The 72,089-nt window shown below is 47.5% G+C and overlaps 1 protein-coding gene across 1 annotated transcript; it reads left to right on the top strand.

Annotated features, from left to right (window-relative positions):
* The first annotated feature begins 13,000 nt into the window (after positions 1 to 13,000).
* Positions 13,001 to 54,344, top strand: LOC121838308 (cytochrome P450 3A16-like). The gene is made up of 6 exons (XM_042294489.1): positions 13,001 to 13,068; positions 15,938 to 16,046; positions 29,005 to 29,093; positions 41,216 to 41,356; positions 52,307 to 52,472; positions 54,260 to 54,344. The coding sequence occupies exons 1-6, from the start codon at positions 13,019 to 13,021 to the stop codon at positions 54,335 to 54,337; spliced, it is 633 nt and encodes a 210-aa protein (XP_042150423.1). The 5' UTR covers positions 13,001 to 13,018; the 3' UTR covers positions 54,338 to 54,344.
* Positions 54,345 to 72,089: the final 17,745 nt, after the last annotated feature.

The following is a 72,089-nucleotide window of genomic DNA, read 5'->3' as shown; positions in this document are numbered from 1 at the left end:
CAACCCAAAAACAATGAAAAAAAATAACAGAATGTGAAGTTACCGCGGGACGCAACATCACCAAAAGGCGTACTCAATAACGGCGAGATATCATCCAAAATGTCTCACCAGCTGACGCTGTTCATTCGTATCGCGTCGCGTGACCGCCCGCGTTATTTTTTTAGAGGGCAGCTTTTAGGCGCACGTTTCCGGCTTGAGCGGCGTCGCCGTCGCTGTCGCCGTCGGCGTAACCGCGCGGTGCATTATGGGTCGTGTGGCGTCACTGATGTCGTCATCAGTGACGTCATCGGCATCCGCATCGTCATCGTCACTGATGACGTCACTAGTGATGATGACGTCATCAGTAACGTCACTGATGACGTCATCGTCATTGTCACGTGACCTCATAGGGGTCACGTGACCCCCATGAGGTCACGTGACCCTCGTGAGGCGACGGCGACGCCGCTCGGAGGGAGGAGTAGCAGACAGGAGGAGGAGGTGAGGAGGAGAGAGGAAGGATATACCTTCCCCTCAGTACCCTTCCCCTCCTCCTCCTCAAGAGCTGCACTCTAATTCGGCGTTACAGCGAGTTGTAAACGGCTTTCATTTTTTTCCTCACTCTCCCAAATGGTTAATGGCAATACGCACTGCTTCGTGAGGAGCATGTGGTTATCTGAAGCGGCACTTCTTGTATTCGTAAAAACAAGTGTCTCGGAACTCTACTACTCCATCTCAGAAACATATAAAGTGAAGACAAAGGCATGGGCATGAGCGCGAGGCTTTAGGAAGTGCCTCTTAAGTTCGAGTCCTCTTACAAAAAAAAAAAAAAGCATGCTGCTCAGCTAGGCACACGCGCGTGTGCTTTTGTCTTCACTGCAGAAGTTTGTGATGTGAAGTAAGGAAGCACAGCCTGTAACACCGCTGCTAGTTTTGTGTAGACACGGTGAACTACTAGCGCGAATTTGCCTGGTTAGTATCCCATATCAATCCCATCGTACTGTTCCTTTTCATTTCACAGACGCCATTCCGTTATGGCTCTGGTTCAAAAAATTGTTCTTCAAAATTCAAGGATGGCTAATCGTGAGTAATACCAGCATCCATCATAGACACATCGCAGAGCTGGTGCGCCTACGTAAAGAGAAAAAACAGGTAAGACCTCGCAAACCCCCCCCCCCCCCCCAAAAAAAAAAAAATCATCCTTTTCACTTTGGTGAAGAAGGAAGGGCAGCGGAGCTGCACTTCCTTCTTCACCTTCTTCACTTCTTCACTTTCTGTTCTCGGCGGTGGCTTTCCAAACGAGCGATCTGCTCTTCTATCTCAAGGGAATCTGAAGCCGTCTACGCAGTGGAACTTGAGGCGATAGCGGCCTCGCGACGGTTGCGGAACCATTCGCGCTGATCTCAATGACAATTGCTGGATCGCGCTTCCCAACTTGTTCGCTGCAGCGCGAGTGAAGCCACCGGACGGCCATCTTGCTCGTTGATGATTCGCGGTTGTGCTAACGTTTTGCTGCGATTTTCCAGCGTGCTATAGACACGTTTTCTATTCGTTCGTCGTCATTCGCCGAAGAAGTTTTTCAGGACTGTGTGTAACCGTTGAGACTTGCCGTTGTGAATACGTGGAACATTTTACGAAAAAGCAGTGCCACAGGAAAAAGGCACAACTCGTCGAAGGCAAGTGCCACCGGTCTCGCGGACTGATCGAAGCTTCCTTGACACGCCGAAGTGCTGCGTCTCTGTGCCTTCGCAAGCTTGGATACCGATCAAGATCCGTTTCGGCGCCGCGTGGATGTGTTTTGCGAGTGCAATGTGCGTGAAGCCGTATGTACCTCTGGGCAGCGTTTACCTTTTACTCTGACTCTATTTGTAACTTGAGGCACTCGCGGTCCAGAAATGAGCTTGATCCCGTGTCCATTGACGACGGAAGAGAGGGGGGGGGGGGGGGAAGGCATCAGTGGCGCGTTTTTTTTTTCCTTTGTTTTGTTTTGTTTGCTGGACGCTGATGGCAATCAAATCAGTAGTACAAAATCTTTATTTATTTCTTGTGGCCTTTTCCTGGTGCACTGCGCTTTCGTAAAAATTTCCACGTATTCTCAATGGCAAGTCTGAACCCTTACATACGGTCTTGAAAAACTTTTTTGACGAATGACAACGAACGAGTAGAAAACGTGTCTTCAGCACGCTGCCGCCGGCCTCTGTAACGCTAGCAAAACCGCAAATCCTCTACGAACATGATGGCCGTCCGGTGGCTTGACTCGCCGGAGCGGGAAGCGCGATCCAGCAATTGACCTATTGCTATATTACCCAAGCATCAAGGAGGATGCAGGGATTGGTGTTCCACGCGCCGCACGTCCTGACGTCAGCCGCAGTAACTTTTCGAAAGCAAATACTTAAAACAAATGAGATCTTGCACGCGCGTTCGTCAACGCTTTATTTTGGTTATTTACTTCGAATCTTTTATACGGGGAAGGCGTGCTCGTGTGGCACGTGGAACACCAATCCCTGCATGCTCTTTGATGCTTGGGTAATATCGCAAAAGGTCTATTGACATTGAGATCATCATCAATCACTGATCAGTGGGCAAGGAGGTTATAAGTACTAGGAGGGGGCATGTTGCAATATTGGCGAAGCCTTGTCATAACAACTTTAAACGATATTGTGCCCAACGTGACCGCTGATTTCTCTGCGATTGGTGCGCGTGACATGTCACGTGCGAGATGGATGGTTGATTGTAGAAGGATTCCTTGCAGGCTTGCGCGCGCTCCGTCCGGTAGGTTTTATCAGATCGAAGGCTAGACGAAGGCTAGCTACGGTCACGTGATGTGGTCATGTTGGACTGATAAGTGAAGAAAGTAAGGAGGAAAATGATAAAGAGGCGAGGCGTCAAGGGAGCATGGCTTGTGGAGGCTACGCGGCTGACGTCATGCACTCTCCTACGCTTCTATCCTCCTTGTCAGTGGGCCCAACTCCGTCGGATGGATGGATAGATAGATGTATACACTCCGTGCGACGCGACCGGCGCGCCGCCGCGCGGCCGTTACCGAATGTAGGCAGTGAGAGCACCAGCGAAACGAAACCACGCCGCGTACATTGGTACACATTGAAGTCGGAGCGGTGCGGTTGCGCTGGGTTGACAGCATGAACTGCTGCGTCGTTAAGTGCTCCAATAGTTATGCGTCGTGTCTCGTTGGGACGAAGTTTCATAGTTTTTCACCTCGCCGATGTTTTGTGGGACAGCGACAACGATGGACCCGTGCCGTACGATGCGAGAAATTTGGCATCCCGATCATGTCTGCCACTGTGTCGGCACGGCTGACATTTTCTACACTGCCGCTTTGCGCTCTGCGTTTGTTTTTGTACCAGTAACGCCTACATATCTTAGCTCGAACTGAAATGCCATCCCACACTCGCGGGTATGCAGTGCGAATTTCGTTGAAGGAATGCCCTCCAAGAAAGTTTCGTCCCCTTCGTACGTGTCGGTGATACTTCCGGACCAGTATGGCACGCAGTCTGTATTTCATGAAGAAAGATTCGAACGGTGCAAAAAGTGACAAATATGAATGTAAGGAAAACTACAATGAAACTTGGAATCACTGGACAATCGATGTTTGAGTATGGAAGATTATGTGGTGTTCTTCTCTATTTTGATCGGCCTCCTTTTGTATGTAGAAACGCTGACACCCCGAGTCTTGTAAACAAACATTTCTTTTCTCGTCTTTAGAGCTACCTATCGCAAAGTTGTTCGAACTGGAAGTAGCGTCCACTGGTCCCTTCCTACTTGTAAAGTGTGCACCTCTCGGCCATGATGAGTGGTATTCTCTTAACAGCCTTTGACCGTCAAAGCCGGTTCCCATTTAGTTACGCCGCCCAAAAATATTTCCACCTGGTTAAGCTATGCCACCTCTTTTAGGTATAATAAGTGTTTTGTCAAGTTACGGTTGTCCAAATACCTGTGAGCCGAAAATCAGCACCTCGCACAACCAGATTACTACAAAACAGCTGACCGCAAAAGCCTTTGACGGCCAAACCATGTGTCGGCCGGCAACTTGGTTTTCTTGACTTTGAAGCCACCTTTCGTAAGGTTGTTTCAATTGGAAGTACAATGCACTAGTCCCTTTCTACCTGCAAAGTCTCCATCTCCCACGATGAGTGGTATTCTCTTCACAGCCCTTTCACGGTCAAAACCGTTTCCCTTTTAGTTACGCCGCCCAAACCAAATTTCCACCTGGTTTCCCTAGGGCATCTATTTTTGGTATTATAACTGTTGTATCAAGTTACGGTCATGTCCAAGAACCTGTGTGTCCGAATTTGCTCTTCGCACAGCCCGGTCAAAACCCAACATTTTGGATCCAATATTGGATATTTCTGACAGCTTTATTTCTTTATTCGTTAGAACCATAACTTTCACACCTGCTGTCTTAATAAAACTTGGCCCACTTAGTGCACAAACTTAGTGAACATCTCACTCGCCTCCAAATATCATCGTCCCAGCAGTCCTACGTTTACAGCGACGAGCGAAACAAATTTCCCACTGAGAGCAATTATGGTGGCGGCCGTCTTGCTTTTCGGAAAATTGCTCAAACCCCTTTTTCGACCAAAACTAAAGAAATTACCCCTCATAACGACTCAAACTCAATATATAAGAAGCGGAGAAAAGCTAAATGCCCCTTTTAAATCTCTCCCAGCACTCATGCAGCGTCACCCTCAACTTATCGGCTCAAAAAGCAAAAGGTCCGTCCGTGCGCGCTTCCGCCGCCACAGCTTCGCACGCGAAAAGGCGCCGCAGGCTGCTGAGGACGCCTCACTGTCGAACGCCAGCTCCTCCGCTAGCGGCGCTACGCGCGTTTTTCAAAGCGCCCCCTATAGTTCCCGCACGGAGCGTATATCGATAGTACTTTTTATAACGGGCGGTAGCTAGCGCCATCTAGCCGCGGCGGGCCGTCGCGGTACGTCTTCAACGCGCTGCACCTGTCGGCGTCGCGCGTTGTAGCGTCGACGAGTACACGCACACGCGCCCTCTCGCGTCGGCCGAGGCCGGCCGCGAATGGGAGTCTTCCCTCCAGCCCAGACTTGTACGTAACTTAAATACTCTACTCAAGTTACTGTGTCTTAAATACTTTTGTGAGTAACTTGGTATCTTGCAAATACTTTCGAACGTCAGTATTTAGTGCTCTAACTTAAATACTTTTTCATGTAACTTGTACTCATTTTAAAGTTACTCTTAAGTTACTTTCTATTTTTTATTTTCTTTAGAGGCGGGAAGCTTGGAAAATATTAAACTCCAGTTATCTTGGCTAGGCGCCATGCCATTGCAGTTACATTTTGTGCCAGGTAATAGAGTGCACCTCCGTGCTTCTGCTGAAAGAGGTGACACAGAGAAACAGGTGTCGCAGTCTCAAGCCAAGCGGACGCGTGTTGTGTCTTCTAACTGGGCAAAACATCAAAGGACATTTTCTTACAATTTGTGTGTGGCCAAGCCCAAGAGCGACAGAGATTCCGAAGCAGAAGGGCATGCGCGTGAAAGTATAAGGTGTGTACAAGTCTACAAGCCAGAGGGAGGGCACTTGTGTCGGAGAGAGGGTGGGTTCTACAAGTGCCTTGTAAGAGTTGACATAAAACCGGAGTTTATTTTTCCATGTTATGGAGTGAAAGCATATAAAAGAAAGCCTTCCAGCTTCAGAAATGCCTTTGCATCAGCACGCAGTCGCACACACCGCTCGTTCATTTCACTAGGCCCTCTTCGCACACAAGACTCGTAAGACGCGACTCCAAATAAATAAATAAAGTAAATAAATAAATAAATAAATCCGGCTCCAATCCGGCGGCACACCGCTCGCGGCGTACGCAGCATTGTTTTCAATAGCACGAATGACTGCCGGCGCCCACCACGGCAGTTTTGTCAGATGGCCGAACCGGAAAGTCCCCACGTCTGCGCCAAAAAGTTCCTGTTAGAAATTGTAGAAGAATCTGTTAGACCCTACCCGGGTGTGCAAATGTCCCTATGGTTGTCCCCACAGGGGAAAAATAGTTGTATTTTATTTATTTCACTTATTTGAGTGAGCCTGCCTTCTGTATCTCTCCATGAGCGCGTTACAACTGATTAATTAGCTATTTCTTCTTTTATAAACACGAGATTGAATATCTAAAAGGAAAAATACAAGTTAATTTAAGTATTTAGTATAACAAATTAAGAACTTTCGTGTTTATTGCATAACATACAACAGTCACTAAAACTTGAACCGCATTTTTAAGAACACCCTGGCTATTAGGACCTTGCGTTAGCAAACATTTGCAACAATCGCCTGCGCGCTGCCATCTTTGTCTGCTGTGCCTTAGAGCGCTTTCTGAGCATGCGCTTTTGATCGGCTGTGCGGTATATAAGGCGCTGCGCACGCGTCCAGAGCTCAGTGACTCTGCATTTTTCATCCTGGTGATAAGCGATCGAAAGGTCTATACACCTTTTCTACGTGGGAGCCGCCATCTTCAATTCTGGAACTTCCGTTAGCGTGAAAACATCACTTTCTTGTCGCCTCGACAGTAGAACGTGTTAACATTTTAATTGCAACCGTCAGTCGTTCTTGTTATGACCCTTCTATACTTTTTTACTTGTTCGGGGTTGTAATCTCTTGCTTTTTGTTCAGAACGCATACCGGATAGGGGGACAACGTGGCTGGGTGCGAGGCTAAACGAAAAAGGTGTATAGACACACTTTTTTCAGGGACGGTCCGCTACACAATTGGTAGGTTGGCGTAATCTGATGGCACAGGTATTCCCCAAGCCGAGCGCAATAGACAATCACACGAGGCAGATACAATCAAGACGATAGGTGAACTCGCGAGCCGAGCGCCGCGCCTCCAATGAACGCTTCCGCTGAGGCAAACATTTGGATTACCGTAACTCGAGGGAGCGTAGCAAGCGCAACTCGATGCTCCGGGGTCAGGGCCCCCGTTCGGGCTCAAGTGCACCTGCACTCAACACCCCCCCCCCCCCCCCCCCAACCAAAAAAAAAAAAAAAAGAGAAAACAGCATTGAGCGACGTTGTTAGAGCGAATGTTGCGAGCGTGGCAGCCTTTCGAGTTTTCCATTCTGACTTTGGTTGTGCTTGACAATGAATTGCAGAGAATATTGTCACTTGAAAGTATCTTGAATGTACCGAGTTACTTTTTTTGGAGTATTTTGTACTTTTGCTCAATTACTTTACAATTTTGAGTATTTAGTGCTCTACTCAGTTACTATTTTTCGTGGTACTCAGTAGCTTAACTTAAATACCTTTAGTGAGTATGGTGTACAAGCCTGCTCCAGCCTCACGCCCAACACGACGTAGCGCGAAGCGTCCCAGCGCACGTTGGCGTTGCTGGCGTAGCTCACGACGGAAAAGCAAACCGTACACCCGGCACCACCCGCACACCGACGACGGTCGCTTTCCCAAAAGCTCTTGTGCGAGCTCGTCATATTCGGGACTGGGGATGTTGGGGCCAGTTGGAGCAGTCGGAATGTGTGAGACGCTTTTTTCTGCGATCTGAACCCGACGTTCTTGCCATCTGTCGTGTGCTGTTATCGTGTACCTGTGTTGGTGTGCATGCTTATAGTTCGTGCGATCCACTGAGCGAGTGTGTGCCTGGACAAAGACTGTTCCCAGGATGCGCTGCTCGCGAGACGCTTCGTAGGCCTTTACCCTTTACCCTCGTGACGTCAGACGTGACGTCACGCGTGACATCAAGAGGGTAAACGTTTCCCGCTAAATTTGTAGCGAACCTTTTTCCACTAAATTTAGCGGAAAATTTTTCCTGCTGAGTTAAGCGGAAAAAAAATTTGCGGAAAAAGTTTACCCTCGTGACGTCACACGTTACGTCACGTCTGATGTCACACGTGACCCCCTCCTTCGTACCCTCCCCTCCTCCTCCTCAAGAGCTGTGCTGTAATTCGGCATTACAAAGAATTGTAAACGTCTTTCTTTCTCTTTTTTTTTTTTTTAGCAGAGACATAGGCTCGTACGACTGTAATTTTTAGATCTTTGGGGTGCTTTCAGTAAGTAAATCGCGTTACCGCCATAAAATGACGGTCTCAGTAACCCATTCAGTGCACCTATAAGGCACGTTTACGCGTTCGCGTGACATCTGAAATCTCTGCTTGGCATTCTTTTTTTTTTTCATTCTGAAGTAGTGTGTCTGAAGGCTCCTTCGTGCACATTTCTGTGTTTTTGGGTCCGAGTTCTTGTGATCTCAAAAAAGGGAAGAGCGCATGCACTGGCACGGTGGTGCCATCGATGAGGGGACGTTTGAAATCTATTTCAACAGAGTAAAGGTTTTGACGGTGGTTTCAATATCAAATCTATAAGAATTGGTCATTTGTAAAATTCTCAGACGTTTTCCAAGCCAACAAGGAATGATGCACAAAAGAATAGGCGATATGTAGTAACTGCATGGATGCGCTAGTGTGCTCACTCATATTTATATATCTAGACAATCAGTATTAAGATATATATCTCTATGTTAAATAAATGCTAAGAAAAAAAAGACGAAGAAACACTGGCAAGGTGACGCAAGTCGCCGCCCGACTCAAAGGCCTCAGTCCTATTCATTTATCTATCCATCCATCCATCCAGCCATCGTAAGAAATTTTAAGTGCTTTAAAGGGCACTCGGTTGTAAGCAGACGTGATTGTGTGAACCTGCCTGAGATGTTCAATGTTTGTTGGTATCACAGTCGCTTAATCGGTTTAGAAAACCGACAGGTGGTCATGATTACTCCATGGAAACAAAATGCACCATGATTATGACGAATGAAGAACACCCCAAAAGCACCATAATAAAACAAAACTCAAATAAAGATCACTCGGGCTTACAAACGCTAAACACATATGGCGCACTAAAATACCGATCGATCGAGCACGGGAACGATACATGCTGCGAGGTCCCCATGGAGGTAACCCTAATTGCCCCTTCCTAAAAGTGCGAGCGATCTAAGATCTGCTGAACTAAGTAGTCGTGTCCTCCATTGTTTGGGAACGTACTCTGAACAATCATTGGACACGAGTGTTTTTTGGCGTCTGCGTTCGGCGCGAACCTATAAATGGCGATCACCAATGTTGCCTGACGGGGTTTTGTAATGGGGCTCTCGAAGAGACCTCGAAGGAAGTCCTTATCCCTAACGTGTGCTTATTCGACAGACAGGGAATGATGATTTGCTTCAGCTGTTGCTGAACGCCGAAGAACAAAGCGCCGCAGAGACGAAGCTTAACCGCACCAATCATTCGAATGGTGCTGATCCCTCGGCAAATTGTAAGTATACATTTTGAGGTGCATTATGCCGGGTGACCAGAGTGAGGAAGTGGGCCGGGTTCATTTATATAGGCCAAGGGATTCTTTGCCATTTATAGTCACTGCACCGCTTAAGAAACCCAGAGTGCGCGCCCAATGACGAACATCTTATTCTGGCTCCGCAGCCAATGAGATTGTAGAATTTGCCGACAAGAACGCCGAAGAACTAATCAAGAAGCTTTGAACTTTTTGTGAACATGCCAATTGTGTTGCTTTATTGTGACTGCTCTCAATACCAAGGACAACACAGACCAATAAGGCAGTGACCGAAACAATAAAATAGCAGGTTCTAAAGGGAGCATGAAGCACTTAAAAGAATTGAGTTGGGAACGGCTTTGTCTATATTTTTGTCACCTAAATTCGAATACCAGACTGAAAATAAGCATAAAAATTATTACCTTTTTTTTTAGGGAAAACAATAATGCTTGAAATTGTAGCTTTCAGGAAACCAGGCACGTAGCCAGGATTTTTTTTTTTTCGAGGGGGGGGGGGGGGGGGGCGTGGGACCGGGCCCCATGCCCCCCCCCCCCCCCCCCTTTTTGGTTACGTGCCTGCAGCGAACCCTACTGCCACTTTCAGTTGGTCCCGAATAGCCACTAAATTCGCTACGCTTCATAGTAACTACACTTCAGCCATCTTGGGGCTTAAACTCCTTGTCACCAGTTATCTAAAGTCGTATCTGAAATCGCAGAAAACTGTTTTCCGCCCTGTAGAAATATTAAAACCGTCCGTGACCGATAAAAAAGAAACGATATCGCCGCGTGCAGAGTTCAGTGGGAAGGTTACCCCATACTTCTAGACGATTCGCGTTTACCCTTAACCCTAATGTGAGGAGCGCCCGAACATTCTTGGACGAATGTTCGCGATGCCGTACAAGGGTAGATTGCTGGGCTAGTTGGCTGTTTAACATCATTATTAAAAACATTGGAAAAGGACGGGACAAATTTAGAAGAAGCACACAGGAGGGCAGCGTCCGTCCTGAGGGCTCCTACTTTTGTTCCGTCTTTTGCGCTGTTTTTAATCATGTCGTTCAAGACACCGAGTGTAAAAGATTAGGAGGTCAGCATGTCCTTGCCGAGTGAATCTCGCCCTAGTTCGACGTTCGAACATTTTAGGCAGAATATTAGAAATACCGAGTATAGTAGGTAAGGAGCCTAGGGTGGCCTTGCCGACTCAAAGACTCTGGCCCTAGCCCGCTGTCACGCTGACACCACCACGCTTGCTGCTGCTTTCTAAACGCTCGTTCCCCCCCCCCCCCCTTTTTTTTTTCTGGAACAAGTATTTCGATTAAATTTTTATTTTTATTTTTACATTTTTGTACCCTTTTTTATCCGGGACAATATTGGCTGAGCTCGCCGACACCATATGTATAGAGTCGACAGACTGCTTCCTTTTTTTTTAATTTTAATGCCACAGTTTGAGAATTCTGCAGTAACCACAAACATGGAGGCGGCCGCAAGATAATCGGAGCACAAAATGCCAATTCTCTACACTTTGTTCACCTTCTTGTGGCTCTCTACTTCGTTTCATCTAAAGCGCCGTTCACACTCTTGCGACCGAGTAAGCCAGAAGGAGACCAGACCGGTTTTTAAGCCTTTTGTGACTTTTTAGGACCGGATGCGCTGCAGCGAAGCTGGCCCTAAGACGTCGCAAGAGGCTTAGAAACCGGTCTTGTTTCTCTCGGTCTTACTCGGTGGCATATGTGTGAACGGCGCTTTATGCGTGAGCGAAGGCAAAGCTGGAAGCGCGAGCACGGAAGCTCCGTGCTTTCAGGCTTTGCCCGAGCGCGCAAGCTGCGGAGAAACGCAGAAAGCGCTGGGCTCGCGCTTCTAGCTTTGGCTTCGCTCGCAGATAAATTGAAACAAAGTATAGTGCAAAGTTCGCGACGGACGACAACACTGATTTCTTCAAACCAGGCTCGGTCAACCTCGCGATAGAAAACACTTATGGTGACTGTGTTTTGTGGACCGGATAAATGTAGACAGCATAATAAAATAGGCTAGTTGTTCTTGACTAGAAATTGAGACATAGCGTAGTCCAGAGACAGCCACGAAAAGTTTTCTAACATATCAGCCAAGCCTACAGGCTGGCTCGTGGTAAGGCGACGTCATAAAGCGCACGCTATAAGAAATCCACTTTCCCGCAACAAAACGTTGGGAGAGCCAGTCGTTGTAATCTACCAAGAGAGCTCGATGGATGGCGAGGTCACAATAGCGAGATGTCAAATTGGGCTAGTTGGTTTTTCATCACCGGATAATACGCTAAAAATACGGACAATACGAAGGAAGATGTTGCTTCGCATTGTTCGTGTTTTCTTTTTTTTTTTTCGCATAAAATTCAGTGCTAAAAATGTGTCGATACCTAAAGAAGCAGTCCGCTTTGTTGCACTGAGCACACGGAAACAACATGCTCATTGCCACAGAGCAGACTGTTTTTTTAGGTCTAACATTCGGACATTTTGAATAGATCTAAGACTAGCCAAGGAGGATACGCATTCAGCTGGGTTTGTGCACTGTGTTATGTGCTTATTTTATATACAATTGATGGATTGAATTATTAAGTAAAATAATCAGCCTCGTCATTCATCTAGCTCTCTCCGTAGATTGAAGCAATCGGCTCTACCAAGTGTTTGCAGAAGAACTAGATGCACAGAATGCCTAACAAAAAGAAATGTATAGAGCACTGGAGGACAGAAAATGTTTTCCGATTTTTGATGTTGATGAAGAAAACATTGCAACACTTTGAGATAGAAATTGTGCTATTTATTGTATACCACATTTAGTATACCACAAGGTATTTTCGATGACTTAACTTTGGGTACGGTGCGTGGCACATGTCCTCGACTGGTGTGTTTAGCGTCTTATCCGGCCCATACATCGAAAGTGGTCTCGGGGTGGACACAAAAGACCTCGCAGAAGTCGGCGTGTCATGTTGTTGGATGTCACGATCCTGGCGGTTGGTACAAGATGTCCCGGCAAGAAAGTACGAGCGAACGCGAGTGTCGCTGCCGTCGCGGAGTCCACACTTCTGTCTGCTGAAGCTTCCGTGTCCTGTCAAACTGGAGAGCGACGTGTAGCACAACAGGCGTCTGCCACATCTACCATCACTCCTGTGACGCCGCCAGGATCGCGGCCGGCGACAGTGTGATACTTTTATGACGTCATCAGGAAGAAATCGAGGGACCATTTTATTTGATGCGAAACTTGGAGGCGCGATAGACACCATATTTTCGCTGATTATATTTTGTTTATAGGGGAAAGCTTGTAAAACTAAATAGATATATAGCCAATAAAATGAGTGGAATATTGAGCAGCTAGTCATTTTTGTTTGTGCCATTTTCTTTGGTTTATGCTCGCCAAAGCAAGACAACATAGGTTAAGAGTGTTTTTGTTTTTTCTAAACTCGTGAGATAAAAATAATTAGAACAACACTGCGAAATAAAACCTAAATCAAATATTTTATCTCAAATACTTTGCTCCAGGTCTTATCATTATATTTAACAATAAAATAATAAAGAAGAAAGAAATACCGGTCCTAGCGAATATGCATTCCTAAAATACCGCAAGATCGAGATTGCAGGCAGTTTTGTCGACCAATTTATTAAGTATTTAATCCTGCGGTAATTCGCTGAGTATTACAACCTACATCTCAGGGTATCACACAAATATACTAATTCAGTTTGCTTTTTGTTGCAGCTCACACGCCACGTAGGGTGCCCAGGATGACACCGTTTGCAACAGTCGCCAATGCCCAACTTTTTATGATTTCAGGGTGATGTCTAGCGTAAAATATTATTCAGAACACGCGAATAAATGACAAGGTACAGTCGAAGCTCATTATAACAGACCTGGTTACAACAGACATTTGGATATAACATACCAATTTGTGAAGCTCAGTTGGTTTCCCTCTATGCACCATTGACTCAACTTCAAACCTGCATACAACATACTCCTTTTACAACAGACTAGAATCTTGGTCAAAATCAAGGTCTGTTATAATGAGTTTAAACTGTACCAAGGTATACCCGTATGCAATATGAAGGTGAACAGCCCTCTTCTTGTTTTTGACGCTCCTGCAAGTTTTGGTACAAGCTCTGTTCCAGAAGAAGTTTAGAACGCAAAGTTTAGACACACAAGCCACGTACCATTTGAGACATACAGAGTTAATATAGCTTTAGGGAGCCGTAAAACAGGCAAGAAACCAGATAAGGTGTTCACCTTCATATTGCCGGCGGGTGTACGCCTCGTAAAGGTCGTTTAACGTAACAGTATGTTTTCTTTCTAGCTTGAGTTACAACTTAAGGAGCGCATGATGTGGCCAATGAAGAGCGTCTTATTATCGTCCCGCAACCAATCAAATTGTAGTATAATTCGATAAGAACACCACTGAACGAATCGCGAAGCAAGGGCCACCAACGCAATAAGCCAGACCTTTCGCGTTTCTTTAGCTGTAAGCAAAAACAAGTTATCGTTGCCTTTTTTCTTTTCTTTTTCTGCGATAATTGTTATGTTCCTTTCTCTCCACTCGGAATGGCGCGTACACACTATCATTAAAGCCCGTGCGTCGACTTTCTCGCAAAACACCCTCGGAGATCCAATCCCCGCAACTTACGGAGGCAACTCAGCGAATGACAATGCCGAAACATACGTTTCGGCATTGTCATCCTCATGACGTCGCGTACACGGGACGTCACGACGCCACGTGAAGTCAAAATGTCAGGTGTTTTTCCCGGTGTCAGGTGAGGCCAGGGTGTCACGCGACATGATAACTTCACGGAACGTCACGCTGTTTTAGGGTTACAGACGACTGTCTCACCCTTCCAGCGTGGTATGCGTTGGCGACGGTATACCTTCACGTAAGGGGCATAAGGACAGAGCTGCAGTCACACTGCTTACACACCATACAAAAGACAGCCTGCAAACACTGTCATGAGTCGTGCCTCTTCCCTCTATACCATCCTGTCTCGTTGGTCGTACAGAAATGGTCTGCGGGCATGTTTTAGGCGTACATGCTTCCATCATGAAGGAGGTTACGGCCGTATATAAAGTATAAACCGCATGTAAGCGATGCGGCGTGCGACGAGACAAGAGCCGGCGACCCGCTTCGCTGTCGCTCGGTCAGTCGCGTGACGAAGCAAACCGCATGATGGCGTTCTCTTTTGCGTCTTTTTTTAGGATTAAAAGCGCTAAGATTGTTCGGGGGTTAAAAGCTTAAAAGCGCGTGATAGCGACGGGAGCAAGCAACCAAGGCGATGAGCGACGTTTTCTAGAAATTCGAGCGACGCGACGTGCGACAGTGAGAAATCTTCGTCGCTCGTCGCTGACTCTCGTCGCTCCCGCCGCCGTCGCTCGTCTCGTCGCTCGCTAAATCGTTTCCGTACGGTTCAGCCCTAATTCTGTCATCACGTATATGCAGTGAGCACCGTGTCTTTTGCATGATCTAGGAGCCGCGTGACTCCGAATTTAGAGTCCGATAAGCTGTCGCCTTAATCGCTTTGACTGCACTGTGGATTCACAAGGGATAGCTTTTTCTATTTTTGTTTCTTTGATCCCCTTCATTGTCAGTTAAGCCTTCTAGTTTCAGTGCAGCCAGCAGGGTCATCATTAAGGCTGGCTCAAACACTCAATTGCGACTGCTTTGTGCGATCGTGTGCCTTAAAACCCTTTAAAATGTCTCGCGGAGAAAGAGCTCAGTGGCACTATCTATCAGGCAGTGGTGGACCACCTGTTTAAGCGGGCTATTCATTCCAGATTCAACGATAATCGGTTGTAACAATTTTACTTTCGGGCTTTCTCATTATCGTCATGACTGAATTGCACGACATACATGGCATGCACGTAATGTCATCAGAAGAGCGCTCCGATCGCCACCAGAGAAGAGGGGAAGAGGGAGCCCCCCCCCCCCCCCTTTTCCCAGGACCCTCATTTGTGTCTCCCAGATTTGCCCGGACAATGCTATTCTCCTCCCAGAACATTATAAAAAATTAACCCGTCACTCTAAATTCGTACCTTCCTCTTTCTTTCATGATGGTCAAAAGAGCGCGAAGGGACGTTAGTGCAAGCCATGCACATCTTTCCTTTTTTTCTTCTTTTGGGGGAGAGGGGGAATCATTATTTATTTCTCGGACTTAAAAAAAATAATTAAATAATCTTATAAACGATCTTCTCATAAAGTGTATGTAGAGTTATTGATCTCTAACATGCAAGAAACCTTCGCTTTAGTGAGGTGCTGGGTCACCTCATTGATAACGCAAGCGTGCCCGTGTGTTCACGAAGGAGCCTGTATTGCAGACAGTTTCCGACTGCTCGTGGGAGGTCACGTGGTTTGTGGGTCGCGTTATGCAATACGAGCTGTGAGGGGGCGCCAAAAGCTTCGACCATCTCCGAACGTCTCTGCCCGCTGTCCTCGTCGCCACTCGACAACACAGCGCATGCGTACTTCGACCAATAGGCGGGGTGGGTTGTTGGCCATTAAAATGCAAACGCTCCACAGGGTCATAGATGAACCCTCTCTTCAGTCTAGGCTCTTCAATCTAGGCTCTTTAATCTAGGCTTCAGCCTCGTCGTAACAGATCACAAGAGCTCGGTTCTAGACAAAGGCAAGCGCGTGAACGGGACCTTAAACTCGGTTTCTGTTCCAGGCTTGAGACGGTCAGTTCGGCCCTGTCTTTCACCGCCCACCTTTTGGCCAAGCATCAAGACGTCCAAGACAAACTGAGGGCGGAAGTGAAATCGCTACTCGAGAAAGACGTAAGCCCCTGGAATTGCTTCGGAGATACCACTAAGCTCTCTACCTTCTAAACAGCAACCTAAAGTAATAAGGTGAAAAAAAGTTTTTTCACTTTGTACCGGATCGAGCAACTGTGCACGCAGATCTACATGCATCGAGTTAAGTTGTATACGTGTCATCGTCGTGTATCGTCAACGCCTTTTATATAACAAGGCCGTAGGCACGAAGTTTCTCAGTACGGATAGGATATAAGGCCTGCAGTTCGCATGAGATTCGTGTCATCGCTGATTGGACAAGATTCCCACTCGATCACTGACGCAGCAGTCGTGTATCGTCAACGCCTTTTATATAGCAAGGCCGTAGGACTGAATTTTCTCAGTACGGATAGGATATAAGGCCTGCAGTTCGGATGAGATTCGTGTCATCGCTGATTGGACAAGATTCCCACTCGATCACTGACGCAGCAGTCGTGTATCGTCAACGCCTTTTATATAGCAAGGCCGTAGGACTGAATTTTCTCACTACAAATAGGATATAAGGCCTGCAGTTCGCATGAGATTCGTGTCATCGCTGATTGGACAAGATTCCCACTTGATCACTGACGCACCAGTCGTGTATCGTCAACGCCTTTTATATAGCAAGGCCGTAGGACTGAATTTTCTCAGTACGGATAGGATATAAGGCCTGCAGTTCAGATGAGCTTCGTGTCATCGCTGATTGGACAAGATTCCCACTCGATCACTGACGCAGCAGTCGTGTATCGTCAACGCCTTTTATATAGCAAGGCCGTAGGACCGAATTTTCTCAGTACGGATAGGATATAAGGCCTGCAGTTCAGATGAGATTCGTGTCATCGCTGATTGGACAAGATTCCCACTCGATCACTGACGCAGCAGTCGTGTATCGTCAACGCCTTTTATATAGCAAGGCCGTAGGACTGAATTTTCTCAGTACGTATAGTATATAAGGCCTGCAGTTCAGATGAGATTCGTGTCATCGCTGATTGGACAAGATTTCCACTCGATCACTGACGGAACAGTCGTGTATCGTCAACGCGTTTTATAAAGCAAGGCCGTAGGACTGAATTTTCTCAGTACGGATAGGATATAAGGCCTGCAGTTCAGATCAGATTTGTGTCATCGCTGATTGGAAAGATTCCCACTCGATCACTGACGCAGCAGTCGTGTATCGTCAACACCTTTTATATAGCAAGGCCGTAGGACTGAATTTTCTCAGTACGGATAGGATATAAGGCCTGCAGTTCAGATGAGCTTCGTGTCATCGCTGATTTGACAAGATTCCCACTCGATCACTGACGCAGCAGTCGTGTATCGTCAACGCCTTTTATATAGCAAGGCCGTAGGACTGAATTTTCTCAGTACGGATAGGATATAAGGCCTGCGGTTCGCATGAGATTCGTGTCATCGCTGATTGGACAAGATTCCCACTTGATCACTGACGCAGCAGTCGTGTATCGTCAACGCCTTTTATATAGCAAGGCCGTAGGACTGAATTTTCTCAGTACGGATAGGATATAAGGCCTGCAGTTCAGATGAGATTCGTGTCATCGCTGATTGGACAAGATTCCCACTCGATCACTGACGCAGCAGTCGTGTATCGTCAACGCCTTTTATATAGCAAGGCCGTAGGACTGAATTTTCTCAGTACGGATAGTATATAAGGCCTGCAGTTCAGATGAGATTCGTGTCATCGCTGATTTGACAAGATTCCCACTCGATCACTGACGCAGCAGTCGTGTATCGTCAACGCCTTTTATATAGCAAGGCCGTAGGACTGAATTTTCTCAGTACGGACAGGATATAAGGCCTGCAGTTCAGATGAGATTCGTGTCATCGCTGATTGAACAAGATTCCCACTCGATCACTGACGCAGCAGTCGTATATCGTCAATGCCTTTTATATAGCAAGGCCGTAGGACTGAATTTTCTCAGTACGGATAGGATATAAGGCCTGCAGTTCAGGTGAGATTCGTGTCATCGCTGATTGGACAAGATTCCCACTTGATCACTGACGCAGCAGTCGTGTATCGTCAACGCGTTTTATATAGCAAGGCCGTAGGACTGAATTTTCTCAGTACGGATAGGATATAAGGCCTGCAGTTCAGGTGAGATTCGTGTCATCGCTGATTGGACAACATTCCCACTCGATCACTGACGCAGCAGTCGTGTATCGTCAACGCCTTTTATATAACAAGGCTGTAGGACTGAATTTTCTCAGTACGGATAGGATGTAAGGTCTGCAGTTCAGGTGAGATTCGTGTCATCGCTGATTGGACAAGATTCCCACTCGATCACTGACGCAGCAGTCGTGTATCGTCAACGCCTTTTATGTAGCAAGGCCGTAGGACTGAATTTTCTCAGTACGGATAGGATATAAGGCCTGCAGTTCGCATGAGATTCGTGTCATCGCTGATTGGACAAGATTCCCACTCGATCACTGACGCAGCAGTCGTGTATCGTCAACGCCTTTTATATAGCAAGGCCGTAGGACTGAATTTTCTCAGTACTGATAGGATATAAGGCCTGCAGTTCAGATGAGATTCGTGTCATCGCTGATTGGACAACATTCCCACTCGATCACTGATGCAGCAGTCGTGTATCGTCAACGCCTTTTATATAGCAAGGCCGTAGGACTGAATTTTCTCAGTACGGATAGGATATAAGACCTGCAGTTGAGATGAGATTCGTGTCATCGCTGATTGGACAAGATTCCCACTCGATCACTGACGCAGCAGTCGTGTATTGTCAACTCCTTTTATATAGCAAGGCCGTAGGACTGAATTTTCTCAGTACGGATAGGATATAAGGCTTGCAGTTCAGGTGAGATTCGTGTCATCGCTGATTGGACAAGATTCCCACTCGATCACTGACGCAGCAGTCGTGTATCGTCAACGCCTTTTATATAGCAAGGCCGTAGGACTGAATTTTCTCAGTACGGATAGGATATAAGGCCTGCAGTTCAGGTGAGATTCGTGTCATCGCTGATTGGACAAGATTCCCACTCGATCACTGACGCAGCAGTCGTGTATCGTCAACGCCTTTAATATAGCAAGGCCGTAGGACTGAATTTTCTCAGTACGGATAGGATATAAAGCCTGCAGTTCAGGTGAGGTTCGTGTCATCGCTGATTGGACAAGATTCCCACTTGATCACTGACGCAGCAGTCGTGTATCGTCAACGCCTTTTATATAGCAAGGCCGTAGGACTGAATTTTCTCAGTACGGATAGGATATAAGGCCTGCAGTTCAGATGAGCTTCGTGTCATCGCTGATTGGACAAGATTCCCACTCGATCACTGACGCAGCAGTCGTGTATCGTCAACGCCTTTTATATAGCAAGGCCGTAGGACTGAATTTTCTCACTACGGATAGGATATAAGGCCTGCAGTTCGCATGAGATTCGTGTCATCGCTGATTGGACAAGATTCCCACTCGATCACTGACGCAGCAGTCGTGTATCGTCAACGCCTTTTATATAGCAAGGCCGTAGGACTGAATTTTCTCAGTACGGATAGGATATAAGGCCTGCAGTTCAGATGAGATTTGTGTCATCGCTGATTGTACAAGATTCCCACTCGATCACTGACGGAACAGTCGTGTGTCGTCCACGCTTTTTATATAGCAAGGCCGTAGGACTGAATTTTCTCAGTACGGATAGGATATAAGGCCTGCAGTTCGCATGAGATTCGTGTCATCGCTGATTGGACAAGATTCCCACTCGATCACTCACGCAGCAGTCGTGTATCGTAAACGCCTTTTATATAGCAAGGCCGTAGGACTGAATTTTCTCAGTACGGATAGGATATAAGGCCTGCAGTTCGCATGAGATTCGTGTCATCGCTGATTGGACAAGATTCCCACTCGATCACTGACGCAGCAGTCGTGTATTGTCAACGCCTTTTATATAGCAAGGCCGTAGGACTGAATTTTCTCAGTACGGATAGGATATAAGGCCTGCAGTTCAGGTGAGATTCGTGTCATCGCTGATTGGACAAGATTCCCACTCGATCACTGACGCAGCAGTCGTGTATCGTCAACGCCTTTTATATAGCAAGGCCGTAGGACTGAATTTTCTCAGTACGGATAGGAAATAAGGCCTGCAGTTCGCATGAGTTTCGTGTCATCGCTGATTGGACAAGATTCCCGCTCGATCACTGACGCAGCAGTCGTGTATCGTCAACGCCTTTTATATAGCAAGGCCGTAGGACTGAATTTTCTCAGTACGGATAGGATATGAGGCCTGCAGTTCAGGTGAGATTCGTGTCATCGCTGATTGGACAAGATTCCCACTCGATCACTGACGCAGCAGTCGTGTATCGTAAACGCCTTTTATATAGCAAGGCCGTAGGACTGAATTTTTTCACTACGGATAGGATATAAGGCCTGCAGTTCGGATGAGATTCGTGTCATCGCTGATTGGACAAGATTCCCACTCGATCACTGACGCAGCAGTCGTGTATCGTCAACGCCTTTTATATGGCAAGGCCGTAGGACTGAATTTTCTCAGTACGGATAGGATATAAGGTCTGCAGGTCAGGTGAAATTCGTGCCATCGCTGATTGGACAAGATTCCCACTCGATCACTGACGCAGTAGTCGTGTATCGTCGACGCCTCTTATATAGCAAGGCCGTAGGTCTGAATTTTCTCAGTACGGATATGATATAAGGCCTGCAGTTCAGATGAGATTTGTGTCATCGCTGATTGGACAAGATTCCCACTCGATCACTGACGGAACAGTCGTGTATCGTCAACGCTTTTTATATAGCAAGGCCGTAGGACTGAATTTTCTCAGTACGGATAGGATATAAGGCCTGCAGTTCAGATGAGATTTGTGTCATCGCTGATTGGACAAGATTCCTACTCGATCACTGACGCAGCCGTCGTGTATCGTCAACGCCTATTATATAGCAAGGCCGTAGGACTGAATTTTCTCAGTACGGATAGGATATAAGGCCTGCAGTTCAGGTGAGATTCGTGTCATCGCTGATTGGACAACATTCCCACTCGATCACTGACGCAGCAGTCGTGTATCGTCAACGCCTTTTATATAGCAAGGCCGTAGGACTGAATTTTCTCAGTACGGATAGGATATAAGGCCTGCAGTTCAGGTGAGATTCGTGTCATCGCTGATTGGACAAGATTCCCACTCGATCACTGACGCAGCAGTCGTGTATCGTCAACGCCTTTTATACAGCAAGGCCGTAGGACTGAATTTTCTCAGTACGGATAGGATATAAGGCCTGCAGTTCAGGTGAGGTTCGTGTCATCGCTGATTGGACAAGATTCCCACTTGATCACTGACGCAGCAGTCGTGTATCGTCAACGCCTTTTATATAGCAAGGCCGTAGGACTGAATTTTCTCAGTACGGATAGGATATAAGGCCTGCAGTTCAGATGAGCTTCGTGTCATCGCTGATTGGACAAGATTCCCACTCGATCACTGACGGAGCAGTCGTGGATCGTCAACGCCTTTTATATAGCAAGGCCGTAGGACTGAATTTTCTCACTACGGATAGGATATAAGGCCTGCAGTTCGCATGAGATTCGTGTCACCGCTGATTGGACAAGATTCCCACTCGATCACTGACGCAGCAGTCGTGTATCGTCAACGCCTTTTATATAGCAAGGCCGTAGGACTGAATTTTCTCAGTACGGATAGGATATAAGGCCTGCAGTTCGCATGAGATTCGTGTCATCGCTGATTGGACAAGATTCCCACTCGATCACTGACGCAGCAGTCGTGTATCGTCAACGCCTTTTATATAGCAAGGCCGTAGGACTGAATTTTCTCAGTACGGATAGGATATAAGGCCTGCAGTTCAGATGAGCTTCGTGTCATCGCTGATTGGACAAGATTCCCACTCGATCACTGACGGAGCAGTCGTGGATCGTCAACGCCTTTTATATAGCAAGGCCGTAGGACTGAATTTTCTCACTACGGATAGGATATAAGGCCTGCAGTTCGCATGAGATTCGTGTCACCGCTGATTGGACAAGATTCCCACTCGATCACTGACGCAGCAGTCGTGTATCGTCAACGCCTTTTATATAGCAAGGCCGTAGGACTGAATTTTCTCAGTACGGATAGGATATAAGGCCTGCAGTTCGCATGAGATTCGTGTCATCGCTGATTGGACAAGATTCCCACTCGATCACTGACGCAGCAGTCGTGTATCGTCAACGCCTTTTATATAGCAAGGCCGTAGGACTGAATTTTCTCAGTACGGATAGGATATAAGGCCTGCAGGTAAGGTGAAATTCGTGCCATCGCTGATTGGACAAGATTCCCACTCGATCACTGACGCAGCAGTCGTGTATCGTCAACGCCTTTTATATAGCAAGGCCGTAGGACTGAATTTTCTCAGTACGGATAGGATATAAGGCCTGCAGTTCGCATGAGATTCGTGTCATCGCTGATTGGACAAGATTCCCACTCGATCACTGTTGCAGCAGTCGTGTATCGTCAACGCTTCTTATATAGCAAGGCCGTAGGACTGAATTTTCTCAGTACGGATAGGATATAAGGCCTGCAGTTCGTATGAGATTCCTGTCAGCGCTGATTGGAAGAGATTTCCACTCGATCACTGATGCAGCAGTCGTGAGCAAACGCATGATTGGACACGAATGCCGCTTCCAAAAACTTCAACAAAAATGTATTTAATGATATTATTACAATTACACTTTTTAGAAAACTATTTAGGTAGGAGACTTAAATACAACAAGTGCGTTTTATCAGCTGAAACACGTTTAGAAATACATTTTTCCTTCCATTTTCAACATCTGAAACTTAAATATAACCTGGAGTAAAATAAAAAGGACCGTGCTAAAAATACACAGTGCCCCTAGAAGCAAGTACCTAAATAAACTTGCGAATCAAAAAAAATTTTGTTTGTTGTTTATTTTTATGAGATATGCGGGTATATCGGGGAAAATGCACTGTATTTAGTGCTTGCTTAATTTCAAAGTCTCAGTGTATAAAACAAATACATATCGCGAACCCTTAAAAAAATCAAAAACATGAACACATCAACCGAAAATCAGCAATTCTACCGATTCCGCTTATTCCTTGCACTACTCTTTATTTTTACTATTCAAAGTTCATTATGTTCAAAGAGCATGCATCTCGTGCTCTCTGCATGTCTCGCTTAGAGAAGAGCGCCCAAAATCGCATTTGGGCAGTACTTGAAGTCACAGATTTCAAACACTGAATGTTCAGTGCTTAAGTTAGAGTGACAAATGCATTCTACAATATATATTGTGTTTTAACCTTGACTTTTATTCCGTCCTTTTTCAAGTTTGCTTCCCGCGTAACTAGCGTTCATGCGCCCAGCCTTGATTATTCTCGTAAACTCATACAACTTTTTTTCGGCACTTCACCCTTTTTTATTCCGTGACTTCTTTCGCCATTAAATTATAATTTTATTTTTATCATCCTATGGCTGCTGTGACCGCGCAGCTTACTTTTGCTTATATATATGTAGTGAAGACACTTGTCCAAATAGCTTCAGATGATTTATTCCTTCCCGTCGTGTCGAGATACAACCTTCCGTCACCACGCCCGGATCCAACCTACCCAAAAACGCTTTTTCCCGCTCTTTATCAGCCTGTTCCATCCGCTATCAACATCACCCTCGTGACCACTTGAGCTCGCTTCTGATAACCACTGATAGCACACCTACCAGTCATGCACACCTAAGCGTGGCATGACATGTCTATCCTTCATCTGAAACCCTTCTTTTTTTTTTTTCTCTTTACACCTTATAATCACAAAGGCCTACATACCCTGCATGAACACAAATTACAATACATAGTAGAAGGCACCTGAATGACGAGGAAAATAAACAATAGTTACAAAAACAAAATTACTTTACCCTTTTTTTTCCACAAATACAATACATATCGTAGCAGAGACCCGAATGCCGGGAAAAATGAACGATGGTTACAAAAACCGCGTCACTTTGCACTCTTTTTTTTTTCAGCAAGGCGCATTGAGTGACGATAGAGGTGTGGACTGGTTAACCCGACTGTTTCGTCTCGCTACACCCCCAATTTGCTCAGGCCCGACCCAGTCGAGATAGGGCGTCTGCCGGCACATTTTTGGTCCCCTTCACATGTTCTATCTGTAAATTATACTTTTGCAGGGGCAATGCCCAGCGTGTTAATCGTGCGCTGTTTGGCGACGACGTTCCTACGTACCGCAATGGATTGTGATCAGAGCGAACCAAAATTTCCGATCCGAACAACCAAGTTTCCAACTGTTCTAGTGCCCATACAATTGCAAATGCTTCTCTCTCGATTGTTGACCACCTACTCTGTGTCTCATTCAACTTTCAGCTCAAGAACGCAACTGGCAGTTCTTTCCCGCCGTCGCTCTTCTGCGATAAGCATGCGGCGACCGCTTTCTCCGACGCGTCTGTCGACAAAATAAACCTCCGCGTCAACGATGGGGCTGCAAGTTTCGGCAGTTCTATCAATTTCCTCTTCACCGTTTCAAACGAGTCTTGTTCTTTTTCACCCCATAGGAGTGCATTCGGTACTTGCTTTCTCGTCAACACTGTCAGTGGAAGCACTATCTCTGAATACCCTTCAATATAATCTCGATAATAGTTAATCAATCCTAAGAGACTCCTCAACTGTTTTTTGTTCTCTGGCCGTCTTAAGTTTTGAATCGCGGCAACCCTTTCTGGGTCTGGTGCGTGAAATCCAGAGCCTATTTCATGGCCTAGGTACTTTACTCTGCCTTGTCCGAACCGACATTTCGCCAGGTTGACTGTAAGCCCGCAAGCTTCTAATGTGACTAGCACCTTGCCAAGCTGTTCCACATGTTCTTGCCAACTGCTAGAAAAAACTGCGATGTCATCAATGTATGCGCAGGCATACATTGAATGAGGTCTTAACACCTCGTTCATTGTTCTTTGGAACGTCGCTGCTGAATTTTTAAGCCCATATGGCATTACAGTCCACGCGTACTGGCCTTGATCGGTTACGAACGCGGTACAGTGCTGAGACTTTTTTTCCATTTTGATTTGCCAGTACCCTCTGGTTAGGTCCAAGACCGAGATGAATTGGGCTTTTACTACGCACCACAACAGTTCTTTTACGTTTTGCATTGGAAAGACGTCCGTTTCAGTTACCGAGTTTAATTGTCTATAATCTATACACAACCTAACTTTCCCGTCCTTCTTAGCGACACATACAACCGGATGTGCAAAACTGGACTTTGTTGGGTAGATCAGACCCCAACCTATCAATTGTTGTATCTGACGATCTACTTCTTCTCGAAGTTTCATGGGGACCCGGTAGGGATAGATCCTTTTCATTGTAGCATTTTCGATCAGCGTTATTTTGTGCCGTCCCACCGCGCTCCTTCCTGGCGTACTTGAAAATGCCGCTTTCCGTTCTTTTATCAAGTTGAGTACCTGTTGCCTCTGTCCCTCGCTCAAGTTCGTCAGCTGGATAACCGTCTGACATACCGTGCTATCTTTTTTTTCGTCACATGGGGTCTCCTCCACGCTCCTAAAGTCCCGATCTTCAAAAATCACCCCCCCAGCGTTTGTTCTTGCATAGTAGGGACGCAACTTGTTTGCATGTACCCACTTCCTCTGTCCTCCCTTTAGCTCAACAACGTAGCTGTTGTCCCTTTTCCGTTCAACAATCGTTATCGGACCCACCCACCTGGCCTCCATTTTGCTTGTAGCTTCTGTGTTTAACATTAGCACCGCTTCTCCTTTTTGAAATGACTTTGGCACTGCCCTTAGGTTGTACTGTGTGGCATATGCCCGTTGCTGTCCCTGTGCTCGTTCGTCCGCTATTTTTGCTAGACTCATCATCTGCCTCCTCAGGTCCAGGAGATATTTTTCTGCGCCTTGATTTAACGTCACTGGGGGGGGGGGGGGGGTCCATTCTCCCGTCCAGGATTTTCTAAGAATAGCCAGAGGACCACTAGGGACACGACCATACATTAACTCGAATGGCGACACACCTGTCGTCTCGCTTGGTACTTCTCGGTATGCCCACAGCAGGCAGGGTACATACCTGTCCCATCCTCTCCCATGTTCAGCAATTACCTGTCTCAACATTCCCTTGAAAGTCTGGTTCCATCGTTCTACCAAACCATTACTCTCCGGATGACCCGGTGTAGAAAACCTTGGAGAAACCCCGAGCCGAGACATCAGTTCTCGTGTCAATCCGGCTGTAAAGTTGCTACCTTGATCAGAAGAAATAACCTCTGGGGTACCCATTCGAGAAAACACTTCCAGTAAGGCATCGCAGGTTGCTTTGGCTGTGAGAGATCGCATGCATATGACTTCCGGCCACCGGGTACACACATCAACAATACAGACAGCGTATTTGTAGCCTTTAGATGAGGGGGGTCTATGGGCCCCACGCAGTCCATTACTACCATCTGGAAAGGAACCTGTGGTCTTGTTAGTGGTTGTATCGGTACCCGATCCTTTGTCCTCTCTCTTGCTGTCAGTTGACAGCTTTCACAGGTCCTACAGTACTCCCGTATGTCCTCATCCATTCCCGGCCAATAAAACGAATTCTTTATTCTTTGTTTCGTCTTTTTGAAAGAGAAATGGCCCCCTACCGGCAAGTCATGTGCTACCTGCAACACTTGTCTGTGCCTGCCTTTTGGCAGCACTACTTGCATGACTAACTGCTTATTCATTGACTCTTTGTGGAACAGTAAGCCTTCGATCTCTGTGAAACCGTGACTACGCGCTTTAGCATATTTCTGCAACGTACGCAATGATTCATCTTCTCGTTGTTCTTTTCGAAAGAGTAGACGACTATCCTGCAATGTCTGCTCCACACTGCTATCCGTTTTGCCTGTGCTGTCGTGTGTTTCTGCTGCTCCGCTTTCTTTGTACGCCTCGCTATCAATGCAGAAGGCCCCCGCTCGCGGTGTTTCACCTTCGTCCACGTTAGATATTCCCTCCGTACTGCGTACCAGAGGTGGCTCTAAGAACTTTTCCTCTCCTCGTTCCATGTTTGCACCCAAGTAATCTCCCTCAAGCTCTTCGTACCACACTGCTTTAAGGTCCTCATAATCTGTTTGCGTTAACAGTACATTTAAACCCGACGCAAGCTCGTCTGTTAGAGCACAGAGTACCAGTTTCTGTTGCCGATTGCCAACTTTGCTTGTATCCGCCAAGCGGCATGGTATGTGAACCAACTCCGCCTCGATTTCTTGCCCAAAGGCACCTCTTAGTTTTATTTTGATTTCATATATATATATATATATATATATATATATATATATATATATATATATATATATATATATATATATATATATATTCTAGATTTAAAATAGCCGAATTATTTTATATACGTATTTTATATCCTTGTATTTGGAATACACTTCCATCCCTGCGGTCCGTGGTATATAGGGAATCATTTAGGACGCGATTCTGTTTTCGATCTCGCTCGGTAGAACTCGTACCACATGCAAATTAAGACTGCTTCACGCAGGTTCTTTATTTTGTGTCGAAGGCTTAGGGAGGAGGGGGGGGGGAGGGGGGTTCTATTATGACCCGATTAGCACACTGGCACACCGGCTCTATCTATCCGCTAGCTCTGGAGCACTTTCGAACTATATTATCACGAATATGTTTAGGCGTCATTCTTCCATCGTAGGCATGAAATAATTATCGCAAGGTTATAGGCGACCACTTGTCATATACAGCATGCAACCTAACGCTTTTAAGACGCGTTAGAGTCCAGCCAACCCACAAAAAACAGAGGTGCAAGCGGATGGTAAAAGTTTACAGTTAAAATATTAAACAAAAATCTTGTTCCATTCAAAAAAAAAAAAAATCCTGTCCTGGGCAGCTTACGCCGCCACTTGTTCTACCTGTTCTGGCCAATCCATGCACGCGTAGTGAGAAATGCTTCCGACAGATGGCGTACGCTTGGTAGAGGTAACGCTGGCCAATTGCGGTTCTTTTGCGGGATCGTCTGCTATCATAACCCGAATCGGCCGGCGCTCTTTTGACGCGGCGTACGCCATCTTTCGGCAGTTCTGCTAACTGCGGTTCCATCGTCTGCGAGGTGGCGGCGTGGATTGCCCACAACACGTTTCTCTGTTTTGTTTTCTTTCTTTTGAGCGAAGTAAGTTCAGTTCTTTATTTTTTCACGGTAGACTTCCACCACCTGCGTGCACCTCTGTACTAAATCGCAGGGCGATACGGGGAGAACCCATTTTTGCGGGTTGTCTAAAGTGCTTTATAAACATTAGTTTGCATGCTGTGTATGTATATTCGACCTTTCAAATAAAGGCCCGTTCACACTCTTGCGACCTCTTAAACCTGGGTCACCTGGGTTCCTTAAAACTTGTTAAACCAGAAAACACACTGGCGCCATCTATTGGGAAGCAGTAAACTCGGCGGTCCGGCATATTTTTTTTTATTTCTCGAGCATTCTCCTTTCTTTCTTGGCTCGAAAAACTTTTGACAATGTTATAAACGAGCCTTTCTATGGGAATTACGCACATTTGACCTTGAAAATCCCGCAAAACCTTCGCTCTTGTGAAATGCAGTTCCAAAGTCACCGCATAGATGGCGCCGCAATGTCAGTGTGTTCCCTTATTCTAAAACATTTAACAAGTTGTAAGAGATCTCGTCTCTCTCAGTCGTACTCGGTCGCAAGAGTGTGAACGGGCCTTAATGCGAAACCTTCAGTTTAGTTATGTATAAGTCTAGAGTTCTCCACGGCTTCCCAAAGGGTGGCGCCAGCGTGTTAAGCGGATACAAAAGAACGTAACCCACTCAACTCAATAGAACACAAATGTTTGAATAAACCGTTAAATTAATTTTGGTGGGGATCTGTAGCTTCAGGCTTTCACAAGTCATGATTCGATTTTTTGGGTATCCTTGTAAGTGTCTTTGAATGTGCCCCGAACACGGTGGCCCCAAAATACTAAAAATAATTTGTTTCTTCAATCTTCCTTTCAGGGAAATCTCAACTACGACAACCTCTTCAGCCTGCAGTACTTGAAGCAAGTCATTGCAGAATCCTCAAGATTCTATCCCGCACAACCAGGGTACTGTGACCCAATTGAATCACAGCTCTTTATTAACCAGTGTCCGAAATTATACAGTTTAAAAATAGTTCGGTAGCAGAAACAATAATAGAACTAATAAAAAACTATGCTCAAATAAAACAAAGCCCAAAATAACAAATACTGCGGTCATTTTAAAAAATAACAATATTAATACAAATTTTAAACGGGATGTTGGTACTTAGAACCAACTTTTAGTTTTGGAATACAATGAAGTCCTGTCGATGTATTTTATAGTTATTTTTGAGTAATATATCCGCAACCGACTGAGATTTTTCTTTTTAGTAAACGTAAGTCATACTTCGTTTCACCCTATGTCTGAACGCTGCCGAGGCTACAAGATAATGGGACCGATCAAACAGTATCAAAAGCGCAAGTCACTGGGCCTTTCATGTACATCATTAGTTCAGCGATGGCATAACTCTTACAGAATCTGAACGAAAATTTTCACTAACAAAAATTTTCTTTGGTCGTTACAAACGGAATATCCATTTGTGCCGCAGCACATTGAAAAACCTTCAATATATCCTGAGTAGTTTTTTTAAAGAGTTGAAAGCGTACATGCGGAAGAAACACTACTTTTATCGACTTTTCAAACAAACGGGCTCTTCCTTATGTTACACAGAGTTTAGTATACACAGGTCCTTAGTGAAAAACTCATATTCGAGATGCAAGCGCCTACACCTTGACGATGTAGAGTGCAGCTAAAACCGGCGCCCAAAAACCTTTTGGCGATTTGCAAAAAAGAACACTCGCAATTCTAACCAGGGCATTTGCTTGCGTTCAGATAACGATGCGAGCTATGTTACATCTCCTTTAAACGTTGCGACTATGTTTGCTACTTACTTCAGTATATAGGTGTTACTCAACCAGCCGGGGTATTGCTCCGCCTGTAGGAGCTAAAACCAACTGCCATGACTCCTTGACTGGTATCAGTGTAGATACGACAGAAATCGAAAAAGCAATTAAACAGTTAAAACCAAAGTTATCTACAGGCGCAAACTGTATTCCATCGTTTATTATAAAGGGCTGCAGTTACGTTTTTACACCCATTCTATTGCACATCTTTACACTATCTCTGAGTTCCGGTGTCTTCCCACCATTATGGAAGAAAGCGGTTGAGGTACCTATCTTAAAAGGAGGCGATAGCTCCGTCAAAGTAATTACCGCCCCATATTTTTATTGACGGAAATTTCTAAAGGTTTTGAACGGGCCCGCCAAAAGTTTCGCCAAAAGTTCGTATCTTGTCAGCATGGTTTTTTTTAAAGGACGGTCGGTTGAAATCAATATTTGCTCTTTTTTAAAGTACTCTGCCCCCATTGTTTTAGACAGAGGCCAAGTTGATTGTATATATTTTAACATGTCGAAAGCGTTCGATAAAGTAAGTCATAAGTTTTTGTTACACAAATTCTTGTCATACGGTTGTTGTTCAGAGCTGTGTAACTGGTTTGAAAGCAACCTATCCTCTCGTCCAAACAGTGTTTGAATTCATAAAAGTTATTCCGACCTTCTGTTCTCAACATCTGGTGTCCTTTAAGGGGAAAACAGCCTTAAAATCAATATTTTTTTTAAAAAGACATGTTTTTGAAAAATAGTTTTATCAGCTGGTATAACTGCTGAAGAACGCTGTTAAAAAGTTTTATTCCTGTACATAAAGTATTTACTCCGAAATAAATTATTTTAACATACCGGCGGCCCGCGCGCGCTTCGTAAACACACTCACCGTCGCACAAATTTGCCATTCTCAAAGCGCGCTCGCTCCGCGTTCATTAGGCCTAGCACAGACAGGCACCTCTCATTGAAAAGAGTGCTTAACTCTCCTTCCTTTGGTATAGACCTTTCCAGCGGTAGTCTCGAACGAAGCGATTTACAGCGCGCGTCCCTGGCTTTGAGAGTGTACGCCAGTGTTGCCTGACTGCGCTGGGCTGTGGGTTTTCTCGTCCGTCCATACGCTGCGGCAACCTGCGTAGGCGCAATTCCGGACGCTGATGGCGGAAAAATTGCTTCGTTTTATTTTTTTGTTTGTGTGTTCTATGGCGAAGAGAATTTCTCCGAGTTTTTAAGAAAGCATCGCATTATTTTTGGGAACAAAAACAAACAAATGAAAGCCCTTTTTGGCGAGTCCGTCCGCGACAGAGCAAATGCAACTGGAATGTTTGTTTCACCTTATGTTGATCTTTTTAACGGCACCATACACTCAGCCGTGTCAATCTAATAAGGTTTTAACTACCGAAAATATTTGGCCACCCCACAGGATAGCCGAACTGCATGGGCATTCCCCGCTCACAACATGAAATTCAAAGAGTCTCATCAATCGAACAACATATATTGTACGTACCTCACGGTGCCGCGTTATCCGAACAGGATTTGAGAAAGGTTTCAAATAACACAGCATATCCAAAATGCAGTGTCGACGATAGTCACTTCACGACGATCGGACAGAATCCGGCTTGTCTTGAGGTACGTTTTGAAGAGTGATACTTTTTTACACAGCACTAAAGCAAATTAAGGAACGTGTCTATTCAGTCCCCATACCCCGGACACTATCAGCTACTTCTCGCCAAGACCCGGAACATAGCCGGGAAGGCTTCTCGGAGATTATGACACTGAAAATAATCCTCGAAGAACGTTGAACGGCCCGCGTCGCGGGCTGCTTGACGATCACTCTCTTCGTTCGTTTCCTGCGAAGGCCGTGCTGGTATTCCCTGGTTCTCACAGTGGAAGATAACACAAAACCAGCAAGCATCCTGAAGAGGCAAATAAAGTAAGAACTTTCAAGGAAAGCCTGCAAACTTCGAATGCACAATGCAGGTGGGGAGCAGCGCTGACCGGGTTTACACAGCTGAGGCGGGTGGCCGATATTTTTGGCTGATAGGGGTCGCTCGAGTCGCAAAATGGCGGCGGCCAGAGGGCTCTTTCTGCAAAGGTCTATAGAGCTCCTTGAGAGACATTGTGCGCACCAAACGTAAAACCCCATAGAAAACAACACTGCGCATCTCCTATTGGCCACACTGTGAAGAAGGAACTGATTCGCTCAAACCCGCCCCATGACCCCATACTCCATGCAGTGCGGAGTGTACGCCAGTCTCCTGTATTCATACTCCAAATGCGAGGAGCCAATTCATATCGCTTGTTCCCCTGGGATTGACTTTTGGTGCCACTTGAACTGAAGCAAGGCCTTCGAAGAAGCGGACGAATCACCCGCATTTTAGCCACATAAACCAGCCTTCTCCAAGGAGACAGCGAAGGAACTAGCGCCCTTGTACTACCGCTTGTCACGGAGGGATCTGTCGAAACCCAGAACGCGAATGATTCTTCCAATGCCTTGATTTGGAAGGGGTGCCCAAAGTCGCTTCTTTAAGTACTGTCGAGTGTGCCGTGGATCTCGCAGTCCTGGGTCTTTGAGGCTTTGAGAAAGCTCTTTTGGAGATGGGCATTGAGCCAGCGAGCTACCAGACATCACAGGCCGTGAAGGGCACCCGGACGAAGGTTCCAAAGGCCTAAGTGGAGGCACTCGAATCCTCCGAGGCATCGCTCAAGAGACAAAAGATGAAAGCTGTGGTCAAAGCACAGAAGGGCAATGCAGAGGAGAGACTGACGTTCGCTCCTGGAGCATTTTAGGTTAAGTGGCAAGTGCCATCTAAAGTGGAACGTAATATAGATTTTCAAACGCGTTTTCTTCAGCTTCATGTTTTGACCATTTTTTCATTGCTCAAAAACTAATATTCGATGACTGAACTACCTTTGTAACTGATGTGCGGTTCTGCTGGAGTGAAATTCACCGAAGAACTGGACAACACTTACATTTTCAAAGTTGTTATTTCTTCAGCGAGAAAAATATCGACTTTTGTAACAGTAAAAAAAATTATTGAAATTAGCCCCTTTTTTGAAGATTACTTTAACGCTAAATATGGAACTTAAAATCATTTCAAACCCACTACCGATTAGTTTAGTCACTCGCCCTTATATCCAAGCAAACAAATTGTGACATTTTGGTACTGTTTTGTAATGATAGTTTGTTTCCCTCGGCACTACTAGTTGTATCATATATTTCACATATGAGGCTGTAACTTGACACGAAATTTAACTTTTCAGCTGAAAGTTGGTTTAGCTTCCCAAGTTTGCATGCCTAGTATACCCTGCCACTTTCATTGAAATAGCACCACTTCTTAAAAAGTAGACCTTCCAAGGGAGTGCCTCTCCTTAAGGATATATTCTTGTCACAGGTTTGCTGATATTCTCTGTTTAAACACAAAGGACTGCCGACCAGGCGATAGGTCCACGCCTCGGTGGAGTCTTGCCAATGAAGGGGAGACCACAGTTTTGCAACGAAACGAATTTAATACTACAAACAAAACAAAAGAAAACACAATAAAGGTAAACAAGTGCCGAGCTGCGAAAACAACAGGACTCGAACGCACTTCACCCGGCCGGTGCACGGGCGGCGAAGATAAATCACTCAACGCACAACGAATTAGGCAAAACCCAAAGTCTACCGCTCAATACAATGCAGTAACCATCTCTTACGCGGGAGCTTCCCCGAACATGGAAAAAAAAATAACTTGGGAGCTTAAATGTTATCAAATAATACAATCGGACACCCGTGAGAATAAAAACCAAGTACAGAAATACCGCTTCCTTAATTACTATCAAGAGGAAAGTGCGAGTGGAGGGGAAATCTCGTCTCACAGTGTCCGGGAGTGACGGTCTTGCGAGGCGCTGTCCGAAGGGGGAAGGAATGGTCCCGGTGGTACCACGGTGGGTTGGGCGGCGTGAAGCGGCCACACAATCACACACTTCGTCGTCGAAGTCTTCCCCAGTCCGGACCTGGCCCGCTACCGTTGAGCTCCACGGACTCGGCGCTTCGATTCCCCGCCTTTGCTTCCGAGTTTCCCGCTCACACTGCTCGCCTTTGCCCCAAAGAGTCCCCCTGGACGGGCCCCCGCATTCCAGCACGCAGGCGTGGAAAACAAAACAAAAAGAAACCCCAGGACGCTGGCCCGCTCGTCCCTTCATCCTCCCCCAAAGGGAGCATCGCTTCGTTTTCGGGGGAGCTGGGTCCCAGACCTCACTCCCCGCGAATTTCTTGGAAGGACGCGTCTGGCCCGGGAGAATGGATAACGTAACACAGTCGGATTTTGTGACATGAATAACGTAACATAGCCGGATTTTGTGACACTGCCCCTCACTTAAGAAGATTCACCCGTGAATATTTAAACTAACTCTTCACAAAAACTCGGCGAACAATAGCGCACAAAAGAAAAAAAATCAAAGAGTACATATACTAAGCAAACCAAACTGCGCTCCGTATGAGATAAGCCGTTCACATTCCAACAGTGGGAAGTTTTCATATTCGGAGGATACAAACGAAGTACGGAGTAAACATAACATACATATACTGGCTTAATAGACAAAAACAAAGCCTCATTACTGAGGCGGACTTACAAGCGGCTTAGGAAATCAGCGCCCACATTTTCGCTGCCCTTGATATGTTCGATAGTGAAAGGAAATTCCTGCAAGAGGAGGCTCCACCTCAGCACTCTACTGTTCAGATGCTTCGCCTGATTGATGTACTTCAGCGGCTGGTGGTCGGTTTGTACGAGGAATTTCCTACCGTAAAGGTATGGACTGAATTTCTGCACTCCCCAGACCAATGCCAAGCACTCCCTTTCGATTGTGCTGTAGGCGGCCTCACGAGCAAGCAGCTTCCGGCTAGCGTAAGCCACCGGATGTAAGCGGCTGTCATGCTGCTGCATTAACATAGCTCCGAGACTTGTGTCGGAAGCATCGGTCCTGAGGACAAAGTCTTTTCCAAAATCTGGGAGTCTCAGGATCGGCGGATTTGCGATCCGTTCTTTCAGCTCGTCGAACGCCGACTGATGAGCGGTCCTCCACTCCACCTGGTTCCTTTCTTTTTTCTTCGTGAGGTCCGTTAGCGGCCCACTGATCTTTGCGTAGTCGGGAATAAAATCCCGGTAGTATCCCGTCAGTCCGAGGAACGCCCGCACCTGGCGCTTGGTGGTCGGCACACTCGCCTTCTCGATTTTGTCGAGCGTCTTTCCGAGGGGGGGCGAGCTGTCCCTTTCCGATGCGGTGGCCCAGAAAGTCAATTTGTTCCATCCCAAACTCGCACTTGGTTGGGCGAATGGTCAGTCCCGCTGCTTGGATACGGCCGAACAGTGTCTGCAGTGCAGTGAGGTGTTGCTCCCAGCTGTCGGTAGCCACCAACACATCGTCGTAGTAATGGGCCACGTCTGGGATTCCATCCACCACCTTCCGCATCAGTTTGGCAAATACCGCCGGAGCGGTCTTGACCCCAAACGGCATGTACCGAAAATGGTACAGTCCCGAAGTCGTCGAAAATGCGGTCTTGGGCTGGGAATCGTCGCTGAGTGGGATCTGCCAGTAGCCCTTCACGAAATCCATCTTTGAGAAGTAGCGTTTGTTTCCGACGGCGGCGAAAACGGCGTCGACTCGTGGCATGGGTTCGGAGTCTGGAACTAAGACGCCGTTTAGACGTCTGAAATCGACGCACAGCCGATTTGTTTCGTCCGGCTTCTTGACGAGCAGGACGGGTGCGTTGTACGCAGAGCTGGATCTTTCTATTATTCCGAGCCTGAGCATTTCTTGCACCTCTTCCTCAACCTTCGTGTGGGTCGCAAATGGCAGTGGGTATTGTCGCACATAGATGGGGGTATCTGTAGTCTGCTTCAGCTCGCACTGTATCCATGTGGTTTTTCCCGGAACGTCGGAGAAGATGTTCTCATGGCTGCGCATTACGCGGTCGAGCTGTGACTTTTGCTCAGCACTAAGCTTCGATGAAACTTTCGCGTCTCCGGGGCCCTCCTCTCTCTGGAATGCTGGTAGAGGGATCGGCTGGTCATCTTCGGTTTCCGTCAGTGAGAGAACCGCGCAGGCCTGTCGCTCGTCTTCCTTCTCGATTCCCCGCTCCTCGTATTTCTTTAGTAGGTTAGCGTGGAACAATTTCAGGCCGGTCGCGGTCTGGATCTCGTAGTCGACCTCTCCTGTTTTTCTCGTAACGAGGAAGGGCCCCTTCCACTGCAGCAGAAGTTTGTTGTTGTCCGTGGGGAGCAGTAGGAGCACCTTCTCTCCCGGCTGGAAACTCCGCTCCTTGGTTTTCCGGTTGTAGTATCGAGCGTAACGAGCTCCCGACCTCGCGAGTTCCTCGTGGGCGATTTTGCACGTCTCCTCGAGGCGATTTCTGAGGTCGAGCACGTGTTCATAGGTGGTCCGGAGCTCTGCGTCGAGCTCGACGTTGGTCCACACCTCTCTCAGAATGGCTAGCGGGCCCCGGACGTGGCGACCGTACAACAATTCAAAAGGCGAAAAGCCGAGGCTCGCCTGCGGCACTTCCCGGTAGGCAAACAGCAATGCGGGCAAATACCGGTCCCAATCCTTGGGTCTCTCGGAGCACATTCGCTTCAGCATGAGTTTAAGTGTTCCATTGAACTTCTCCACCAATCCATTCGCCATGGGGTGGTAGGGGGACGTGTGCAACTGTCTTATCGACAGGAGCCGGCTGATCTCTTTCATTAGCTCGGAAGTGAAATTCGAGCCCCGGTCGCTTAATATCTCTCGTGGCATTCCGACCCGCGCGAACATCTCGACCAGGGCCTCTGCCACTCTTTCGGTTTCGATGCTGGGCAAAGCCACGGCGTCCGGGTAGCGGGTCGCGTAGTCTACCATTGTCAGTATGTACCGGTTCCCTCGGCCCGATGCCGGAGCCATCGGTCCCACGATGTCGATAGCAACCCTCTGAAATGGGGTATCTATTAAGGGGCTCCCACCCAGTGGGACGCGAGGGACCTTTCCTTTCGGTGTTGTTCGCTGGCACACGTCACACGATAGCACGAACCGCCGTACGTCCGAGCCCAATCCCGGCCAGAAGAACTCTTCCAGGATACGCCTCTTCGTTTTCGCCTGCCCCAGGTGTCCCGCCATAATGCTTTCATGGGCAACCTGCAGCACAGTCTTTCGGTAGGTCTGAGGCACCACGAGCTGGCGCGTCTCTCTCCCCGACCGCTCCCGGTATACTCGATAAAGAAGCCCTTGCCCCTCTCCGGTTGTATAAGTGATCGTGGCCGTCTTTCCCCTGGCCCTTTCCCCAATCCGCTTAAAGCAGGGGCGCAGGGTGTCATCCTCTTCCTGCTCCTTTGCAAAGCTCGGCGTGTCGATGGCCAGCCCTTCGATTTGAGGCACGTGTAGTTTTTTCAATCCAGTTTGTTTTTTCTTACTCTGGGCCCTGGTTTCCACGGCACACACCGGAGTTAGGGGATCTTCCACTTCCGCCCGGGTTTCGCGTCCTGGCTCGTCTTGGCCCTCCTGTGTGTCAAGTTCCGCCGGGTCCTCCTGAACTCGCCCTGTCGGTATCGGGTCGTCCCCCACCTCTACGTCAGTCGCGGGGTCGTCCGGTTCTCTAGCGCCGGGAATATTGCCGAGCACGAGGTCGTACAGGGGCCCGTCCATGCACAGGGCTTTGAGTCCTCCGTTGAAGTAGGGCGTTTTAACGTGGATATGGGCCTCGGGAAGCATTTTCACGGTTCCATCCAGGAGATACACCGGCTTTTTGGTTCCAGTGAGGAGGCCGTCGTCGACCAATCCTCGTCTTACGATGACCGTGTTACTACCCGTGTCGCGCAGAACCGTTATCTTTTTCTGTCCGATTGTGCCCTCAACGACTGGCATTCCCTCGACCAGGAACTTATGACGCGGGGTCATTACCGCGTTGACGACCGGAATTTTCGTCCCATCCTTCAGCTCTAAAAACCCATCCGTGACGTTTCCGTCCTTTCTGTCTTGTCGGGGCATATAGATGCCCGACGCCTGAGGTTTTGTCTGGCCCCGGCAGACCTCCGTCTTATGTCCCTTCCTGCCACACCTTTGACACGTGGGCACCTGTCCGGTGTTGTACAGGCTACGACATTGTGCAGCTTTGTGCCCCGTCTTATTACAGAGGTAGCACCTCATAGCGGGCCTCGGAGGCCCGCCCCCCTCGCTACTTTTCTTCGCTGAGGGTTCGGCCTCGCCTTTCCCGGCTTTCCCCAGGTTACTGCGACCCTGCGCGTCCAAAAATTGGTCGGCCATCTCCAACAGTCCTTCCAAATGTGGCGGTTTTCTTTCCTTCAGGTAGATGGCCAGGGCTGGATGACAACCCTTTAAGAACTGCTCTTTGATGATCAGCTCTCGGAGACCTTCAAAATCTTTGGTCACTGCGGCCAGCTCGACCCACCGGTCGAAGTAGTGGCCAAGCCTGGCGGCGTATTGAGTGGCCGTCTCTCCATCTACTGGCTTCCCATCACGGAATTTATCGCGAAAGCCCTCAACGGTGAACCGGAACCTCTTGAGCAGCGAGGCTTTCACTTTGCCGTAATCGGCGGCATCTACGGGCGGCAATCGCCCATACACACTAAGGGCTTCCCCCGTGAGGCACGTGCTTAGGGCGGTGGCCCATTGGCTTTCTGGCCACTTTTGACTTAAGGCAATTCCCTCAAACCTTCTTATATAAGCGTCGAGGTCATCCTTCCTTTCGTCGAAGGCGAGTAGGAGCTTGTTCGGATTCAATTTCAAAACGCTGTGACCCTCGCCGTCAGTTCCTGCTCCGGATGAGCGGTTCCCCTCCTTCTTGTTCTCAAGCTCTAGCCTCAGCCTCAATATCTCGAGCTCCCTCTCGGCGGCTGCTTTCGCCGCCTCTTGTTCCCGCTCGGTAGCCTCCCTAGTAGCTTCTCGCTCTAGGGCTCTCTCCTCTCTTTGCTTGGCGGTCTCTTCCTCTATCCACCTTTTTAGTTCTGCTCCCGAGAGGTCTAGTTTGGATCCCAGTGCCACGAGTTTTTCAATTTCCATGTCTGGCCTACCCAAGCTCGCCGCTGGGCGAACTGCGGAACCACACTTCCCTCAAACCACGCGGTTTCTACTCGCAGCCCTCCAAAGGCAAGTCTCCACCATAGTCAGCCAAGTCCTGTCGCGGACGCCAGTTTTGTCACAGGTTTGCTGATATTCTCTGTTTAAACACAAAGGACTGCCGACCAGGCGATAGGTCCACGCCTCGGTGGAGTCTTGCCAATGAAGGGGAGACCACAGTTTTGCAACGAAACGAATTTAATACTACAAACAAAACAAAAGAAAACACAATAAAGGTAAACAAGTGCCGAGCTGCGAAAACAACAGGACTCGAACGCACTTCACCCGGCCGGTGCACGGGCGGCGAAGATAAATCACTCAACGCACAACGAATTAGGCAAAACCCAAAGTCTACCGCTCAATACAATGCAGTAACCATCTCTTACGCGGGAGCTTCCCCGAACATGGAAAAAAAAATAACTTGGGAGCTTAAATGTTATCAAATAATACAATCGGACACCCGTGAGAATAAAAACCAAGTACAGAAATACCGCTTCCTTAATTACTATCAAGAGGAAAGTGCGAGTGGAGGGGAAATCTCGTCTCACAGTGTCCGGGAGTGACGGTCTTGCGAGGCGCTGTCCGAAGGGGGAAGGAATGGTCCCGGTGGTACCACGGTGGGTTGGGCGGCGTGAAGCGGCCACACAATCACACACTTCGTCGTCGAAGTCTTCCCCAGTCCGGACCTGGCCCGCTACCGTTGAGCTCCACGGACTCGGCGCTTCGATTCCCCGCCTTTGCTTCCGAGTTTCCCGCTCACACTGCTCGCCTTTGCCCCAAAGAGTCCCCCTGGACGGGCCCCCGCATTCCAGCACGCAGGCGTGGAAAACAAAACAAAAAGAAACCCCAGGACGCTGGCCCGCTCGTCCCTTCATCCTCCCCCAAAGGGAGCATCGCTTCGTTTTCGGGGGAGCTGGGTCCCAGACCTCACTCCCCGCGAATTTCTTGGAAGGACGCGTCTGGCCCGGGAGAATGGATAACGTAACACAGTCGGATTTTGTGACATGAATAACGTAACATAGCCGGATTTTGTGACAATTCTTCGCCCCCTTTTGTTCTTAATCTTCATCAACGATCTAGCGGCCTGTCTAGATAGTGCTGAGTTACTGATGTTTGCTGATGACATCAAGCTTTTTATGAGTGTAAACTCCCTTTCTGACTGTCATGTTCTGCAACATGATGTCTTACGTGTTGTCCAGTGGTGTTCAGCGTATAGCTTATCACTGAATCGCCTGAAAACAAATGTTCTGACTTTCTGCAGGCGTCGCCGTGTACTGCACTACGATTACATTATATACGGAGTGATAATCAAGCGTGCATCTGTTGTAAAATACCTTGGCGTGTATCTCGATGTTGCATTCGAATTTACTGCTCACGTGTCGTTTATAGGGTATTATAGGCCGCATTTCTCAGCTATTCAGGAACCCGGCCTCCATTATTCGTGTATTTGTGCCCCAGTTAGGTCTAAGCTTGAGTTCGGTTCTGTGGCCTGAAATTGGTTATCAAGAACACAAACAGTGATCAGCGAAAATGTGCAACACAAACTAATACGTATTGTTTATGATCGCTACTTCTAGATCGTTTCTATTTTGACAACACTTTTCCGCTTAATGAGATTTCGTTGATACCATTGACCAATAGAAGTGCAGAGCGCGACTTAGTTTTTCTGTACACAATTGTAACTAGCGTATTTGAGAGTGTTTCGCTTTTACGTGATGCAAACATTCATGTCCCTCCTCGTTCCACTAGGGCCCGCAGTACTTTTAGCATTCCCACCATCTGCAAATCATCTCCTCTGTCACGGATACAATCTCTGTTTACTAATATTAAAAATGCCGAACTTGATATACCCACTGGCCATAAGATGTTCAGGAACCCAGCTAAAGTCCTTGTTGCCGAACTTTAAATATTGTGTGGTGGTTGCTTTGTGTTGGAAACCTGGAATTGTATTTTTCTTTTTTCTGTTCATGTTTATACATTTATGCACCAAAGAGGAGACCCGTATTGTTGTTTTTGGGCACATAAAGTAAAATAAAATGAATAAATAAGATAGACACCACGCGAGTTCGCTTTTCACGTTGCATGTCTGGTTAATACCACCAGCAGATAGCGTCGGCTGCTTCCAGACTTGGGGGTGCCGAAATTCTGAGTGCATACTGAATATTTCAAATAACTCTGGCATGCAGAAACGTCACAAGAAGATGCGTGAAGGACTTCGAGTTCAACGGCTTTCGTATTCCAAAAGACACGAACATTGTAGTTCCCGTACGCGTGATGCACCACGATCCAAGATACTGGGTGGAACCTGAGAAATTCAACCCTGACAGGTAAAATGTCCACGAGCATTCTTTAAGGCTTCTGTCTTTGAATAAACCTGTTTACTCTGGGCCACGAAATGCTGCAGCGTCAACGAGCCGTGACCGTTTAATGCTGGCGTGAAGCGGCGTCCTAGCGTCGCATCTGGCACGATTCATGGACGCAAAGTAGCTTCTGCCAGCGTTTCTCGGCGTCTGTCTACGGACCACAGTGTTTGAAAGGGCGCTGCGCGACGCACAACGGAAACGCGACCTAAACATAATTGCTTTCTCGCCAGGGGCGCTGCTCATTACGTGATAGCTACAGGTCTATAGGAGTATGAGTCGTTTGATACGCAAAGTAGCTTCTGTCAGCGTCCCTCGGCGTCCGTCCACGGACCAGAGTGTTTGAAAGGGAGCTGCGCGACGCACAACGGAAAGGCGACCTAAACATAATTGCTTTCTTGCCAGGGGCGCTGCTCATTACGTGAAAGCTACAGGTCTATAGGAGTATGAGTCGTTTGATACGCAAAGTAGCTTCTGCAGCGTCCCTCGGCGTCCGTCCACGGACCAGAGCGTTTGGAAGGGCGCTGCGCGACGCACAACGGAAACGCGACCTAAACATAATTGCTTTCTCGCCAGGGGCGCTGCTCATTACGTGAAAACTACAGGTCTATAGGAGTATGAGTCGTTTGATACGCAAAGTAGCTTCTGCAGTGTCCCTCGGCGTCCGTCCACGGACCAGAGCGTTTGGAAGGGCGCTGCGCGACGCACAACGGAAACGCGACCTAAAAACAATTGCTTTCTCGCCAGGGGCGCTGCTCATTACGTGAAAGCTACAGGTCTATAGGAGTATGAGTCGTTTGATACGCAAAGTAGCTTCTGCAGTGTCCCTCGGCGTCCGTCCACGGACCAGAGCGTTTGGAAGGGCGCTGCGCGACGCACAACGGAAACGCGACCTAAAAACAATTGCTTTCTCGCCAGGGGCGCTGCTCATTACGTGAAAGCTACAGGTCTATAGGAGTATAAGTCGTTTGATACGCAAAGTAGCTTCTGCCAGCGTCCCTCGGCGTCTGTCCACGGACCAGAGCGTTTGGAAGGGCGCTGCGCGACGCACAACGGAAACGCGACCTAAAAACAATTGCTTTCTCGCCAGGGGCACTGCTCATTACGTGAAAGCTACAGGTCTATAGGAGTATGAGTCGTTTGATACGCAAAGTAGCTTCTGCGGCGTCCCTCGGCGTCCGTCCACGGTCCAGAGCGTTTGGAAGGACACTGCGCGACGCACAACGGAAACGCGACCTAAACATAATTGCTTTCTCGCCAGGGGCGCTGCTCATTACATGAAAGCTAGAGGTCTATAGGAGTATGAGTCGTTTGATACGCAAAGTAGCTTCTGTCAGCGTCCCTCGGCGTCCGTCCACGGACCAGAGCGTTTGGAAGGGCGCTGCGCGACGCACAACGGAAACGCGACCTAAACATAATTGCTTTCTCGCCAGGGGCGCTGCTCATTACGTGAAAGCTACAGGTCTATAGGAGTATGAGTCGTTTGATACGCAAAGTAGCTTCTGCCAGCGTCCCTCGGCGTCCGTCTACGGACCAGAGTGTTTGAAAGGGCGCTGCGCGACGCACAACGGAAACGCGACCTAAACATACTTGCTTTCTCGCCAGGGGCGCTGCTCATTACGTGGAAGCTACAGGTCTAGAGGAGTATGAGTCGTTTGATACGCAAAGTAGCTTCTGCAGCGTCCCTCGGCGTCCGTCCACGGACCAGAGCGTTTGGAAGGGCGCTGCGCGACGCACAACGGAAACGCGACCTAAAAACAATTGCTTTCTCGCCAGGGGCGCTGCTCATTACGTGAAAGCTACATGTCTATAGGAGTATGAGTCGTTTGATACGCAAAGTAGCTTCTGCAGCGTCCCTCGGAGACCGTCCACGGACCAGAGCGTTTGGAAGGGCGCTGCGCGACGCACAACGGAAACGCGACCTAAACATAATTGCTTTCTCGCCAGGGGCGCTGCTCATTACGTGAAAGCTACAGGTCTATAGGAGTATGAGTCGTTTGATACGCAAAGTAGCTTCTGCCAGCGTCCCTCGGCGTCTGTCCACGGACCAGACCGTTTGGAAGGACGCTGCGCGACGCACAACGGAAACGCGACCTAAACATAATTGCTTTCTCGCCAGGGGCGCTGCTCATTACGTGAAAGCTACAGGTCTATAGGAGTATGAGTCGTTTGATACGCAAAGTAGCTTCTGCCAGCGTCCCTCGGCGTCTGTCCACGGACCAGACCGTTTGGAAGGACGCTGCGCGACGCACAACGGAAACGCGACCTAAACATAATTGCTTTCTCGCCAGGGGCGCTGCTCATTACGTGAAAGCTACAGGTCTATAGGAGTATGAGTCGTTTGATACCCAAAGTAGCTTCTGCCAGCGTCCCTCGGCGTCCGTCCACGGACCACAGCGTTTGGAAGGGCGCTGCGCGACGCACAACGGAAACGCGACCTAAAAACAATTGCTTTCTCGCCAGGGGCGCTGCTCATTACGTGAAAGCTACATGTCTATAGGAGTATGAGTCGTTTGATACGCAAAGTAGCTTCTGCAGCGTCCCTCGGAGACCGTCCACGGACCAGAGCGTTTGGAAGGGCGCTGCGCGACGCACAACGGAAACGCGACCTAAATACAATTGCTTTCTCGCCAGGGGCGCTGCTCATTACGTGAAAGCTACAGGTCTATAGGAGTATGAGTCGTTTGATACGCAAAGTAGCTTCTGCCAGCGTCCCTCGGCGTCTGTCCACGAACCAGAGCGTTTGGAAGGACGCTGCGCGACGCACAACGGAAACGCGACCTAAACATAATTGCTTTCTCGCCAGGGGCGCTGCTCATTACGTGAAAGCTACAGGTCTATAGGAGTATGAGTCGTTTGATACGCAAAGTAGCTTCTGCCAGCGTCCCTCGGCGTCCGTCCACGGACCAGAGCGTTTGGAAGGGCGCTGCGCGACGCACAACGGAAACGCGACCTAAAAGCAATTGCTTTCTCGCCAGGGGCGTTGCTCATTACGTGAAAGCTACAGGTCTATAGGAGTATGAGTCGTTTGATACGAAAAGTAGCTTCTGCAGCGTCCCTCGGCGTCCGTCCACGGACCAGAGCGTTTGGAAGGGCGCTGCGCGACGCACAACGGAAACGCGACCTAAACATAATTGCTTTCTCGCCGGGGGCGCTGCTCATTACGTGAAAACTACAGGTCTATAGGAGTATGAGTCGTTTGATACGCAAAGTAGCTTCTGCAGCGTCCCTCGGCGTCCGTTAGCGGACCAGAGCGTTTGGAAGGGCGCTGCGCGACGCACAACGGAAACGCGACCTAAAAACAATTGCTTTCTCGCCAGGGGCGCTGCTCATTACGTGAAAGCTACAGGTCTATAGCAGTATGAGTCGCTTGATACGCAAAGTAGCTTCTGCCAGCGTCCCTCGGCGTCTGTCCACGGACCAGAGCGTTTGGAAGGGCGCTGCGCGACGCACAACGAAAACGCGACCTAAAAACAATTGCTTTCTCGCCAGGGGCGCTGCTCATTACGTGAAAGCTACAGGTCTATAGGAGTATGAGTCGTTTGATACGCAAAGTAGCTTCTGCAGCGTCCCTCGGAGTCCGTCCACGGACCAGAGCGTTTGGAAGGGCGCTGCGCGACGCACAACGGAAACGCGACCTAAACATAATTGCTTTCTCGCCAGGGGCGCTGCTCATTACGTGAAAACTACAGGTCTATAGGAATATGAGTCGTTTGATACGCAAAGTAGCTTCTGCAGCGTCCCTCGGCGACCGTCCACGGACCAGAGCGTTTGGAAGGGCGCTGCGCGACGCACAACGGAAACGCGACCTAAAAACAATTGCTTTCTCGCCAGGGGCGCTGCTCATTACGTGAAAGCTACAGGTCTATAGGAGTATGAGTCGTTTGATACGCAAAGTAGCTTCTGCAGCGTCCCTCGGCGTCTGTCCACGGACCAGAGCGTTTGGAAGGGCGCTGCGCGACGCACAACGGAAACGCGACCTAAAAACATTTGCTTTCTCGCCAGGGACGCTGCTCATTACGTGAAAGCTACAGGTCTATAGGAGTATGAGTCGTTTGATACGCAAAGTAGCTTCTGCAGCGTCCCTCGGCGTCCGTCCACGGACCAGAGCGTTTGGAAGGGCGCTGCGCGACGCACAACGGAAACGCGACCTAAAAACAATTGCTTTCTCGCCAGGGGCTCTGCTCATTACGTGAAAGCTACAGGCCTATAGGAGTATGAGTCGTTTGATATGCAAAGTAGCTTCTGCAGCGTCCCTCGGCGTCCGTCCACGGACCAGAGCGTTTGGAAGGGCGCTGCGCGACGCACAACGGAAGCGCGACCTAAAAACAACTGCTCTCTCGCCAGGGGCGCTGCTCATTACGTGAAAGCTACAGGTCTATAGGAGTATAAGTCGTTTGATACGCAAAGTAGCTTCTGCAGCGTCCCTCGGCGTCTGTCCACGGACCAGAGCGTTTGGAAGGGCGCTGCGCGACGCACAACGGAAACGCGACCTAAACATCATTGCTTTCTCGCCAGGGGCGCTGCTCATTACGTGAAAGCTACAGGTCTATAGGAGTATGAGTCGCTTGATATGCAAAGTAGCTTCTGCAGCGTCCCTCGGCGTCCGTCCACGGACCAGAGCGTTTGGAAGGGCGCTGCGCGACACACAACGGAAACGCGACCTAAAAACAATTGCTTTCTCGCCAGGGGTGCTGCTCATTACGTGAAAGCTACAGGTCTATAGGAGTATGAGTCGTTTGATACGCAAAGTAGCTTCTGCAGCGTCCCTCGGCGTCCGTCCACGAACCACAGCGTTTGGAAGGGCGCTGCGCGACGCACAACGGAAACGCGACCTAAACTTAATTGCTTTCTCGGCGGGGGCGCTGCTCATTACGTGAAAGCTACAGGTCTATAGAAGTATGAGTCGTTTGATACGCAAAGTAGCTTCTGCCAGCGTCCCTCGGCGTCTGTCCACGGACCAGAGCGTTTGGAAGGGCGCTGCGCGACGCACAACGGAAACGCGACCTAAAAGCAATTGCTTTCTCGCCAGGGGCGCTGCTCATTACGTGAAAGCTACAGGTCTATAGGAGTATGAGTCGTTTGATACGCAAAGTAGCTTCTGCCAGCGTCCCTCGGCGTCTGTCCACGGACCAGAGCGTTTGGAAGGGCGCTGCGCGACGCACAACGGAAACGCGACCTAAAAGCAATTGCTTTCTCGCCAGGGGCGCTGCTCATTACGTGAAAGCTACAGGTCTATAGGAGTATGAGTCGTTTGATACGCAAAGTAGCTTCTGCCAGCGTCCATCGGCGTCCGTCCACGGACCAGAGCGTTTGGAAGGGCGCTGCGCGACGCACAACGGAAACGCGACCTAAAAGCAATTGCTTTCTCGCCAGGGGCGCTGCTCGTTACGTGAAAGCTACAGGTCTATAGGAGTATGAGTCGTTTGATACGCAAAGTAGCTTCTGCAGCGTCCCTCGGCGTCCGTCCACGGACCAGAGCTTTTGGAAGGGCGCTGCGCGACGCACAACGGAAACGCGACCTAAACATAATTGCTTTCTCGCCGGGGGCGCTGCTCATTACGTGAAAACTACAGGTCTATAGGAGTATGAGTCGTTTGATACGCAAAGTAGCTTCTGCAGCGTCCCTCGGCGTCCGTCCACGGACCATAGCGTTTGGAAGGGCGCTGCGCGACGCACAACGGAAAGGCGACCTAAAAACAATTGCTTTCTCGCCAGGGGCGCTGCTCATTACGTGAAAGCTACAGGTCTATAGGAGTATGAGTCGTTTGATACGCAAAGTAGCTTCTGCCAGCGTCCCTCGGCGTCTGTCCACGGACCAGAGCGTTTGGAAGGGCGCTGCGCGACGCACAACGAAAGCGCGACCTAAAAACAATTGCTTTCTCGCCAGGGACGCTGCTCATTACGTGAAAGCTACAGGTCTATAGGAGTATGAGTCGTTTGATACGCAAAGTAGCTTCTGCAGCGTGCCTCGGCGTCCGTCCACGGACCAGAGCGTTTGGAAGGGCGCTGCGCGACGCACAATGGAAACGCGACCTAAACATAATTGCTTTCTCGCCAGGGGCGCTGCTCATTACGTAAAAACTACAGGTCTATAGGAGTATGAGTCGTTTGATACGCAAAGTAGCTTCTGCAGCGTCCCTCGGCGTCCGTCCACGGACCAGAGCGTTTGGAAGGGCGCTGCGCGACGCACAACGGAAACGCGACCTAAACATAATTGCTTTCTCGCCAGGGGCGCTGCTCATTACGTGAAAACTACAGGTCTATAGGAGTATGAGTCGTTTCATACGCAAAGTAGCTTCTGCCAGCGTCCCTCGGCGTCCGTCCACGGACCAGAGCGTTTGGAAGGGCGCTGCGCGACGCACAACGGAAACGCGACCTAAAAACAATTGCTTTTTCGCCAGGGGCGCTGCTCATTACGTGAAAGCTACAGGTCTATAGAAGTATGAGTCGTTTGATAAGCAAAGTAGCTTCTGCAGCGTCCCTCGGCGTCTGTCCACGGACCAGAGCGTTTGGAAGGGCGCTGCGCGACGCACAACAGAAACGCGACCTAAAAACAATTGCTTTCTCGCCAGGGGCGCTGCTCATTACGTGAAAGCAACAGGTCTATAGGAGTATGAGTCGTTTGATACGCAAAGTAGCTTCTGCAGCGTCCCTCGGCGTCCGTCCACGGACCAGAGCGTTTGGAAGGGCGCTGCGCGACGCACAACAGAAACGCGACCTAAAAACAATTGCTTTCTCGCCAGGGGCGCTGCCCATTACGTGAAAGCTACAGGTCTATAGGAGTATGAGTCGTTTGATATGCAAAGTAGCTTCTGCAGCGTCCCTCGGCGTCCGTCCACGGACCAGAGCCTTTGGAAGGGCGCTGCGCGACGCACAACGGAAGCGCGACCTAAAAACAATTGCTTTCTCGCCAGGGGCGCTGCTCATTACGTGAAAGCTACAGGTCTATAGGAGTATGAGTCGTTTGATACGCAAAGTAGCTTCTGCAGCGTCCCTCGGCGTCTGTCCACGGACCAGAGCGTTTGGAAGGGCGCTGCGCGACGCACAACGGAAACGCGACCTAAACATAATTGCTTTCTCGCCAGGGGCGCTGCTCATTACGTGAAAGCTACAGGTCTATAGGAGTATGAGTCGCTTGATATGCAAAGTAGCTTCTGCAGCGTCCCTCGGCGTCCGTCCACGGACCAGAGCGTTTGGAAGGGCGCTGCGCGACGCACAACGGAAACGCGACCTAAAAACAATTGCTTTCTCGCCAGGGGTGCTGCTCATTACGTGAAAGCTACAGGTCTATAGGAGTATGAGTCGTTTGATACGCAAAGTAGCTTCTGCAGCGTCCCTCGGCGTCCGTCCACGAACCAGAGCGTTTGGAAGGGCGCTGCGCGACGCACAACGGAAACGCGACCTAAACTTAATTGCTTTCTCGGCGGGGGCGCTGCTCATTACGTGAAAGCTACAGGTCTATAGGAGTATGAGTCGTTTGATACGCAAAGTAGCTTCTGCCAGCGTCCCTCGGCGTCTGTCCACGGACCAGAGCGTTTGGAAGGGCGCTGCGCGACGCACAACGGAAACGCGACCTAAAAACAATTGCTTTCTCGCCAGGGGCGCTGCTCATTACGTGAAAGCTACAGGTCTATAGGAGTATGAGTCGTTTGATACGCAAAGTAGCTTCTGCCAGCGTCCCTCGGCGTCTGTCCACGGACCAGAGCGTTTGGAAGGGCGCTGCGCGACGCACAACGGAAACGCGACCTAAAAATAATTGCTTTCTCGCCAGGGGCGCTGCTCATTACGTGAAAGCTACAGGTCTATAGGAGTATGAGTCATTTGATACGCAAAGTAGCTTCTGCCAGCGTCCCTCGGCGTCTCTCCACGGACCAGAGCGTTTGGAAGGGCGCTGCGTGACGCACAACGGAAACGCGACCTAAAAATAATTGCTTTCTCGCCAGGGGCGCTGCTCATTACGTGAAAGCTACAGGTCTATAGGAGTATGAGTCGTTTGATACGCAAAGTAGCTTCTGCCAGCGTCCCTCGGCGTCTCTCCACGGACCAGAGCGTTTGGAAGGGCGCTGCGCGACGCACAACGGAAACGCGACCTAAAAATAATTGCTTTCTCGCCAGGGGCGCTGCTCATTACGTGAAAGCTACAGGTCTATAGGAGTATGAGTCATTTGATACGCAAAGTAGCTTCTGCCAGCGTCCCTCGGCGTCTCTCCACGGACCAGAGCGTTTGGAAGGGCGCTGCGCGACGCACAACGGAAACGCGACCTAAAAATAATTGCTTTCTCGCCAGGGGCGCTGCTCATTACGTGAAAGCTACAGGTCTATAGGAGTATGAGTCATTTGATACGCAAAGTAGCTTCTGCCAGCGTCCCTCGGCGTCTCTCCACGGACCAGAGCGTTTGGAAGGGCGCTGCGCGACGCACAACGGAAACGCGACCTAAAAATAATTGCTTTCTCGCCAGGGGCGCTGCTCATTACGTGAAAGCTACAGGTCTATAGGAGTATGAGTCGTTTGATACGCAAAGTAGCTTCTGCCAGCGTCCCTCGGCGTCTCTCCACGGACCAGAGCGTTTGGAAGGGCGCTGCGCGACGCACAATGGAAACGCGACCTAAAAATAATTGCTTTCTCGCCAGGGGCGCTGCTCATTACGTGAAAGCTACAGGTCTATAGGAGTATGAGTCATTTGATACGCAAAGTAGCTTCTGCCAGCGTCCCTCGGCGTCTCTCCACGGACCAGAGCGTTTGGAAGGGCGCTGCGCGACGCACAACGGAAACGCGACCTAAAAATAATTGCTTTCTCGCCAGGGGCGCTGCTCATTACGTGAAAGCTACAGGTCTATAGGAGTATGAGTCGTTTGATACGCAAAGTAGCTTCTGCCAGCGTCCCTCGGCGTCTCTCCACGGACGGGAGCGTTTGGAAGGGCGCTGCGTGACGCACAACGGAAACGCGACCTAAAAAATGAAAGCCCTTTACAACTCCCTGTAACGCAGAATTAGGGCGCACCTCTTGAGAAGGAGGAGGGAAGGGCAGTGGGGGGGTGGGTCAAGTGACCTTGGGTGGCGGGGGGTCACGTGACCTTGGGGGGTCACGTGACAATGCTGATGACGTCATGAGTGATGATGACGATGACGACGATGCGGATGCCGGTGAGGTCACTAATGACGTCATCAATGTTGATGACGATGACAATACGGATGCCAGTGACGTCACGTCATCCGTGACGTCATCAGTGGCAATGACGTCAACGGGGGTCACGTGACCTCGGGGGGGGGGGGGGTCACGTGACCTTGGGAGGGGGTCACGTGACCTGGGTAACCTTCGTGACTCTCGTGAGGGTAACTCTCATAACCCTCGTGAGGGTAACTCTCATAACTCTCGTGACCCTCGTGAGGGTAACCCTTTTGAGGGTAACTAACCCTCGTAACCCTCGTGAGGGTTACGAGGGTTAGTAACCTTCGTAATCGTGAGGGTAACCCTCGTGAGAGCCGGGAACGGGCGCCTAAGAGCTGCGCTCTAAAATAACTGCTTTCTCGCCAGGGGCGCTTCTCATCACGTGAAAGCTAAAGGTCTATAGGAGTATGAGTCGTTTGATACCTGCAGTTAGAGTCAAGTCGCAGCTTACGAGACGCCCAACAAGAAACGTGCACACGAATAAAACTTACAGATGAAATGGGAACGAAGGTTCTAAAGACATCGAAACAGAAAGCTTGGCAGAGCCGGGATATAAACTTCCGGTCGTGTCGTATACGGTGAAGTATGCTAAACACTACACAAACCTCACCTTCTCTATTGGTGTGTGTTTTCTTTTTTTGATGAATATGTTGAGGCGTAGTTTCTCCAATTGGGAGGCACCATGGATGCACATTCCGCAGCGCGGAACATCATGCACGAGAGAACATGGATCACTGTCCCAATAATCAGGATCCTCCCCCACCGAATACACTCCGTTTCACTCCAAGTTCGAGCGCGTCCACTATTCGATCGAGACAATCATGCAGCGGCAACAGTGCATAGTCCCGGTGTTCGCTACTTTCGTGCGTTTGCTATCGCCGGCTAAACCAATCCCGCATAAATAAACAAAAAAATAAACAAAAAACGCGAGATCCAGAAACGTTTGTCTCGCGCGATTGGTTTAGCTGCTCATAGACGCGCGTAGAACAGGAGCGCCGCGATTATGTCCTTTTGGCGTTACTGGATCGGCTCCATCAGATTGCCGCGTCGGGTGCTCTCGGACTCGGACTGAAACGTGATGCCTCAGTCCCTGATGCCCTGATGCCTCAGTCAGTGCAACTGACTGAGGCATCAGGGTCTTTGTGCCAGAGCTGTGTACGGAACCCCACGGAAACGGTTACAAAATGTGCAGATCGTACTTCAGCGGGCAATCTGTACAAAAGAACGCATTTTATTTATTTATTGATCCTTTAGGAGGGAGGATGGCACAAGGCCGCTGTGGGGTTGCACTGATGTCAAAACGCCAAGCTCTCCTTAGCTCTTACGGAGGGATATAGTGGGTAGATCTCGAAGCTACCTTCCTTGAGATCTACCCACCATACTTCCGATCGGAGCCAATCAGAACTCGGTGTTCTGACGTCACCTCAACCCTTGTTCAAGAAGCAGACGGTCTTACGCTCTGGGCTGAAAAGTAATAGCAAAACTCTAAACACAATTAACCCGACGGGAATCGTATACCAGAGCCCATGACTATGAGCCCAACACTCTATACCACAGGAGCAACGGCCAATAGGAAACCGACCCGTCTACTCGCTGTTCGAACGCGAAGGCTGACCGCCGAAGGTCGGCGTTGGCCTTCGTACAAGAATTCGAGACAAAGGAAGTTAATGTTGCTCTTACCCGCTAATAATTCCAGTAACGTCGCCCCGCGTGTTCTCGTCTCCTTTCCCTCTTTCATCGTCAGATTCAGTCCGGAAAACAAGTCGACGATCGAGCCAATGGCGTTCATCCCTTTCGGCATCGGAACTCGCAACTGCCCCGCATCCCGGCTCGCGGAATTGGAGCTCTCGCTTATCATTGCCAAGACTGTGGCCAAGTTCAAGCTGCATCTCTGCGACGAACCAGAAAAGGCGAGTCGGTTTTAATTCCTGGGGGTATTTTAAAGCAAAGTACTACTATACTTGTTAACGGAATCACTTAAAATCAGTGACAGCAAAAAGAAGAAAATAGCACAGAGTGTGGGTCATTATGTTTAAGCACCTTGCTTCATGATTGCTTCTTCGACCTTGGCATCGGTTAATGACGGTATTTCATTGGTTGCGGAGGAATAACAAGATGCCCAGAACTCACTACGTCCTGCGTTTTCGTCGGTGACTATAGTCACTAAAATTCGTCTGTGCGTCCCTGCATTCCCGCCAAATATAGCGTGTAAATTGCCGTCACGTCACCCAACGCCTGTCGCATTCCTCTGTTGAAATCAACTTATGGGTAAGACAGATAACAGTATCGAATTTGATGTTGACGAAGTATTTTTACTGAAATGATTGCTACTCAGGCCATCATGCGATATCTTTTTTTCATTAATATTAGGCTTAGGTGGACGTCGGCTCATAGAAAAAGTTTGCTTTTTTTTTTCGTGTGTGTCGATTTAGTTCACGTCATGCTCTTAAACTTTATGCATTCTTTTTCCACCACTGCAGCGACCCATTCTCGCGATGTTTCAGCGTTCTGCGATGCATATAGTTTATTTGTACGCGCCGATAAACCGGGTTTCGGTTTCTCGATCGGACCCGGAAATTTCAAAACTACCGTGCGGCGCACTCCCAGTATTCCGCTTTGCTAATGAGAAAAACGGGAAATGTCTCCTCATAATGTTGATGAGTCTAACTACAATAAATGAGAGCTAAGAGGGACACTGACAGGGTATTTATGCTCGGCGAGCTTTTATTTGAACATGACTAGAGACCAACTATCCAGATTACAATTTTCAGCTCGAACTTCGCTTTCTTTCCGCCCGAGAACAGTCGGTTGAGAATTGACCGGCTTCAGTTGCGCTCACTCTCTTTTCCACGGTCACGTGGCGTTCAAACGATGTGTACCAATTTGTATACTCAAAGTCGTGGGTCATCAAAGGCACAGATTTTTTATTAAAAATAGAAAAGAATATGAACTTAATTTTCGTGGCCTCCAAGAAGCTGAAAATACGTTGACCGAAAACAAAATGTTGCACAGATTACAGCAAGTACCTGTACACGCCATTCTCAACATGGCGACGTACCGCAGGCTGGACTTCGCCATGGCGGTGAACGTCGGACCAGCATTGCGACGGACGTAGGGACGATGCTTCGGAACTGTCGTTCATTGTACCGGCCAATCGGTTCATCAAGCGCAGAACATCGAGCGGAAGGGATAGAAGTGCGAAACATGCGTTCGACAAACGGTACACGCAAGTTCATCGTCGTCGTCGTCGTCTGCTTCACCCGCCGAAAAGGCGGAGAAACAAAACACGGTCAGGTGTGGCCACGTGACTTCCGGCCATGAGCTTCCGTGCTCGTGTTTCGGTTTCGAGCAGTTGAGTTTTTTTGGCTTTATTACAAATATACGTGAGTCTCCAGCAAAATATTGTTGGCTAGTCTCCCTACACCATATTATATCGTCTGGCGAAAAATGACAAAAACCGTTTCTTTTTTAGGGGGTTTCAGTGTCTCTTTAAGAAACTCAAGGCATTATGTTCACACTCGCTTTTTGACTTGTTCTTGGCGTTTTTTTTTTCTTTTTCGACTGCTGCAGCCATATTATTGGCTCCAGAGTGATAATTAAATGCTCAAAATTCGCCACGCCCAGAATTTTTTAGTTTCAAGGGCAAACTGAATATATGCCGCCCTTAATTTCATCGTATTCATTGGTTTCCTTGCAGAGGACTCTCAACTACATTGCACCAGTCATTCTGGCTTACTGCGAAGAGGGAGTTTGGGTGAGGTTGGAAAGAATATGAAGCCATCGGCATCGGGATTGAGCTGAAGGGAAGAATTCGCACCTCCCAAGAAGAGCCAAGCAACTTGTCGTCGAATGTCCGAGTGTCTGGACTCGGTCGCTCGATGAAGACGTCAACTTCAGAATACCGATCCTTTTGTGTCTCTTCAGCAATCCAACGAAGTTCAGCTGTATCTTTTATATATTAACTTTTAAAACCCCGGCACGTATTTTTTATACCGATCATGATGTCATACACAGAAATCAAAATTATTACTCAGATAGGCAATGGGAAAACCCCAAATAAATTGTCCGAGCCGTACGCATAAAACAATCCTCGAAGCATTCGACGCGATGCTCGCATTAATTTTGTTTCTCAGGAGTTACTTGTGAAATGAACCAGGCTTGAGAAAAAATGTCCACCAAGCTATTCGCGTGAATGCTAAAAAGAAACAGCTTGGACACGATTTCCTTATGTTTTGCGAGGCAACTTAAACAAAGTAACGAAGTGTAGAGAAAAAAAAAAAAAAGCTAAACGAAATCGAAGACATTCTCTGCCCAACTATGGGGATGCCAAACAATGCCAATTCGAATTGCTCCTTGTTCCTGTCTAACCCCATTTGTGGTCCCAAGTTCCGTGTGCTTCTTGGGCCTGTGAGGAAACTGCCGTAGGGGGGGGGGGGCTTATTTTAGGGTTGTGCCGGGGGCCGCATGAAAGTGCCCAGCGGGCTGCATGCGGCCCGCGGGCCTTAGGTTGCCGACCCCTGGCCTAAATAATAAAGATCGTTCATTAAATATAGCACTTCGAGGAATTAAAAAAAAAAATGAAAGAATGCACTTCACTCGAACATTCGTAAACGTGTTAGTTGTTGTAATGTGCTCACGTTACTTCAAGGAAGGTCTAATTTATCGTTTAACAAGGGTGCCTTTGAACGATTATTAAGAAAAAGATCGGCGTGGAGTAGCACGGCAAATGTGTATGCATTCCGTCTTAGTTAATTAAAAATGTTTAAAAAATAACATTTTTTATACCTTTGGGGCTTCGAGGTGTCAGTGTAAGTTTATGTAATATTCTAACATATTTAGGGGTGCAAATTTCGCAATCTATCTTATCTTCGTACTGTATATATTTAAATCAATATACGCGATACGAACCTCAAATACATAAATGACTTTATTGGCTTATCCCCTATGAATAAACTAAACACAAACTGAAAATCTGGTGTTACGGAAAAAATATGGGATGAATTTGCCTGAACAATGTTGTCTTCTGTGTTTGATCGTCAATTGCTTTAGGTTGCGTTATTTTACATTGTTCACCCTGCATTTGGCAATTAAGTGTTTTTGTTGTGGTGGTGGTTTTCCATTCAGTGTGGTAAAAGCAACTGGTTAGTGCTAAAGGAGTAAATATTGAATTATATTATTGTTAGACGCGGCGCCACAGGCATTCATTGTACCGGCGTCTTGCCTTTCTACTGTGTCGCGTTTCTTCCGAGATAAAATAAATATCAGTACCAATAAGTTGTTTTCGATATGTTCTATAGTGTTTCGTAGTTTTGCCTTACGAAAAAGTTAAGCAGTCTTTGCTTTTGTTGGCAACAACGTTTTGCATAATGTTTCATGAATGAAATGGTAGTAATTATTATTACGATTGATAATGTGTGTAGTAAACGTAAGCAAGCTAGTTGCGATATCTGAAGGCTAGACATGTATAAATAGCGCCAGGCACCGTGCGACCTTTACTGTTGTCTTTCACGGAAACTTCATGTGTGTACAAACTGTGGCGGGCCTTTATAACCTAGTGAATTTCGTCCCTGGTACCAATCTTTGCGTTAGAGCAATGCACAATTTGTATAGTTACCGACAGGATGAAAGCGGTCAGGGAGGAGCTTCGGTTGTCCCGCCTCCAGAACGAGCCTTCGACAACGTTCGTGCACCTTGAGCGTGCGTCCGCAGTCAAAGCACGACGGAGGGCACGAAGCACGTGCTGGAGGCCGGGAATTCGAAAGACACGCCCTGACGTTCTTATTTTGCCAGCGTCTCTAGCGTGCTTCCATGACCCGGAAACTGCGCCTCCTCTTTTCCCCAAGTTACAGAACACGCCATTTTTCGTTCTGCACTATAGTAGAATGTAGCTGCACTGTTTAAGATTATCATGACTATGGGTAACCGCATTTTCCAACCCAAGATAATACTGCACACACAGCGCTATCGTGACGCCTGTTTCCCACAATCTTTATCTTCGCCATGATATAAACCGTATGGGAAATGAAAATACATGTTGTTTTTTTACCATAGTTTGTCTTGCCCTACGATGAATTACAGTGATAGTTACAGGCCACTAGGTCCAATCACGAGGCAACTAGGACTCACTTGGTGTATGCTGCGACATATACGTATCGGGGCGCATGTCTTATATCACGGATTCGCAGGTCAGATCAATAAGCCATCACATTGTTTTTAAATGGCTAGGATTCGGAATGGATGGTCTGTCGCTTTTTTTTAAATTACTATCAGGAACAGTTTACCTCGGAAACTAAATGCATCGTCTCAAAGATTGTACATTAAAATCTGTTTCCTCTTGCCGACATGTGCTTCAACTGCAATCTATTAAACAGTCCCAGCACGCTTGTAGGTCATTGTAAACCTTAATTAAGCGCTTGCCTATTTTTTTTTTAAATCTATGTGATAATAAAATAATGGCTTGCACGTATTATTAAACTTTGTTTATTACGTGAATGGACCTTTTCCGAGAAGCGTTCTGCGCACGCGCGAGCGCCCGATGCCAAGCGGCGGAAGTCGGAACGACAAATCGAGGAAATTCGGAAGGAGGCTGTATATCAGCGAGTAGAACACGTAACTGCAGCATATATATAATTGTGTTTCACAAAAAAAGAACGTCGACGGAAAGGCAAACACGGCGTTTGGGTGGACGCCACGGATGACCCTCTTTAAAGTCGCGTTGGGCAGGCGCCGCTGCTCAGAGAGCGAAGAAACTGGTAGCGTAGCTCCCATCATCGATTGGCAGCGCAGGTAGGCCACTTCCTCGATTTTTAGTTCGTGCAGCCACCGCCTCGTGCCGTCGGTATGTGGAAAAGGTCCTTCCTATATCTGAATCCTTAATTATCCGAGTGCAGAGTTCCCGGATACTTATAATGACATCTTGGGGTTTGAGTATTTTATGACAGATAAAGATATACCTGGAGGTTTGTTTCCACTGGGTACTTGCGTGTTCCGTTCCTGCATCCCTGGGCACTCGACCTAAGAAATGCTTGGTGCATATGGCTACAATCTAGCAGTAGTTGTAAACACACCCCGCTACTGGTCTTGGTCGTCTGCGTCGCCTCCCGCCGTACACCCTGGCAAGTTTTCTTGGCCCTATTTTTTACAGAAAAACGGCTACTGTGTAAGCTTGCAAGAAAAAAAAAACCGACATGTGAAATACACCTTTGACAATAATTTTGGATTGCTACGTGCAGGCGTCGATTTTTGCGCTTGATTTTAGATCGAGCCTCGTGACTTGGGTCAGTATATATATATATATATATTTAAAATATTTTTAATCGGGGTTTAGGGTTAGACGTTCTGTCTTCTTCACGTATTTATCGGCCTCGGCGGATAATATAAGAGGCAATAATCGTCACAGTAAGTTGACTTATTAACTGAAATCTTTTTTTCATTCTTTGTTTTGGGAGCCATGTTGGAAGTGCAGTATTGGCGGTGATTACCATTAGAGGCCAGACCAGTCTAAAAAACTTGCGAAACGATAATGCTTTATGAGATATGAATCGATCAATTTTCACGTTTTTTCGCTGGATGTAAAAGATTGCGTGCCAAGACAGCAGCCCATGAAGCACTGCCTACAGTGACGCTTGGAAGAGTGACGTAGTAGCTTACAACACGTAAGCACTTGTGTCGTCGGCGCACCCACGTACGAGACGCTGCCGATCTAGTAACGACGTGACAGAAACGATGAAGTCACTCTTCCAAGAGTCATGCTCTGGACGCACTTTTTAAGCGCAATTTTTAAATCCGGCGAAAACGCGCTGAAATGTATCGATTAAGATCTGAAAAAAACATTACATTTTTGCTAATTTTTAACATTTTGTCTGGCCTCTAATAGTACTTGCGTCAATACTGCAATTCCAAAATGACCCCTAAAATGAATCCTTAGACAGTTAATGAATATATTTTAGTTAATTCGTCAATTGACCCTAAAGATTGCCCACTCATCTAATGTCCGTCAAGCCTGATAAATGCAGGATGAAGACAGAACTCGTCTAACTCTCACACCCTTGTATAAAAAACATTATGTTCGAATTAAAATCGAACACCCTCTATATATATACAAAGCAAACTTGCAATTATAATATCTTAGGATTGGACCCCTCCAGGGAAACAAAACAAGAAATATAAGTTATTTAAGAACGTAAAAAATAAAATATTTAGTTTTACAGCTACGTTAGTGAAAAATCATATCGCTATGAAAAATGTCTTAGTCCAATAAACGCATATGATCAAATAATATAAGAACTACAAGAGTATAAGAAAGTTATACGAAACTGATAAGAAGTTTCTTATGACTTTTTATATATGCTTATATTTTTCTTATATGTTCTTATAAGGGTTTTTTAATGCTCGTATATGGTCGTATTTCAGCTTATCTGTTCATTGCACCAAAAGCGAGTAAATATAACACTTTTTACAAGGGATATTGTTACGGAGTAAGGCGAAGAGACAATAAATTGTGACCTGAAAATAAAGGTTTAATCAGTGAACTTGTGCCAAACAAAATAAAGAACCAGCGTCGAGACAGTGGAAAAGCCGGCTGCGATTTGGCGGCGTAACAGGACGCGGGAGCGAGACTGACTCGACAAGGTCACGGGCGGCTCCTTATCTGGTCGGCATCGGCATCGCGAAATTCCGTCCCAGAAGGCTCGAGCATCGAGCGTTCGGGGTGAGAATGAACAGGCACTTTCGAGAACAAGAAACTAAGACTAAATAATACAAGTTATGCCCTGAGTAAGAATACACGCGAATCTCCTATACTTCGTTTCAGCTTCGGTCCGAGCGCGCCCGATGTTATGAGCCGAATGGCTAATCAAACAACGAAAAAAGAAAAAGGCCCAACGTCCTGGCGTGCTCTCTGCAGTTGATAGGACCAGCCGGTATTCGCAGTCTTTCTTCGTGTGCTCTTCCGCCGGCTTGTCCTTTCAAGCGCAGAGAGCACGCCATGACGCTGCGTTTTTTGCGCTGTTTGATTGGCCCTTCGGCTCAACATCGGCCGCACTTGGACCGAAGTTGAAACAAAGTATAGAATTCTCTGATCTTGCGTTTCTTGCTCGGCCCTGCGCGCGGCATTATCCCCCCTTTAAAAGCGAATCGTCCCGATGCAACGCGAAAGGAAAACAAGAAGGCTAAACAAATGCAGTGAGACAAAATAAACGTGCTGCGTCACAATCCTAACGCGCGCAGAACTGCTTGAGTCAAACTACGTGGAGTACTTCGGGTCGTGGCTGGCGGCGTTCTAACGGTCGGGTTCCCTCGGGGAGCACCTCGTAGTTCAAGTTCCCAAGGCGGTGAATAACCTTGTAGGGTCCAAAATAACCTTTTAACAGTTTCTCGCTGAGGTCGTGACGGCGAATGGGCGTCCACACCCACACCCTGTCTCCGGACTGGAACACCCTCTCGTGTTGGCAAAGGTTGTACCGGCCAGCGTCGACACGTTGTTGGTCTCTTATCCGAAGGCGGTCTGCCTGACGTACCTATTCTGCCCTTTGGATGACCAGGTGCGTAGCGTCGGTGCCGTCGTCCGTCGGGTCGTGAGGCAGCATGGCGTCAAGCGTCGTCGTCATGCTTTGTGCCACGTACCAGATGAAAAACTGTGATCCCAGTGGTTTCTTGAACTGCCGTGTTGTACGCAAACGTGACGTAGGGCAACACCTCATCCCACGTCTTGTTATGCCACGGCCACGTATGTACATCGAGATCATGTCGGCGATGGTCTTGTTTAATCGCACCGTCAGCCCGTTGGTCTGCGGGTGGTTGTCCGTTGTTCGACGATGGCCGGTGTGGCTCAGGCGGAGTATCTCTTTTACCAGCTGTTCCATGAACGAGGACCCTCGGTCTGTAATCAGGACTTGGGGAGCGCCGTGCCGGAGGACGTTAAACCTACTGAAGAACTTTGCTTCTTCCACAGTGGTTCACGACCGGAGTCCTTTTGTCTCCGCGTACCGGGTGAGATAATATGTTGCCACGATTATCCAATGGTTTCCCTGCGTCGACGGCAGGAATATTTAACTGGGGATAGAGAGGCAATGCTTGTTGTACGCACTACAATTGAATTAAAATATGCGTGGAGATTTGATGCTTATAGATAGTTGCCCGCCATGTAGACTTGGATGTTTTATACCTTATGGGTGCAAATCAACGTGTGCTAGGGCAATTACCCTAAGGGTTTTACACTAAGACCCTTAGGATGCTAGTGAACGGCCGTAAAATTGTATGCTTGTGATTTTAGGCTTCGTTTCAGCTTACGTCCAGACGCAGCAGAGGCTACCAGCTAATGAGACAAACCTCCCCGCGGGAAACTGCATGGGAGTCCTTGGTGAAAGCTCCCGGTCACGTCGTCAACCACATAATCGATCCAAGCTGCCGCACGGGCCTCCAAGGTGCGCTTTAGTCAACGTTACTATAAACACCTCATCCAAGAAACCGCCATAGGAACCTGAGTTAAAACAAAAAAGGTGGTTCCGATCGATACTCGAGAGCCGAACTGGACGCGGCCGCAACGCCGCCATTTTTCCCGCAGCGGACACTCCGGGAACAGCAAGGCTGCACGTGCCGGTTCAGTCGAGTGACGCAAGGGCTGATGGCGCCACCTCGCGGGGCCTTCCGCAGTAGGTTGTGGTCGGTTTGCCTTGCTGCGTACCCGACCCGGATGGCGCCCCACGTTGGGCGCCATTGTGGTCGGTTTTGCCTTGTTGCATACCCGACCCGGAGGAATAACACGGAGCCAACGGTTTCGACAACAAGAAACTACATTTAATGGAACATAGACGAGACGATTAACATGATTACCAGCGGCGCCTGAGTCCAGGCAGCGACTCTCCGTGCGCCGCCTCTGATCTTCCTTATCAAGGCGGCGCATCCGATGTGCGCGTGGCTGGCGTGACGTCGCCGCCACGCGGGAAAAGTTCGGCACCTTTGCCTCGCAGTCGGGCAACTGGGCTGGGGAGCCGCCAGGGTGCCCACACTCCCCCCCCCCCCCCCCCCTCAAGCTTCGTCCGGCATGTCTATGACGGAGACGTTGTGGGCGTCAGGGGGTGGATGGCGCTGTTGGGCGGACGCGGCGGCTGCTGGCGTTCAAGACATAGAGTAATATACACAAGGTAAAGAGCGGACACTGCCATAGGCCCCAGCGGCCCAGATAGACCAGTGACAGGTAGCGCTCCTAGCGGGCGGTATGAAGTATAATCTGATTCCGTTTCCGGTCAAGTTAGTTTCGGTTTCGGTTTGGGCGTTTCTGCTCCGGTTTCTCCGGTACCCTTCTTTCTCTCTTTCCTCCCCGCCTCGTTCGGCTGTCGGGAGCTCCTTGACTCCCGAAGCCGCCGTTTTTTTTAGTTGTTTTTTTAATACTGACGCACTTTTACTTTATTTTTTACGATAGAGTCCGTGCAAAATGTGTTAAACAACACTTCAACTTACTTCACAAAGCAGAAGTGTATATATTTCTTGTTCTTTTTCTATTGTAAAGCATTGAAGTTACACAATCGCCGCATCCTGGCTGGTGGAGCATTTTGGGGTCAACAACAATAAGTGGTTCGAACACATTTTATTAGACCACATTCATGTATACATGATTTGCTTCAGAAGCTCTGTATGTTTTATGCGAAAGAGATCGATACTCAAAAAAATAAATGAATATGAAGGACTTCGGCATATCGTACACTTTGTAATAGATTCTTAGCGGAACCAAGTTAACAAAACCCTTCCACGGAGAACATTCACTTTCACGCCGACTCGGGTACGAGAAGCAAGTGCAAAAATAAATAAGGCATCGCTATCATTACCAGTCATAAGAGCATAATAACAGTGCGAAGCACATGCCGGACCGTACAAACTCCCGATTTCCGGCAAATATAAAAAAACACTAATTTGCATAGCCTCAAACTCACTGCGGGCGAGCCATTACCAAACAATGAGAACTCTATTCGAAATCTCACAAGATTCAACGTCCCTACATATTCCCCGAGATGGTTCAGAAAAGAAATATGGCTTCAGGAAAAAGTGGCTAAAGAACTATGGACAGTGGATACAAAAGTGGATACATTTTCTTTCAAATATTTTTAGCCTCTATACACTATTTTCTATCGAAATTTCGTAGAAAGTGGACAAATATTTTTGTTAGGGAGCCGTGATACACATTCGCTGGAAAAAGAGGAAACAAATATTTGGAGAGCAAGCTGCACCGCCCACTTAATAAGCATTTTTTGTTTTTGGTTTGGCCACCGCCTCTGTTGATACACTATTAACAGTTAAACCTGTCTCGTTCTTACTAGTCACTGAAGAGTGCAACCGAACTTTGTCCAAATTCCACTTAAGAAATCAAACATGTCAACACAAGCGTATTCTGCAAAACAATTAAAAACCCTTTGTGGTACTCCTCTGGGCAAAGGCTAAAACCACCCAGACCTCAAAGTGTGCTATACAAGGCGGCACACACTCCTCGAACATGTGTAACACTCTCTATTATGGGAAGAAAGTGATTTTCTAGTTGCTGAATGAAATGAAAGGTAGCATGCGATGATGCTACTAAGTTCCCGAAGAATTTTCCAGGCACGTCGTATGCTTTAGGAACAAGACACGTTCTGGTGAGGCCTGGTCAAGTTACTAGACTCTTCAGATAGCAGCTGAGAACAGCCACAGCTGTAAGTTGTCTGTTCAAACAAAAGCTTGATCAAATAGCCCAAACGTAATAAAAAAGTGGACGAGTCATCAATTATGTTACACCTGATGTCTGATGCCAGCTCAGAAATATCCTCTAGTGGCGGGAAGTTATCAATTGGAAGACATTCCACATTGTCTGAAATTAAACTTTCATGGTGCGAAGATATTTGCAACTAGGGTCCCCCCCAGCCTTGTCATCCTCTACGTTTTCATTGTCCGACAGTTTGAACAGTTTCTTTATCCGGAGGTGTTTTAGTCCTGAGGTGAGCTGATGCACATTTGGGTTTGTGTAGCAGCCCAGCATTAGTCGTATATAGCTCCTAAAACGTTCTCAAGTGAGTCTTGCTGCAGGCGTAGTGTAAGTAAGAACTTAAGGTCATGGCTGCTTGAAAGCTCATCCCAGAGCATGAGGACCCTTTTTATAGCAACTTGCCACCCAATGATGGCTTATGGTTGCCTCCTACTTTGGAACTACCATGCTGAAATCCATCCGAGTTACTGGTGGAGAAAATCAAATATTTCAAATTCTCCCTTCAGAATGGCATGACGCAACTTCTGCCCTGTCTTCTTGATTTTTTTTTAACTATTTAGACAATCAAAAAGTATGCACATCCTATCACAGAAATAGGCTGTAGCCATTACTGCCTCAGGAAGATCCTTGGCATAAACAAGGGACATTATTGCAAGAAAGAGTGAGGCAATCAGTACCTGTGGGGCACAATTTTCTTCCATGTTACAGAAAGGTTCTTGAAAAAATGTGTCTCTCAGTAAGTTTCGGAGCCAATTGCAAGCTCATCTCATGGATAGAACAATAAAGTTCAACAATAGAAGACCACTCAATGACCTCATTTCCAATGCAAAGTTTGTGGGCTTGGAGATTGCTTTTGGTTGTTTTGGGAAGGTGCGGAACATCAAAGACAAAGTAAACGTGTTCGTTGTCAACTTCAAAAAATGGCTTATCACCACACACACCAAGCTTACGTTTGAAGCCCCCTAACCTTTAGTGCGAAGCCAACAGTCTTAAAGGGGCGATGCTCTGATATTTGTATTTTGCGCAGATACCGCTTAGAACGAATCCCTGACGTTAATGATCTGTAAAATACCCGTTCGTTTTCCCTACACGTAATCGAAGTCGCAGAAAAAAAAAATAAAGAAAAACGAGCAGAGTTCACCCCCTCAACTCGCAACCAGAACAAGCGGTCTGGAGCCGATTATATGCCGCCAATGTTGATCATAGCCATGCGCTGGAGTTGGCAAGGCAGAGGACACGCGCTGAGTTCCGGACATTGTTATGGTTCGGCTGTTGTCGTCATTGCAGCGATTGGACACAGGACACTACCCGAATGTTTCTCGAGCTATCGATTATCACGAGCCCAAATCGAGTGTCCACGCCATGCTCGGGTCCAATCTATGAGCCGTATTCAAATATCGTCATTGGGCAGTACTGCTACCGCCCAGCTACGTCATCAAATTTTTCGAAGGAGAGATTGAATGAAAACACTCGGTTTTGTCCTCGAAATTACAGCGCAACAAAGGAGTTTCTTGGTCAGTGGCGTTGCGTGCGAGTATCCTTGAGTCCCACTAGTGCCAGTAAAGTCGTGTGAAGTGAAAAACATTCCAATTGAATATCGTTGCACCGCCCCTTTAAGCTCCCGAATGAGAGAAATGAGGAGACTGCGTTAAACAGAACACGTTGTTGGAGTGTGCACAACAGTGTATGCAAGGGGCTAAACGCACCTCCTGGAAATTTCAGACAGCATAACAACCAAGGCTCTATCTGCCATGTTAGAGGTTCGTTCAACACCGTCATCTGTAAACCCATGGACAGTGTCGTGTGCAGGGTCGTAAGTTATATTCTTTTTTTTTTAAACAATCTCATCGAAAATCAACATGCACACACGTTCAAGTGCAGCCAGACAGCCCGGCAGAAACAACAGCGCGAGAACCTCAAACCGATCGGCTCCACGAACTCACGCCGAGCATGCGTGTACGCGGGCGGTCATGCGTCACCTTGATTGATGCAAAGTCGACCAAACATGATGCAGCAGAAATCACAGATGGACGGCACGCATGGCACAGACGAACGACGCAGGGACGAGCAGAGGCCATGTAGAATGATGCAGAGGCGACGGCGTGCAGGCAGGCAGGCCATGGCAGGCGCCATTCATCACGTGGTTTTTGTGGCGTATTTGATTTAATATATTTAGTCGTTTTAAGTACTTTAAACAATTTTAAAGCATTGCCATTTAAAAAATAAATACTTTTCACAGAAAGAGTTTTAATTAATTTTAACCAAATTGTAGAAAAGCGCCACGTAGCGGAGGGTATGAAACGCACTATCTGGGCCGCGAATCGGCTCCTGTGTCCTCTCTTTACGTTTACTATATTACTCTATGTTCAAGAATCATTGCGAAAGTGCCCCGCAAGCGGCCAGAAGAAGCAGGAGCTCCAAGCCGTCCTGCAGGTGTGCGCACCCTGGCGGCTCCCCAGCCCAGTTGCCCGACTGCGAGGCAAAGGTGCCCAACTTTTCCCGCGTGGCGGCGACGTCACGCCAGCCACGCGCACATCGGATGCGCCGCCTTGATAAGGCAGATCAGAGGTGGCGCACGGAGAGTCGCTGCCTGGACTCAGGCGCCGCTGGTAACCATGTTAATCGTCTCGTCCATGTCCCATTAAATGTAGTTTCTTATTATTGAAACCGTTTGCTCCGTGTTATTCCTCCGGGTCGGGTATGCAGCAAGGCAAACCGACCCCAAGGTATATAAAACAACTTTCATGTTTTGACTGGCCACTAAAGGGCGGCGCTGTAGTCGTATCTAGTTCGGTCTCGGTATACGCGAGCGGTCCGTGTTTCAAGGGTGAGTTTCCCAACGGAGTGTTTTAGTAACGTTGAACCTAGTGTAACTAATTACTATGGAGAGAACCGCATTCCCATTCCTTATTGCATCGCCGACCACAGGCTCACTCTAGCTTAGTATGTACTGGTTTTCTGCGGCATCGTTGGACGGCAGCAGTTACATGAGACGCTGTTTTTTTATTACCAACATCTGCCACCATATTGTGGCCGTCAAGTTTCTGCCAACCTTCCACAACTTGGAGCGTTGCATATTCGGCTTCAGCGCTCCGTGTCGCTACCCTGCCATTTAGTGCCGTGACGCACGCATTTTCATGGAATCGCATCCTAGTCACGTTCCGTATTTCACGGCTCCTACACGCCTGCTTGCTGTGCCTTTGAATGCAGAAGCAGGAGTGGCAAAACACTGTTCCACTTTCCGTCAAGCAAGAAGGCTACTGCGAAGAGGGAGAGTACTTGGCTTGCTGTTATAAAACAAAATAATTCCAAACCCACTGCAGGAAACGAGCTTTGTGGGGTTAATCAGGATTAATGTATTTCACTGGTCTCCTCATATCGCTCGTCTCCTCGCAGCCGATCAGGCTGCTTCGACTGAGCTTGGTTCGGCACCAACTATGATTGGAAGAACGGCTGCTTCTGAATCAAAATTCGATTGCAGTGCTTTCTATAAAAGTTGCTTCGCTTCTTATGAAGCTTAAAAGCCAATGTAAGGAATAGCTTTATTCAGATATTGGAAGCACGAATGTCCGGGTGACTCATTGCATAATTTAAGCAATCACTTTTGGAAGAAGGGTGTGTACTTGGGCTAGTTGGTTATTCATGAATAGGAGGTAAAAGCGCTAAAAAACGACGGACAAGTTGAAGAATGACGAACACCACAGAGCGCTAACTTGCAACTGAAGTTTATTACTGAAAACATGTACACATATATTCACCGTGACATCAAAAAGACAAGTGGAAATAATGCCGCTTCATCTATCTAAGGTTAATCTATGAATTGTTTACTCTTTCGAATGATTTCAAATATGCCACCTCAGAGCTATACAGGTTTACTGAGGGAGCGCTGACACACATGCCCTGATCGTACTTCAAAATAAAAAACGCCTCCGATATCTCTCTCGTTTTTTTGTCTCTATTCCGAGTTAAGATAACGGTGTTGTCAAGCCGTGGGACACACCCACATCTGTTACAGTGTACAGCCAGATTGCCCGAGGGTGATGATCTAACTGACAGGGCATGTTCCCTGAGTCTGTCGTTTATGCACCGACCCGATTGCCCGATGTACACCTTTCCGCATGATAAAGGAATTTTATACACACTTGTTCCTTACACTCTACGTATCTTGTTTTATGATTCTTATGGCATACGCCTACGCGCTCATCACCACGTGCCACCCTTCCACATAGCTTACTCAATTTTTGAGGGGCTGATAAGAGTACAGGGACCCCATGCTTTTCCCCCACTTTCTTTATTCTATGGCTCACCTTATGCACATAAGGTATCACCGCTGGTCTAGACTTTGGCTTGTCTCTCACGCCACATTCCCCTCCCCCCCGAAGTTTCTTTAGTAAGCCTTCCGCCACCCCCGCAAGGAGCGGAGGTGGAAAACCCCCCTCCTCCAGTTTCGTCACCTGAAGCATAAAGCTAACTGCTAGCTTATGTGGGCAGGACTTCTGTAAAGATGACCTTAAGCACGTCGAGGCAATGCCCCTCTTGATTACCTTTGAGTGACTTGAATCAAAGGGTAACACTCCTTTCTTTGCCCTTGGGCAATAAAACCAACAGACATGCGAAGGCTGTAGTAAAAGCTTAAGATCTAGAAACTGTAAGGTACCCGCTACGGGATTTTCACTAGTGAAAGTGAGCCCCGAAGCACTAGTTTTAAAAATATCAAACATTTTTGTAATAAAACCCGCTCTTTCTGAACTTGCCTGTGAACGAAACAACACCAGATAATCGTCCACATACCTAAAAACCCGAAGGACGCCTTCGTCTAACCTACTTTTGATATCCCTATCACACTTTGCCAAAAATAAATCGCTTAGCACAGGCGCCACGCTCGTCCCAATACACACACCGTCCTTCTGTAACAGCTTTACCCCTTCAAAAACAACATAAGTAGAGCTCAGATAGAAGCGTAACAGTTCAGGAATAGAGACAAAAAAACGAGAGAGATATCGGAGGCGTTTTTTATTTTGAAGTACGATCAGGGCATGTGTGTCAGCGCTCCCTCAGTAAACCTGTATAGCTCTGAGGTGGCATATTTGAAATCATTCGAAAGAGTAAACAATTCATAGATTAACCTTAGATAGATGAAGCGGCATTATTTCCACTTGTCTTTTTGATGTCACGGTGAATATATGTGTACATGTTTTCAGTAATAAACTTCAGTTGCAAGTTAGCGCTCTGTGGTGTTCGTCATTCTTCAACTTGTCCGTCGTTTTTTAGCGCTTTTACCTCCTACTTTTGGAAGAATGGGCACTTAGACGGTTGTCATCTGTTGTTTTTTTGTGTTTTTTTTTATTACATTGCTGTTTTTTTTTTCTGTTATGACACAAAAAAAACTTTAATGAAGCCTTGAAAGCACGATCTTAGATAAGTATGCCATTTGATGCCTCGATTGAAAAAGATACATCTTGTTGGTCAGGAGGTATGAATGACACAAATATCATTAGTGTTTTCAGTTTAGACAGTCATTGATTAGATATCAAGCCATTATCGTAACTCACGGTCGGTTCCATTTGCCTGCATTAACTATTTTTAGATATTGCGTCGACTGCCAACTGCCTTGCGGATCATCATAGGGAAATCATTGTTGGACTTCGCAAAAAGCTTCACCTGGCCAGCAAGGCGATGGTCAAGCCATCACAAGATATTGAGTCTGATTTATTCAGACATGTAAAAGTTACTAAAAAAAGTGATTAAGTTAAGTTACTGAGTATTAACGTCAAAAGTAATTTGAGTAGAGTAGAAATTACTCAAAAAGAGAGTAATTGAGAACATTACTAATTACTGTAAGAACGGTTGCGAATTACTTTTAAAGTTACTTTTATGTGTTTTTTTATGGTAAAAAGAAAGTACAGCCGTTTTAATCCGATAGCGAAATTGTGGTGGCAAAATATGAATCGGCTTGTTTTTTTGTTTTTTTTTTTCACTGAAATGCTTTCATAGCTGGTTCTGCTTCTGCGTGCCTAATTATTTTGTACTTTTTTGTTTGTTTGGTCAATGATGTACTGCGAATGTGTCATTTCTACTTTCAGGTTTAGCACTGTCTGAGCTTGATTTTTTAGACAGTGTTTGCTTGTTTACAGTGTTGCGTAAAGTACATCTAAAAGTACTTGAAGTAAAGTACAAAGTAAATAAGAGGTTATGTACTTCAAGTAAAGTAATGAGTACACCGGGTGCAATGTACTTGAAGTAACGTAAATAAATACAATATATTTCAAGGTAAAGTACAAGCACTTTTAAAGAAATCATTCATTATGCCCTTTCATTCCCTATCCAGTGTTGTTTTGTTTTTTTTTAACTGGTTTGCGGTGTTCTAAGAGTAATCTTTGCGTTGCCCTTTAGCACGCAATTCTTCGAGTAGAGCACAAACTACGGGAGACCAAGATAAGTTTCAGAACAGGTGCAAAGCCGCCTCGGTGGGTCCGAGGCGAGAGCGCTGGCGTACGGATCCCCATGTGGCGGGGTCGAGTCCCGGCCGAGGTGCCCGCAATCTGACGGAGGTTTATTGCGGAGGAGGCGCCGTGTAACCGAGCTTTGGGTTGCACGTCAAAATATCCCCAGGTGGTCCACAGGAATCCTCAGTTCTCCGCTGGGGCGTGCCAGGTGCCCGTCGTTGGTTTGGCACGTAAAACCCCCAAATTTGACCCTTGACTTAGAGCAGGTGCTGCATTTTGTTGCCTCCTTTGAGTGAGGATGCAGTTTGTGCACCTCCTGTACTGGGCGAGAGTTTCTACGTTGCGGAGAAGGGGGCTATCGAAAGGACAAATTTGAGTGCCTCAAAGGTGGCATCCATTCTCTATCTGTCTTCCTTCGACAACGCTTCCATGTATCGAGCGTCGAACGTGCTCGCGCAGCCCTAGGAGAATGAGCGCTTTCTGGAGGCCGGCCGTTCGAAAGAGACGCGCTGACCGATCTCCGTGGCGGGCTGCCGTCATGTGCGCTCTGCTTACGGTGATGACATCTGGCCATTTTCTTCCAAACGCTTTTTTTTTTTTCTAAAGCGCGTGAAAGAGTGTGTCCTTGCAAGCGTTCATGGCGCTCACTGTGCTTCCGCGACAATTTGTTCTGGACACTTTCTTTGCATTATCTGCGTGAGCGCATGCAGTTGGCACCGGGTGCTACAAAGAGTGGCATCATCCTAAACAGAAGGACGTTCAGGCGCCATAGCTGTGGAAATACAACATGAAAGAAGGCGTGCGGTATGGCTAAAACCTCGGGAAGTTTCTAGCCGGCCCGAATGGCGCAACTATGAGTGATGGAACGCTGAGAAAGCTCATCGCAGACAATGGCGAATGAAACCGGAATGGAAAGCACAAGCGAACATGGCGTAAAAACCCTCAAAATCGTGCTCAGGAGGCGGAGCAGAAACGACAACGCCGTCACGATGGCAGCGTATTACGCGAGCGCCGAACTGCCGTCGCTGTCACACGTTAAGCCGCATATGCCTGATCAACGCCTGATTCAACTTGAGCATGCCATTTGCGACCCCGGTCGTGCTGCGTAAAATGCGTGATGAAAGTTGTGGTGCTCAATGCCACACTTGCCAAATCCCACGTAAAATCCCACCATGGGAATCGGGCTTCAAGCGATAACGTAAGTACCCTCTGATTTTCACTTGCGTTCCCCATGATAATCACCGAGCAATTAAATTATTTTTATTATAATTAAATATTATTGTTAATAATATTATGTGTGTTCAATACGTTCTATGAAGAATGTCAAAAGTTGGTGTGCATAAAAATACGCGACCCTTAGCTGTTATGACTCAAGGCAGTGGTTCTCAAATCGAGGTCCGCGTACCCTTTCAGCTCTACGAAGCCCAGCCTCGCCAGTTAAACCCGGCAATTAATAAAAGTTGTCTTTTTTTTTTTTATTAAGAATCAACGTTCCAATGTTCGTGTGAGGTTTCTCGTGTATATGTCAATGAACGAAGTGTACTTCTGAACTAGCACTTAGTTATATCGATTTATTAAATCACCATCGTAAATAACCTACAATTTTCCTTCCACCCAGCACAAACGGGGTCATTTATCATCTCCGTTGATCCACAAGAGATCCGCGAAACATCAATTGCTGAGAACCACTGGCTTAAGGTATATGAAAATCGAAAAACGGCAATATTTGGCAACAAAAAAAAAAAGTGTGATTTTGGGTTTGACGGTGTTCCTTTATTTTTTAATCTTTATATTTGACGTATGACAATAATTAGTGCCGGTTATCATCCCAGAATTAGTGAAATGCGCATTTGAAGCCCTCCAGGCAACTCAGAAACGCATGAATCTGAGCCATTTTCCTCTGCGTGGTTGTTAAGCTGTGACGTAGCCCGCCATCATATCTACGTTGACAAGTAGGTTTAACCGTCTCCTCTCCATTGCCAGTCTTCTGTAGCTTGAATTTCTCCCGAAAATATATTAACAACATATTATTCTCCGCACCGCAAAAGAGTATAGCTACACATCTATGGTAACATTTAAACGAAATATATCTTTTTTGACGATTTTGGGGCATTTTCACAGATTGTGCACAATAATGTCTGCTCTTAATATTGTCCTATCCCAACCAAATTTGACATGCAAACACTTTACGATATGTAGTATGACACCAGCTAGGTTTGGTTAGAATGTATATATTTTTATATTTATGAAAAAAAAAATAAAAACTTTTGTTGGCGTTTTTAGATGACATTTTTGCTATTTGTAGTAATCTTAAGATAAAGGAGGCGTCGCAAATATTATTTTTGTTG

Source organism: Ixodes scapularis, unplaced genomic scaffold (assembly GCF_016920785.2).
Source record: "Ixodes scapularis isolate PalLabHiFi unplaced genomic scaffold, ASM1692078v2 PGA_scaffold6__148_contigs__length_123643588, whole genome shotgun sequence".
Classification (NCBI taxonomy): domain Eukaryota; kingdom Metazoa; phylum Arthropoda; class Arachnida; order Ixodida; family Ixodidae; genus Ixodes; species Ixodes scapularis.
Note: the sequence above shows the minus strand (reverse complement) of the source record. Positions and strands in the feature narration are given on the sequence as shown.

Coding starts and splice junctions, on each gene's coding strand:
- LOC121838308 (XM_042294489.1), top strand. CDS start 13,019: ATGACACCGTTTGCAACAGTCGCCAATGCCCAACTTTTTATGATTTCA. Junction 13,069..15,937: donor CAACTTTTTATGATTTCAGG/GTGATGTCTAGC, acceptor TTTCTGTTCCAG/GCTTGAGACGGTCAGTTCGG. Junction 41,357..52,306: donor GAGAAATTCAACCCTGACAG/GTAAAATGTCCA, acceptor TTTCATCGTCAG/ATTCAGTCCGGAAAACAAGT.